A 71,640-nucleotide genomic window follows, 5' to 3' on the forward strand; every position below is an offset into this window, starting at 1 on the left:
CCGGTTCATGTGGATCCATTTGTCCCGGTTCGAGGCACGAACCGGGACCAATGGGCCTCGCTCCTGGCCCACAACCATTGGTCCCGGTTCTTGGCTTGAACCGGGACAGAAGGCTGGGCTTTAGTCTCGGTTCCAGCCAGGAACCGGGACAAATGAGTTGCCTATATATACCCCATCGCCACGGCAGAGCACTCCACAGTGCTTTGTTTTTTCTGGCCGGCGAGGGGAGGGCATTTGGGTGCTCTAGCTCACCTCCTATGCACATGAGGTGTTCGATGAAATGTCTGAGCCACACTAGTTAATCTTTCTCCTCTCGAAACTCGACCTCCGAGCTCCATTTTCCCCGAGATTTGTCTAGGTTTAGCGGTCCGTCACGTACGTCCAGTCCCCGTCTTCACCGCCGTTGATCGCCCGCGCCGATCTCGTCGCCGGCACCACCATGGTGAGCCTCTTGTTCTTACTCTTTCTGAAAGAAAAAAAATTCTTACTTCAGATAGATACTTGTCTAATTTTCTTACTTTTATTATTCCTTGTTATTATATAGTGCGATGGTTTTGGTATCCGCCCCCATCGGCCCTCGTCCTGTCTATGATTCGGATGTGGTATATATTATCTTTTTATAACTATTTGGTTCATTTATTGTTTATAACAATTATGCCGACCTACGTGACATAGATTTTATTTATCTAGGAGGTGGTTGAACCAGAAATTTCAACCGACCCTATTGTCAAGAGGTTAAATTTAGTTGAAGAAGAAAACAATTACTTGAAGGAAAAAATAAAAAAAGTTGAGGAGGAGAAGATGATATTGGAGTTGCATGTTGCGGATGTCGTCGATGATCACAAGATCAAGATGGATGCAATGCGGTTGAAGATTAGAAAGGTTAGAAAATATGCCATTCTTACCGAGGCTTGGTATCATTATGCAGTTGGATCAATTGTTACCTTGGTTGCGATTATGATCGCATTTGTTGTTGCATTGAAATTTTTTACATAATTTCAATGTATGGTTTAATTAGATGCTCTGGAGAGCTATATGTTGTTCAATGAGAACTATGTATTCTTGGGGAACGTAGTAATTTCAAAAAAATTCCTACGCACACGCAAGATCATGGTGATGCATAGCAATGAGAGGGGAGAGTGTTGTCCACGTACCCTCGTAGACCGAAAGCGGAAGCGTTAGCACAACGCGGTTGATGTAGTCGTACGTCTTCACGACCGACCGATCAAGTACCGGACGCACGGCACCTCCGAGTTCAGCACACGTTTAGCCCGATGACGTCCCTCGAACTCCGATCCAGCCGAGTGTTGAGGGAGAGTTTCGTCAGCACGATGGCGTGGTGACGATGATGATGTTCTACCGACGCAGGGCTTCGCCTAAGCACCGCTACAGTATTATCGAGGTGGACTATGGTGGAGGGGGGCACCGCACACGGCTAAAAGATCAAACGATCAATTGTTGTGTCTAGGGTGCCCCCCTACCCCCGTATATAAAGGAGCAAGGGGGGAGGTGCGGCCGGCCAGGAGGAGGCGTGCCAGGAGGAGTCCTACTCCCACCGGGAGTAGGACTCCCTCCCTTCCTTGTTGGACTAGGAGAGGAGAGGGAAGGGGAGAGGGGGAAAGTAAAGGGGGGGCGCCGCCTCCCCTCCTTGTCCAATTCAGACTTGGGGGGAGGGGCGCGCGGCTGCCCCTTGGCCGCCTCTCCTCTTCCACCAATTGGGCCCATGAGGCCCAATAGCCTCCGGGGGGTTCCGGTAACCCCCCGGTACTCCGGTATATATCCGTTAACCTCCGGAACCATTCCGGTCTCCGAATATAGTCATCCAATATATCAATCTTCATGTCTCGACCATTTCGAGACTCCTCGTCATGTCCGTGATCACATCCGGGACTCCGAACAACCTTCGGTACATCAAAACATATAAACTCATAATATAACTGTCATCAAAACGTTAAGCGTGCGGACCCTACGGGTTCGAGAACTATGTAGACATGACCGAGACACGTCTCCGGTCAATAACCAATAGCGGAACCTGGATGCTCATATTGGCTCCCACATATTCTACGAAGATCTTTATCGGTCAGACCGCATAACAACATACGTTGTTCCCTTTGTCATCGGTATGTTACTTGCCCGAGATTCGATCGTCGGTATCTCAATACCTAGTTCAATCTCGTTACCGGCAAGTCTCTTTACTCGTTCCGTAATACATCATCCCACAACTAACTCATTAGTTGCAATGCTTGCAAGGCTTAAGTGATGTGCATTACCGAGAGGGCCCAGAGATACCTCTCCGACAATCGGAGTGACAAATCCTAATCTCGAAATACGCCAACCCAACAAGTACCTTCGGAGACACCTGTAGAGCACCTTTATAATCACCCAGTTACGTTGTGACGTTTGGTAGCACACAAAGTGTTCCTCCGGTAAACGGGAGTTGCATAATCTCATAGTCATAGGAACATGTATAAGTCATGAAGAAAGCAATAGCAGAATACTAAACGATCGTGTGCTAAGCTAACGGAATGGGTCAAGTCAATCACATCATTCTCCTAATGATGTGACCCCGTTAATCAAATGACAACTCATGTCAATGGCTAGGAAACATAACCATCTTTGATCAATGAGCTAGTCAAGTAGAGGCATACTAGTGACACTCTATTTGTCTATATATTCACACATGTATTATGTTTCCGGTTAATACAATTCTAGCATGAATAATAAACATTTATCATGAAATAAGGAAATAAATAATAACTTTATTATTGCCTCTAGGGCATATTTCCTTCAGTCTCCCACTTGCACTAGAGTCAATAATCTAGTTCACATTGCCATGTGATTTAACATCAATAGTTCACATCACCATGTGATTAACACCCATAGTTCACATCGTTATGTGACCAACACCCAAAGGGTTTACTAGAGTCAATAATCTAGTTCACATCGCTATGTGATTAACACCCAAAGAGTACTAAGGTGTGATCATGTTTTGCTTGTGAGAGAAGTTTAGTCAACGGGTCTGCCATATTCAGATCCGTATGTATTTTGCAAATTTCTATGTCAACAATGCTCTGCACGGAGCTACTCTAGCTAATTGCTCCCACTTTCAATATGTATCCAGATTGAGACTTAGAGTCATCTGGATCAGTGTCAAAACTTGCATCGACGTAACCCTTTACGACGAACCTTTTTGTCACCTCCATAATCGAGAAACATATCCTTATTCCACTAAGGATAATTTTGACCGCTGTCCAGTGATCTACTCCTAGATCACTATTGTACTCCCTTGCCAAAATCAGGGTATGCAATAGATCTGGTACACAGCATGGCATACTTTATAGAACCTATGGCTGTGGCATAGGGAATGACTTTCATTCTCTTTCTATCTTCTGCCGTGGTCGGGCTTTGAGTCTTACTCAATTTCACACCTTGTAACACAGGCAAGAACTCTTTCTTTGACTGTTCCATTTTGAACTACTTCAAAATCTTGTCAAGGTATGTACTCATTGAAAAAACTTATCAAGCATCTTGATCTATCTCTATAGATCTTGATGCTCAATATGCAAGCAGCTTCACCGAGGTCTTTCTTTAAAAAACTCCTTTCAAATACTCCTTTATGCTTTCCTGAAAATTCTACATTATTTCCGATCAACAATATGTCATTCACATATATATATCAGAAATGTTGTAGTGCTCCCACTCACTTTCTTGTAAATACAGGCTTCACCGCAAGTCTGTATAAAACTATACGCTTTAATCAACTCATCAAAGCGTATATTCCAACTCTGAGATGCTTGCACCAGTCCACAGATGGATCGCTGGAGCTTGCACATTTTGTTAGCACCTTTAGGATTGACACAACCTTCTGGTTGCATCATATACAACTCTTCTTTAATAAATCCATTAAGAAATGCAGTTTTTTTATCCATTTTCCAGATTTCATAAAATGCGGCAATTGCTAACATGATTCGGACAGACTTAAGCATAGATACGAGTGAGAAACTCTCATCGTAGTAACACCTTGAACTTGTCGAAAACCTTTTGCGACAATTCTAGCTTTGTATATAGTAACACTACTATTAGCGTCCGTCTTCCTCTTGAAGATCCATTTAATCTCAATGGCTCGCCGATCGTTGGGCAAGTCAATCAAAGTCCATACTTTGTTCTCATACATGGATCCCATCTCAGATTTCATGGCCTCAAGCCATTTTGCGGAATCTGGGCTCATCATCGCTTCCTCATAGTTCATAGGTTCGTCATGGTCAAGTAACATGACCTCCAGAACAGGATTACCGTACCACTCTGGTGCGGATCTCACTCTGGTTGACCTACGAGGTTCGGTAGTAACTTGATTTGAAGTTACATGATCATCATCATTAGCTTCCTCACTAATTGGTGTTGGAGTCAGAGGAACAAATTTCTGTGATGAACTACTTTTCAACGAGGGAGCAGGTACAGTTACCTCATCAAGTTCTACTTTCCTCCCACTCGCTTCTTTCGCGAGAAACTCCTTCTCTAGAAAGGATCCATTATAAGCAACGAATATCTTGCCTTTGGATCTGTGATAGAAGGTGTACCCAACTGTCTCCTTTGGGTATCCTATGAAGACACATTTTTCCGATTTGGGTTTGAGCTTATCAGGATGAAACTTTTTCACATAAGCATCGCAACCCCAAACTTTAAGAAACGACAGCTTTGGTTTCTTGCCAAACCATAATTCATATGGTGTCGTCTCAACGGATTTATATGGTGCCCTATTTAACGTGAATGCAGCTGTCTCTAATGCATAACCCCAAAATGATAGTGGTAAATCGGTAAGAGACATCATAGATTGCACTATATCCAATAAAGTACGGTTATGACGTTCAGACACACCATTATGCTATGGTGTTCTAGGTGGCATGAATTTGTGAAACTATTCCACATTGTTTTAGTTGAAGACCAAACTCGTAACTCAAATATTCGTCTCCGCGATCAAATCGTACAAACTTCATTTTCTTGTTATGATGATTTTCCACTTCACTCTGAAATTCTATGAACTTTTCAAATGTCTCAGACTTATGTTTCATCAAGTAGATATACCCATATCTGCTCAAATCATCTGTGAAGGTCAGAAAATAACGATACCCGCCGTGAGCCTCAACACTCATCGGATCGCATACATCAGTATGTATTATTTCCAATAAGTCAATTGCTCGCTCCATTGTTTCGGAGAATGGAGTCTTAGTCATCTTGCCCATAAGGCATGGTTCGCAAGCATCAAGTGATTCATAATCAAGTGATTCCAAAATCCCATCAGCATGGAGTTTCTTCATGCGCTTTACTCCAATATGACTTAAACGGCAGTGCCACAAATAAGTTGCACTATCATTATTAACTTTGCATCTTTTGACTTCAATATTATGAATATGTGTATCACTACGATCGAGATCCAACAAACCATTTTCATTGGGTGTATGACCATAGAAGGTTTTATTCATGTAAACAGAACAACAATTATTCTCTAACTTAAATGAATAACCGTGTTGCAATAAACATGATCAAATCATATTCATGCTCAACGCAAACACCAAATAACACTTATTTAGGTTCAACGCCAATCTCGAAAGTACAGGGAGTGTGCGATGATGATCATATCAATCTTGGAACTACTTCCAACACACATCGTCACCTCACCCTTAACTAGTTTCTGTTCATTCTGCAATTCCCGTTTCGAGTTACTACTCTTAGCAACTGAACCAGTATCAAACACCGAGGGGTTGCTACGAACACTAGTAAAATACACATCAATAATGTATATCAGATATAGCTTGTTCACTTTGCCATCCTTATCCGCCAAATACTTGGGGTGGTTCCGCTTCTAGTGACCAGTCCCTTTGCAGTAGAAGCACTTAGTCTAAGGCTTAGGTCCAGACTTGGGCTTCTTCACTTGAGCAGCAACTTGCTTGCCGTTCTTCTTGAAGTTCCCCTTCTTCCCTTTGTCCTTTCTCTTGAAACTAGTGGTCTTGTCAACCATCAACAATTGATGTTTTTTCATGATTTCTACCTTCGCCGATTTTAGCATCGCGAAGAGCTTGGGAATTACTTCTGTTATCCCTTGCATATTATAGTTCATCGCGAAGTTCTACTAACTTGGTGATGGTGACTAGAGAATTCTATCAATCACTATCTTATCTGGAAGATTAACTCCCACTTGATTGAAGCGATTGTAGTACCTAGACAATCTGAGCACATGCTTACTGCTTGAGCTATTCTCCTCCATCTTGTAGGCAAAGTACTGTCAGAGGTCTCATACCTCTCGACACGGGCATGAGTATGAAATACCAATTTCAACTCTTGGAACATCTTATATGCTCTGTGGCGTTCAAAATATTTTTGAAGTCCCGGTTCTAAGCCGTAAAGCATGGTGCACTTAACTATCAAGTAGTCATCATACCGAGCTTTTGTCAAAACGTTCATAACGTCTGCATCTGCTCCTGCAATAGGTCTGTCACCTAGCGGTGCATCAAGGACATAATTCTTCTGTGCAGCAATGAGGATAAACCTCAGATCACGGATCCAATCCGCATCATTGCTACTAACATCTTTCAACATAGTTTTCTCTAGGAACATATCAAAAATAAAATAGGGGAGCTAAACGCGAGCTATTGATCTACAACATAGATATGCTAATACTACCAGGACTAAGTTCATGATAAATTAAAGTTTAATTAATCATATTACTTAAAGAACTCCCACTTAGATAGACATCCCTCTAATCCTCGAAGTGATCACGTGATCCAAATCAACTAAACCATGTCCGATCATCACGTGAGATGGAGTAGTTTCAATGGTGAACATCACTATGTTGATCATATCTACTATATGATTCACGCTCGACCTTTCGGTCTCCGTGTTCCGAGGCCATATCTGTTATATGCTAGGCTCGTCAAGTTTAACCTGAGTATTCCGCGTGTGCAACTGTTTTGCACCCGTTGTATTTGAACGTAGAGCCTATCACACCCGATCATCACGTGGTGTCTCAGCACGAAGAACTTTCGCAACGGTGCATACTCAGGGAGAACACTTATACTTTGATAATTTAGTGAGGGATCATCTTATAATGCTACGGTCAATCAAAGCAAGATAAGATGCATAAAAGATAAACATCACATGCAATCAATATAAGTGATATGATATGGCCATCATCATCTTGTGCTTGTGATCTCCATCTCCGAAGCACCGTCATGATCACCATCGTCACCGGCGCGACACCTTGATCTTCATCGTAGCATCGTTGTCGTCTCGCCAATCTTATGCTTCTACGACTATCGCTACCGCTTAGTGATAAAGTAAAGCATTACAGGGCGATTGCATTGCATACAATAAAGCGACAACCATATGGCTCCTGCCAGTTGCCGATAACTCGGTTACAAAACATGATCATCTCATACAATAAAATTTAGCATCATGTCTTGACCATATCACATCACAACATGCCCTGCAAAAACAAGTTAGACGTCCTCTACTTTGTTGTTGCAAATTTTACGTGGCTGCTACGGGCTTAGCAAGAACCGTTCTTACCTACGCATCAAAACCACAACGATAGTTTGTCAAGTTGGTGCTGTTTTAACCTTCGCAAGGACCGGGCGTAGCCACACTCGGTTCAACTAAAGTTGGAGAAACTGACACCCGCCAGCCACCTGTGTGCAAAGCACGTCGGTAGAACCAGTCTCGCGTAAGCGTACGCGTAATGTCGGTCCGGGCCGCTTCATCCAACAATACCGCCGAACCAAAGTATGACATGCTGGTAAGCAGTATGACTTATATCGCCCACAACTCACTTGTGTTCTACTCGTGCATATAACATCAACGCATAAAACCAGGCTCGGATGCCACTGTTGGGGAACGTAGTAATTTCAAAAAATTTCCTACGCACACGCAAGATCATGGTGATGCATAGCAACGAGAGGGGAGAGTGTTGTCCACGTACCCTCGTAGACCGAAAGCGGAAGCGTTAGCACAACGCGGTTGATGTAGTCATACGTCTTCACGATCCGACCGATCAAGTACCGAACGCACGGCACCTCCGAGTTCAGCACACGTTCAGCCCGATGACGTCCCTCGAACTCCGATCCAGCCGAGTGTTGAGGGAGAGTTTCGTCAGCACGACGGCGTGGTGATGATGATGATGTTCTACCGACGCAGGGCTTCGCCTAAGCACCGCTACAGTATTATCGAGGTGGACTATGGTGGAGGGGGGCACCGCACACGGCTAAAAGATCAAACGATCAATTGTTGTGTCTAGGGTGCCCCCCTGCCCCCGTATATAAAGGAGCAAGGGGGGAGGTGCGGCCGGCCAGGAGGAGGCGCGCCAGGAGGAGTCCTACTCCCACCGGGAGTAGGACTCCCTCCCTTCCTTGTTGGACTAGGAGAGGAGAGGGAAGGAGAGAGGGGGAAACGAAAGGGGGGGCGCCGCCTCCCCTCCTTGTCCAATTCGGACTTGGGGGGAGGGGCCCGCGGCTGCCCCTTGGCCGCCTCTCCTCTTCCACCAATTGGGCCCATGAGGCCCAATAGCCTCCAGTATATATCCGATAACCCCCGGAACCATTCCGGTGTCCGAATATAGTCATCCAATATATCGATCTTCATGTCTCGACCATTTCGAGACCCCTCGTCATGTCCGTGATCACATCTGGGACTCCGAACAACCTTCGGTACATCAAAACATATAAACTCATAATATAACTGTCATCGAAACGTTAAGCGTGCGGACCCTACGGGTTCGAGAACTATGTAGACATGACCGAGACACGTCTCCGGTCAATAACCAATCGCGGAACCTGGATGCTCATATTGGTTCCCACATATTCTACGAAGATTTTTGTCGGTCAGACCGCATAACAACATATGTTGTTCCCTTTGTCATCGGTATGTTACTTGCCCGAGATTCGATCGTCGGTATCTCAATACCTAGTTCAATCTCGTTACCGGCAAGTCTCTTTACTCGTTCCGTAATACATCATCCCACAACTAACTCATTAGTTGCAATGCTTGCAAGGCTTAAGTGATGTGCATTACGAGAGGGCCCAGAGATACCTCTCCGACAATCAGAGTGACAAATCCTAATCTCGAAATACGCCAACCCAACAAGTACCTTTGGAGACACCTGTAGAGCACCTTTATAATCACCCAGTTACGTTGTGACGTTTGGTAGCACACAAAGTGTTCCTTCGGTAAACGGGAGTTGCATAATCTCATAGTCATAGGAACATGTATAAGTCATGAAGAAAGCAATAGCAGAATACTAAACGATCGTGTGCTAAGCTAACGAAATGGGTCAAGTCAATCACATCATTCTCCTAATGATGTGGCCCCGTTAATCAAATGACAACTCATGTCAATGGCTAGGAAACATAACCATCTTTGATCAACGAGCTAGTCAAGTAGAGGCATACTAGTGACACTCTGTTTGTCTATATATTCACACATGTATTATGTTTCCAGTTAATACAATTCTAGCATGAATAATAAACATTTATCGTGAAATAAGGAAATAAATAATAACTTTATTATTGCCTCTAGGGCATATTTCCTTCATGTATGTACTTTGGTTTTAATGTGATGATGAACTTCTATTAATTTGGTCACTTATCTATTCATGAGAGCTATATGTTGCCTTCAATTTCAGGGTCTTATAGCTCAAAATAATCAGTAAATGCATGAAAAATAACAAATGAAGTCAGAAAGGGTTGAAAATTGATGATGTGGCTTTGAATGGTGCATTTTGAACACATAAAAACTATGGACTTCAAATAAGTTCAAAAAAATGAAATCCCTTTGTAACAGACGAGTTTTCGTATGAAACCCTGATATATCGAAAGAGATTGTCCGTTTTGTACACGAAGTGCATCCAGTTTTTGCCGTAACCATCTCTACTTTCTTGCACATGCTATGTGGGTGAAATGATGAATTATCAAAGTATTTTCTGTTCAAAATCATTAAAAGCAAAAAGAATTTTCATAAAGAACTTTTTTGTTACAAACCCTTAATAGCAAAAAGAATTATCATAAAATAAAATAAATAAGTAATTAGAAACAAAATAATATAAACTTTAATAAAATATATAAGTAGAAACAAAATAATATAAAATAAACTTTAATAACATAAATGAAATTTATGAAACTAAAATTATCAAAGTATTTTCTGTTCAAAACATTATAAGCAACCTCTTGTATTATTTAAACTAAAATTATATAAAATTGATGCAACTAAAATTATCAAAGTATTTTCTATTCGAAATCATTAAAAGCAAAAAGAATTTTCATAAAGAACTTTTTTGTTAGAAACTTTAATAGCAAAAAGAATTATCATAAAATAAAATAAATAAGTAATTAGAAACAAGATAAAATAAAATAAATAAGTATTTTGTTGTAACTAGAAACAAAACAAAATAAATAAAGCAAAAAAGAAAACAAAATAACTGGGAAAAAATAAAAAAAATTGCCACCTACTGGGCCACCACGGCCTGAATACGACTAGAAACCCATCAATGTGCCAGGATTCAGGCCCGCAGAAGGCCCAGTAGGCCCATCAGGCATAGCAGTCACAATTAGGCCCGTAAGCCTGCAATGGAGAGGATCTCGAGAGGGGTGCGACAGTGGGGCTTATAAACCACTGCGCGCCCCTCTCAACTAGCGAGGTGGGACTAAACTCCCACCACCACGCCGCTGTGCAAGGCCTTTGGTCCCGGTTGGTGGCACCAACCGAGACTAAAGGGGTGCATTGGTACCGGTTCGTGGCACCAACCCGTACCAATGCCCCCCTTTAGTCCCGGTTGGTGCCACCAACCGGGACCAAAGGCCTCTGCTTCCCGCCCTTTGGGCTGCTGAAAAGAGACATTTGGTCCCGGTTGGTGGCACCAACCGGGACTAAAGGGGGCATTGGTCCCGGTTGGTGCCAAGAACCGGTACCAATGCCCTGGGTATATAAGAAAACACTTAGCAGTTTCGACGAAATCCATCACTTCTTCTCCCCCGACGCCCCTGCTCCTCCTCGTCACCGTCGCCGCCCGACGCCCTTGCTCCACCTTGCCGTCGCCGCCGCCACCGACGCCGTCAGGCTGCTCAATGTCGCCATCGCCGCCGCCACCGACGCCGTCAGGCTGCTCAACGTCGTCGCCACCGCCGCTGACGTCCTCTGCCCCGACGACGGCGTCGACCCTCGTGCCCCTGCCGGCCCCGACGCGCCGCCCACCGTGCCCCTCCGCCCCCCGTGAGCACCAGCCTGCTCCGGCGCCCCTCCCCTGTCCCGCGCCCCTGCGCCCCTGCCCTGCCCCGCCGGTGCCGGCGCCGGCCCCTTCGCCGTGCCCCTCCGCCCCTGCGCGGTGCTATTATATTTGTAGATGTTTTTAGATGTTTTTTTAGATGTTTTTAGATGCTATTCTTAGATGTTTTTACATGTTTTTTAGATTATTTTAGTTTATGTTTAGTTTAGTTTTAAGATTAGGAAAATTTCGGATGTGTAGTTATATTTATTTAGATGTATAGTTAATTTAGATGTTGTAATTTGTTCATAAAAATTGTGCACTTTTGTATAGAAACTTTATTTTTTTCATATGTACGAAAATGTAGAGTGAAAACGAAAACAAACATATAAGAAAAAACAAAGGAAAAAATGAAGGAAAAGAAAACCGCCCGGCCCGGCCACCACCGCATTTTCATAAAGTGTTTCCACCGAGTCCACGTCGCACCGATCGAGCACCCGCGACGAAGCAAGTCTTTTTTTAAGGTAGTTCTTTGTTAAAGTGAGGGGGGACGTCGGACATTACATGAGGCGGGGGGGGGGGGGCGTCGGACATGACATGAGGGGGGACGTCGGAAAACATAAGAAGAGGAAGAAGACGAAAAAAAGAGGAAAAGAAGAAGGAATAGAGGAGTGGAAATCTATTTTTTCTTCTACTCCTCTATTCCTTCTTCTTCTCCTCTTTTTTTCTTCTTCTTTTTTATCGGGAATGAGGGTGTCAAGGATCGCCGAGTGGTCGAGGGTCGGGAACTAGGGCAGAGGGTCGAGGGTCACCGAGGGGTCGAGGGTCGTTGAGGGGTCGAGGGTCGATATATATACCCCCTCTCGACCGTGATAACTTATACCACGGGAGCACCCCCGACCCTCTCGCTCGACCAAAACTCTCGAGGACACCCAAACCCTAGAAAAAAATGATGTTGGTCTCCTACCCCCTCCTGCCGCACCCCTACCCGATAAACTCTCTCGAGGCCACCCAAATTTACCAAGTTAAAAGAGCGTTGTCGTCGAGGTCACCCAAACCCTTGAAGCGTTGTCGAGGCCACCCCAAACCCTTGAAGCGTTGCCGATCGAGGCCACCCCAAACCCTAGAGAAGCAGCGTCGGGGCCACTAATATGATTCCTTATTGTGATTAGCTAGCTAGTTATACGTTTGCCACTAATATATCCATCTGTCATGTTTGAATAATAATTGCCATGTAGTAAATATTTGCAGAAACTATGGACCCCCGAGACGAAGCAATAGAAGCGGTGTTGGGGGACATAATCGCACAAGGAAGTGATGTCGTCTTCTCATTTCTCAGCGACACCGATGGTCTGGAAGGAGAGGGTGAAGAAGCAGACTACGGTGATCGAACAATGGAGGAGGAAGGACATGATCATGATGGCTTCGGTGACCCAATGCCGGTGCAAGAAGGACACCGTGATGACGGCTCTGGTGACCGAACGGAGTTCGGCCAGGTATATATATTAATTAAGCATGTGCTGACTATAGCTAATTGATGCATTAATTGTTTTTGTATGTACACATATTAATGAACTCTCGTCTTTCTTCTTTTTTCTAGCCCTCCGGATCGAGCACAACTTCGGTAAAGAGACGAGGCCCGAAGAAAAAGTTGCGCTCGGATGAAAGGTTTGAGATCATAGAAATCACGCGCGATGGCATGCCGATTGAACCCATCTGGAAAAAGGAAGCATTTGCTGCTCAGTGCGGGGTTCTTGTTAGGGACAAGATCCCGATCAGCATCCACCAATGGTTAAAGCCGGCTAAAGAAGACCCTGAGGTGTCTTATGTGGATGATATGCATAAAGATGATCTTTGGACCGCGCTTAAGGCAAATTTCACCCTACCGCCAGAGGAGGATCCGGAGAAGCCAGTTAAAGAGCAATTGATCAAGTCTTATGCTCTTAAGAAGATGGCAGAACTATTCAGGAGGTGGAAGAATGAGCTGAAAAAATTTGTCGACAAAGAAGAGACACCAGAATTCATCGGCCGGTATGAGAAGGTCAGAAATCACTGGCCCGCATTTGTGTCCCGCAAGACATCGGACAAGAGTAAGAAGATGCCAGTGACAAACAAGAGGAATGCTGCGAAGAAGAAGCATCACCATCGCACGGGGTCAGGTGGCTACCTCAAAGCCCGACCGTTGTGGGCCAAGGCTGACAATGACCTGATTGATAAAGGGGTCGAACCAGAGACATTGAACTGGCGAGACCGTTGCCGGACTTGGTTCTTCGGGGTTGGCGGAACCTTGGACCCTGTATCAGGGAAGTGCGTTTGGACGGACGAGCAACTATGAATACCCGTCACGAGGCTTCAGGAGTATATCGATGCAGCGCAGCAAGGGACGTTCGTTCCAGACAGAGAGAACGATGAGCTCACAATGGCCCTCGGGAATCCTGAGCACCCTGGACGAACACGAGGCACGCCAGGCTCCGTTCCGTGGAAGGCTGGGTTTCCGGACGCAGGCGGTTACAAATGCCAGGAGAGGAGGAAGAAAGTGGAGCATACCCAACTGCAGGCGCTGCATGCAAGGGTACAAGCTATAGAGGAACGAGAAGCAAATCACAGAAAACGACCTGCCGAAGCTTCCCCCGAAGCTACCTCGCCATCTCAGCGGAGAAGCAGCGTGGCTTCCACCGAGCAGCTTCAGCTGGAGCCTGTTTTCATGGCTCCTGCTAGCTACCCCGTGGATGCTATCACGGAGTCTCAACATTGCCACCTTATGACGCAATGGATGAAATTGAAAGTCAAGGCGGCTGTTGGCTCTGTTTTACCTTCTGAACCTGGCGCTGAAGGAAATATGCCCTAGAGGCAATAATAAAGTATTATATATTTCCTTATATCATGATAAATGTTTATTATTCATGCTAGAATTGTATTAACCGGAAACATAATACATGTGTGAATACATAGACAAACAGAGTGTCACTAGTATGCCTCTACTTGACTAGCTCATTAATCAAAGATGGTTATATTTCCTAGCCATAGACATAAGTTGTCATTTGATTAACGAGATCACCTCATTAGGAGAATGACGTGATTGACTTGACCCATTCCGTTAGCTTAGCACTCAATCGTTTAGTATGTTGCTATTGCTTTCTTCATGACTTATACATGTTCCTATGACTATGAGATTATGCAACTCCCGTTTACCGAGATGGTCGAGACGGTCGAGACGTAAAGATCGATATATTGGACGACTATATTCGGACTTCGGAAAGGTTCCGAGTGATTCGGGTATTTTTCGGAGTACCGGAGAGTTACGGGAATTCGTATTGGGCCTTAATGGGCCATACGGGAAAGGAGAGAAAGGCCTCAAAAGGTGGCCGCACCCCTCCCCATGGTCTGGTGCGAATTGGACTAGGGAAGGGGGGCGCACCCTTCCTTCTTTCTCCTTCCCCCTTCCCTTCTCCTACTCCCACAAGGAAAGGAGGAGTCCTACTCCCGGTGGGAGTAGGACTCCCCCCTATGGCGCGCCTCTCCCCTTGGCCGGCTGCCTCCCCCTTGCTCCTTTATATACGGGGGCAGGGGGGCACCCCAGAGACACAACAATTGATCCTTGAGATCTCTTAGCCGTGTGCGGTGCCCCCTCCACCATATTACACCTCGATAATACCGTTGCGGAGCTTAGGCGAAGCCCTGCGTCGGTGGAACATCATCATCGTCACCACGCCGTCGTGCTGACGAAACTCTCCCTCAACACTCGGCTGGATCGGAGTTCGAGGGACGTCATCGAGCTGAACGTGTGTAGAACTCGGAGGTGCCGTACGTTCGGTACTTGATCGGTCGGATCGTGAAGACGTACGACTACAACAACCGCGTTGTGATAACGCTTCCGCTGTCGGTCTACGAGGGTACGTAGACAACACTCTCCCCTCTCGTTGCTATGCATCACCATGATCTTGCGTGTGCGTAGGAATTTTTTTGAAATTACTACGTTCCCCAACAGTGGCATCCGAGCCTGGTTTTATGCGTTGATGCTATGCACGAGTAGAACACAAGTGAGTTGTGGGCGATATAAGTCATACTGCTTGCCAGCATGTCATACTTTGGTTCAGCGGTATTGTGAGATGAAGCGGCCCGGACCGACATTACGCGTACGCTTACGCAAGACTGGTTTCACTGTTGCGAGCACTCATTGCTTAAAGTTGGCGGGCGGGTGTCTGTCTCTCTCACTTTAGTTGAACTGAGTGTGGCTACGCCCGGTCCTTGCGAAGGTTAAAACAGCACCAACTTGACAAACTATCGTTGTGGTTTTGATGCGTAGGTAAGAACGGTTCTTGCTAAGCCCGTAGCAGCCACGTAAAACTTGCAACAACAAAGTAGAGGACGTCTAACTTGTTTTTGCAGGGCATGTTGTGATGTGATATGGTCAAGACATGATGTGATATAATGTGTTGTATGAGATGATCATGTTTTGTAACCGAGTTATCGGCAACTGGCAGGAGCCATATGGTTGTCGCTTTATTGTATGAGATGCAATCGCCATGTAATAGTTTTACTTTATCACTAAGCGGTAGCGATAGTCGTAGAAGCAATAAGTTGGCGAGACGACAACGATGCTACGATGGAGATCAAGGTGTCGCGCCGGTGATGGTGGTGATCATGACGGTGCTTCGGAGATGGAGATCACAAGCACGGTGCTTCGGAGATGGAGATCACAAGCACAAGATGATGATGGCCATATCATATCACTTATATTGATTGCATGTGATGTTAATCCTTTATGCATCTTATCTTGCTTTGTTTGACGGTAGCATTATAAGATGATCCTTCACTAAATTATCAAAGTTTAAGTGTTCTCCCTGAGTATGCACCGTTGCGAAAGTTCTTCGTGCTGAGACACCACATGATGATCGGGTGTGATAGGCTCTACGTTCAAATACAACGGGTGCAAAACAGTTGCACACGCGGAATACTCAGGTTAAACTTGACGAGCCTAGCATATAACAGATATGGCCTCGGAACACGGAGACCGAAAGGTCGAGCGTGAATCATATAGTAGATATGATCAACATAGTGATGTTCACCATTGAAACTACTCCATCTCACGTGATGATCGGACATGGTTTAGTTAATATGGATCACGTGATCACTTAGAGGATTAGAGGGATGTCTATCTAAGTGGGAGTTCTTAAGTAATATGATTAATTGAACTTAAATTTATCATGAACTTAGTCCTGATAGTATTTTGCAAATTATGTTGTAGATCAATAGCTCGCGTTGTTGCTTCCCTGTGTTTATTTTTGATATGTTCCTAGAGAAAAATTATGTTGAAAGATGTTAGTAGCAAAGATGTGGATTGGATCCGTGATCTGAGGATTATCCTCATTGCTGCACAGAAAAATTATGTCCTTGATGCACCGCTAGGTGACAGACCTATTGCAGGAGCAGATGCAGACGTTATGAACGTTTGGCTAGCTCAATATGATGACTACTTGATAGTTTAGTGCACCATGCGTAACGGCTTAGAATCGGGACTTCAAAGACGTTTTGAACGTCATGGACCATATGAGATGTTCCAGGAGTTGAAGTTAATATTTCAAGCAAATACCCGAGTTGAGAGATATGAAGTCTCCAACAAGTTCTATAGCTAAAAGATGGAGGAGAATCGCTCAACTAGTGAGCATGTGCTCAGATTGTCTGGGTACTACAATCGCTTGAATCAAGTGGGAGTTTATCTTCCAGATAAAATAGTGATTGACAGAATTCTCTAGTCACCATCACCAAGTTAGTAGAACTTCGTGATGAACTATAGTATGCAAGGGATGACGAAAGTAATTCCCGAGCTCTTTGTGATGCTGAAATCGGCGAAGGTAGAAATCAAGAAAAACATCAAGTGTTCATGGTTGACGAGACCACTAGTTTCAAGAAAAGGGCAAAGGGAAGAAGGGGAACTTCAAAAAGAACGGCAAGCAAGTTGCTACTCAAGTGAAGAAGCCCAAGTCTGTACCTAAGCCTGAGACTAAGTGCTTCTACTGCAAAGGGACTGGTCACTGGAGGCGAAACTGCCCCAAGTATTTGGTGGATAAGAAGGATGGCAAAGTGAACAAAGGTATATTGGATATACATGTTATTGATGTGTACTTACTAGTGTTTATAGCAACCCCTCAGTATTTGATACTGGTTCAGTTGCTAAAGAGTAGTAACTCGAAAACGGGAGTTGCAGAATAAATAGAGACTAGTAAAAAGGTGAGGTGACGATGTGTGTTGGAAGTAGTTCCAAGATTGATATGATCATCATCGCACACTCCCTATACTTTCGGGATTAGTATTGAAACTGAATAAGTGTTATTTGGTGTTTGCGTTGAGCATGAATATGATTTGATCATGTTTATTGCAATACGGTTATTCATTTAAGTTAGAGAACAATTGTTGTTCTGTTTACATGAATAAAAACCTTTTATGGTCATACACACCAACGAAAATGGTTTGTTGGATCTCGATCGTAGTAATACACATATTCATAATATTGAAGCCAAAAGATGCAAAGTTAATAATGATAGTGCAACTTATTTGTGGCACTGCCGTTTAGGTCATATTGGTGTAAAGCGCATGAAGAAACTCCATACTGATGGGATTTTGGAATCACTTGATTATGAATCACTTGATGCTTGCGAACCATGCCTCATGGGCAAGATGACTAAAACGCCGTTCTCCAGAACTATGGAGAGAGCAACAGATTTGTTGGAAATCATACATACAGATGTATGTGGTCCGATGAATATTGAGGCTCGTAGCAGGTATCATTATTTTCTGACCTTCACAGATGATTTGAGCAGATATGGGTATATCTACTTAATGAAACAGAAGTCTGAAACATTTGAAAAGTTCATATAATTTCAGAGTGAAGCGGAAAATCATCGTAACAAGAAAATGCAGTTTCTACGATCTGACGTGGAGAAGAGTATTTAAGTTACGAGTTTGGCCTTCAGTTAAAACAATGTGAAATTGTTTTACTACTCACGCCACCTGGAACACCACAGTGTAATGGTGTGTCCGAACATCGTAACCGTACTTTATTAGATATGGTGCAATATATGATGTCTCTTACCGATCTACCAGTATCGTTTTGGGGTTATGCATTAGAGACAGCTACATTCACGTTAAATAGGGCACCATCAAAATCCGTTGAGACGACGCCTTATGAACTGTGGTTTGGCAAGAAACCAAAGTTGTCGTTTCTTAAAGTTTGGGGTTGCGATGCTTATGTGAAAAAGTTTCATCCTGATAAGCTCAAACCCAAATCGGAGAAATGTGTCTTCATAGGATACCCAAAGGAGACAGTTGGGTACACCTTCTATCACAGATCCAAAGGCAAGACATTCGTTGCTTAGTATGGATCCTTTCTAGAGAAGGAGTTTCTCTCGAAAGAAGTGAGTGGGAGGAAAGTAGAACTTGATAAGGTAACTGTACCTGCTCCCTTATTAGAAAGTAGTTCATCACAAGAAACGGTTCCTGTGACGTCTATACCAATGAGTGAGGAAGTTAATGATGATGATCATGAAACTTAAGATCAAGTTGTTACTAAACCTTGTAGGTCAACCAGAGTAAAATCCGCACCAGAGTGGTACGGTAATCCTGTTCTGGAGGTTATGTTACTAGACCATGACGAACCTACGAACTCTGAAGAAGCAATGGTGAGCCCAAAATCCGCAAAATGGCTTGAGGCCATGAAATCCGAGATGGGATCCATGTATGAGAACAAAGTATGGACTTTGGTAGACTTGCCTGATGATCGGCAAGCCATTGAAAATAAATGGATCTTCAAGAAGAAGAGTGACGCTGACGGTAATGTTACTGTCTATAAAGCTCGACTTGTTGCGAAAGGTTTTCGACAAGTTCAAGGGATTGACTACGATGAGACCTTCTCACCCGTAGCGATGCTTAAGTCTGTCTGAATCATGTTAGCAATTGCCGCATTTTATGAAATATGGCAAATGGATAAACAAAACTGCATTCCTTAATGGATTTATTAAAGAAGAGTTGTATATGATGCAACCAGAAGGTTTTGTCAATCCTAAAGATGCTAACAAAATATGCAAGCTCCAGCGATCCATCTATGGACTGGTGCAAGCATCTTGGAGTTGGAATATACACTTTGATAAGTTGATCAAAGGATATAGTGTTATACAGACTTGCGGTGAAGCCTGTATTTACAAGAAAGTGAGTGGGAGCACTACAGCATTTCTGATAAGTATATGTGAATGACATATTGTTGATCGGAAATAATGTAGAATTATTCTGCAAAGCATAAAGGAGTGTTTGAAAGGAGTTTTTCAAAGAAAGACCTCGGTGAAGCTGCTTACATATTGAGCATCAAGATCTATAGAGATAGATGAAGACGCTTGATGAGTTTTTCAATGAGTACATACCTTAACAAGATTTTGAAGTAGTTCAAAATAGAACAGTCAAAGAAAGAGTTCTTGCCTGTGTTACAAGGTGTGAAATTGAGTAAAGACTCAAAGCCAGACCACGGCAAAAGATAGAAAGAGAATGAAAGTCATTCCCTATGCCTTGGCCATAGGTTCTATAAAGTATGCCATGCTGTATACCAGATCTATTGTATACCCTACACTGATTTTGGCAAGGGAGTACAATAGTGATCTAGGAGTAGATCACTGGACAGCGGTCAAAAAATTATCCTTAGTGGAATAAGGATATGTTTCTCGATTATGGAAGTGAAAAAAGGTTCGTCGTAAAGGGTTACGTCGATGCAAGTTTTGACACTAAATCTAGATGACTCTAAGTCTCGGTCTAGATACATATTGAAAGTGGGAGCAATTAGCTAGAGTAGCTCCGTGCAGAGCATTGTAGACATAGAAATTTGCAAAATACTTACGGATCTGAATGTGACAGACCCGTTGACTAAAATTATCTCAGCAAAACATAATCACACCTTAGTACTCTTTGGGTGTTAATCACATAGCGATGTGAACTAGATTATTGACTCTAGTAAACCCTTTGGGTGTTGGTCACATAGAGATGTGAACTATGGGTGTTAATCACATGATGATGTGAATTATTGATGTTAAATCACATGGCGATGTGAACTAGATTATTGACTCTAGTGCAAGTGGGAGACTGAAGGAAATATGCCCTAGAGGCAATAATAAAGTATTATATATTTCCTTATATCATGATAAATGTTTATTATTCATGCTAGAATTGTATTAACCGGAAACATAATACATGTGTGAATACATAGACAAACAGAGTGTCACTAGTATGCCTCTACTTGACTAGCTCATTAATCAAAGATGGTTATGTTTCCTAGCCATAGACATAAGTTGTCATTTGATTAACGAGATCACCTCATTAGGAGAATGACGTGATTGACTTGACCCATTTCGTTAGCTTAGCACTCAATCGTTTAGTATGTTGCTATTGCTTTCTTCATGACTTATACATGTTCCTATGACTATGAGATTATGCAACTCCCGTTTACCGGAGGAACACTTTGTGTGCTACCAAACGTCACAACGTAAATGGGTGATTATAAAGGTGCTCTACAGGTGTCTCCAAAGGTACTTGTTGGGTTGGCGTATTACGAGATTAGGATTTGTCACTCCAATTGTCGGAGAGGTATCTCTGGGCCCACTCGGTAATGCACATCACTATAAGCCTTGCAAGAATTGTGACTAATGAGTTAGTTGCGGGATGATGTGTTACGGAACGAGTAAAGAGACTTGCCGGTAACGAGATTGAACTAGGTATCGAGATACCGACGATCAAATCTCGGGCAAGTAACATACCGGTGACAAAGGGAACAACGTATGTTGTTATGCGGTCTGACCGATAAAGATCTTCGTAGAATATGTGGGAGCCAATATGGGCATCCAGGTCCTGCTATTGGTTATTGACCGGAGACGTGTCTCGGTCATGTCTACACAGTTCTCGAACCCGTAGGGTCCGCACGCTTAACGTTACGATGGCAGTTTTATTGAGTTTTGATGTACCGAAGGAGTTCGGAGTCCCGGATGAGATCGGGGATATGACGAGGAGTCTCGAAATGGTCGAGACGTAAAGATCGATATATTGGACGACTATATTCGGACTTCGGAAAGGTTCCGAGTGATTCGGGTATTTTTCGGAGTACCAGAGAGTTACGGGAATTCGTATTGGGCCTTAATGGGCCATACGGGAAAGGAGAGAAAGGCCTCAAAAGGTGGCCGCACCCCTCCCCATGGTCTGGTGCGAATTGGACTAGGGAAGGGGGGCGCACCCTTCCTTCTTTCTCCTTCCCCCTTCCCTTCTCCTACTCCCACAAGGAAAGGAGGAGTCCTACTCCCGGTGGGAGTAGGACTCCCCCCTATGGCGCGCCTCTCCCCTTGGCCGGCTGCCTCCCCCTTGCTCCTTTATATACGGGGGCAGGGGGGCACCCCAGAGACACTACAATTGATCCTTGAGATCTCTTAGCCGTGTGCGGTGCCCCCCTCCATCATATTACACCTCGATAATACCGTGGCGGAGCTTAGGCGAAGCCCTGCGTCGGTGGAACATCATCATCGTCACCACGCCGTCGTGCTGACGAAACTCTCCCTCAACACTCGGCTGGATCGGAGTTCGAGGGACATCATCGAGCTGAACGTGTGTAGAACTCGGAGGTGCCGTACGTTCGGTACTTGATCGGTCGGATCGTGAAGACGTACGACTACATCAACCGCGTTGTGATAACGCTTCCGCTGTCGGTCTACGAGGGTACGTAGACAACACTCTCCCCTCTCATTGCTATGCATCACCATGATCTTGCGTGTGCGTAGGAATTTTTTTGAAATTACTACGTTCCCCAACAGGCGCAACCTATCACTGCCGGCCGATTCCAGAAGGATATGCTAGGGTGATGGTGGATGAAATAACTGACGGATTTGAGGATCTCGAGCTTGACCACCTACGGGTGATGGGGAGACTCGGCTGGGTTCTTCTCTGAAGACTCCATGCCTATGGCGGAAGGAGCTCATCAACCTTCCGACCTGGATGCCTCTGCCTCCTCCGGCGAGTCAGGGCACTCCGCCTCCTCCTCCGCCTCCTTTTTCGGCGAGTGATCAGGGCACTCAGCCTCCTTCTCCGGCGCGTGGCGGCACTCCGCCTCCTTCTCCGCCCACTACGGGAAACAGGAGATTTGCCGTCAGTATTTACTTTGCCGTCAGCATTTCGTCGGGGCAGACGGCAAAGAATGGGTTTGCCGTCATCAATAGACGGCAAAGAAAAACTAACGGCAAAATAGACTTTGCCGCCTGCAGAAAAAACACAAACAGCAAAAAGCTCACTTTGCCCTTTGCCAAAAAAAACACAGACGACAAAGAATCTTTGCCGTCTGTATTTGTTTTGTCAGACGGTAAAGAATCTTTGTCGTCTGTATTTTTTGTAACAGATGGCAAAGTGAGTAGTTTGCTGTATGTATTTTTTTAACAGACGGCAAAGAGAAAACACACCACGCGGATTGATCACGCGGATCAATGACGTGGCAACATCTAAAGCGCACGTACCCATCCACCGCAGACGTTCCAAGCACGTCCCACCCACCCACGAGTCCTGTCCCTGTGCGCTCGTCCCACCCATGTGCACAACCCGCCCCCACCCACGCGCTCCTCTCCCCTCTGTCTCTATCTCCTCCCAGTGCGCTAGCTCCCTCCTCTCTCCTCGCGAGCAGGCGCACGCCCATCACCAGCGAGCAGCCACGCGCGCCGGCCTGGAGCAGCCGCACGCCGCCTGCCCCGTCGTCCGTCACCGGTCCCGCCCCGCGTCTCACCGGAGGAGTTGCATGCCACCGGCACCATCCCTCGCCGAACCCGTCCCGCCTTGCCGCCACAGGCCTCTGCGCGCTGCGGAGCTCGTCGCCCGTAGTCGGCCCTGCCCCACGTCTCCCCGGAGCAGCCGCAAGCTGCCGGCCCTGTCGCTTGTCGTCCGCCCTGCCCCGCATCTCCCCGAAACAGTCGCATGCCAGCGGCCCCGTCGCCCGTCGCCCGACCCGTCCCACCTCGCACCCGCAGGCCTCCGCATGCTACCAAGCCCGTCTCCCATCTCCCCCACCCGCCTCCGCATGCGCCGCGCCAGCTTCTGCACATCGTACCTCGCCGGCCACCGCGGGCGGCTGCTACTCCGACCATGTCCGCCATCATCCTCTGTTGCTCCGGCCAAGCTGTATGCACGACGCCAGACACGTTATACGAAGGACGCCAGACTCGTTGTACGAAGGACGTCGGGCTCGCTGGAGGACAGACACGCTGCTCGCCGGACACCGGACTGACGCTTTTTTTATTAATTGAAAATAAACTTTGCCGTATGTTGACTGTGTGGTTGACGGCAAAACTATTGGGGGCCCACCTCCTAACAAAAAACTGTAAAACCCTACTTTGCCGTCTGCCGCAGATAAAAACTTGACGGCAAAGTCTTTGCCGTCATCCCCACAAAAAGCTGACGGCAAAGTACCTCTTTGCCGCCTCGACGTTGGCGTCTGAGTTTGCCGTCTGCCAGATGACGGCAAAGTCTTTGCCGTCTGTAATTCAGCCTTTGCCGTCTGTACTTGCCAGACGTCAAACTGCCTGATTCCTGTAGTGGCCTGCGCCGGCGCGCCCGAGCAGCCAGCCTCCTCCTTCTCCGCTTCGTCAGCAAGGGCGGAAGAGACCCGCCGCCGCTCCGGCTGCTCCGGTGCGTCGTAGTCCTTCTCCTCCGCCTCGTAAGAAAGGAAAGAAGACAGCCGCAGCCGCTCCGTCTGCTCCGGCATCTAGCAGTACAGCCAGAGGCGGGAGGCAATACAGATTCGGTCCTTCTCTGAAGACTCCAGAGAAGTTACCATACAAGAGGAGCCAGGAGGAAAACGCGAAGATCCTGCGAGCCGAAGTGACGAATTTCTTTGAGGGGGTGAAAGCAAAGAAACATCCACCTCCGGAGGAGAAGGTAGATCCGGTGAAAGCGGAGCGCACTCTGGCTGCCCTGACGAAACCACCAAAGTCTCTGCCGAAAGGCAACTATGAGCCCATTATTGAAAGCTCATTTATCGAAGCGGGGCGGTCGAGAAGTACTATCAGTGATCAAAGGTTAAAAGAACGACGAGCTGGGAAAGAAATTTCCCAGCTCGGAGAACAAGCGAACCAATCATGCCCCCCGCTCAAGGTGTCTAGCGATATCGTCGCTAATGATCCGAGGATGGTGCCCGGTTATACCAATCTTTGTGATTACCTGCCCGACGATGTACATTATGATTTCTTGGAGGTGGACGAACACAGATACGAGTACGGGAAGCCTCTCGTCAAAGATGAGAGATCTCTAACAACGATGATGCGAAGATTCCACGATTGGTACATGAAAACTTGCAGAGAGTCTGGGGGGAGGAATATTTTGACGCTGAGGGTTAAAGAGGAGCATGACCTCATTGGAATTGAACTGTTGAATGTTCCATTTGAGGAGTTCTTCCAGTTTTTCAATCAACATGCCCTCGATAAATTAACGGTCACTTGATACTATCTGTAAGTACTACTTCTGTCATTAAGTCTCTATATATAGGTCAGCTCTTTCGTTGCATGTATTTATAATTATCCTCACTATATTATGCGGATTGAAGATCGCCGAATTGAAGAAAAGACAAATCGGTAATATTGGGTTCATTAACACAAATCTCATAGATGCATATACGGTTGAATTTAAGGCCAGAGAGGCCGAGGCCAACTTGCTACGATCGTTGGTAATAAATGAAATTAAAGATATAATACTCTTTCCTTACAACTTCAAGTGAGTGTTACTGTCTTATGCATGCGTGCGCAAGTTCCACTATATTCTCCTAGAGATTAAGCTTGAGCAGGGACTAGTAACCGTCTTAGACTCGAGACGAAAAAATCTCCAGGAGTATGCAGACATGACTGAAATGCTCGAGAAGTAAGTTAAATCGATCATTATCACACCTTATCGGCAACTTTGTTCATTTCCTGATATCAAGTAATTGTTTTCTTTGTCTGGCAGGGTTTGGACAAAATTCACCTCAAAAGCTCCGGGACTGCCGAAGAAGCTGCAATTCAGACACGCGAAAGTAAGTACTACTAGCATGTTCCGCGCATCTCCTAGTGATTCAAGCGCTAGTTTCATCAATACCATTTATAGCATGCTTGCTTATCAGTTTGATTGACCTCTATTTTTTGTAAAGTGGTTGTGGCAGGAAGCCGGGAATAATTACTGTGGATACTACGTTTGCGAGTCCATCCGCCACACGACCTGTGAGCGGGGCTACTCTAACAAACAATATGAAATGTGTAAATAATAATATTCACAATTTTATTTTATTACCATCATTTGTGTTGAGTTTCATTTATTCATATATATATATGTATTGACCCCCTTCTTCAAATTAGATGTTTCGGATGCGGGATGAACTCCTACCACCAGATCGTATGCGAGCAATTCAAGAGGAATTGGCGGCATTCTTTCTTGACCACGTGATCACTAAAGACGGAGAATAGCATGTGGACCCTGAGTTCATATATAATTAGGAGATTATATTGTAAGAGATAATTATATTGTATATATGTAGCCAGTAGCGTCGGATAGATATACGAGAACTTGTTGTTCGACCAATCTCTCGGAGAAGGAGAGGGGGTCAATATCACTTCTCTCTGTATGCATATGTTCATGACGATCTTCTGTTTCCTTCATTTGCTTACTAGCTAGCGTGTCGAGTCCTCTCTATACGTATAATACGTAGCGTACGTTGACCAAGTACGGAGATAAGAGAGTACACTTCTCTCTATTAATTAGCTAACTAACACAATATATGAAACACCTAAATTAACCCCCCAAAAACCCTAAACCACCCCTTTCAAAAAAAAACCTCAGCTCCTGCCAGCTGTTGACGCATGGACGCCTATTGGTCCCGGTTGGTGCCACCAACTGGGACCAAAGGGCCTCCTGCCTGGGCTCGCCGCACCGGCCACGTGGAGGCCCATCTGTCCCGGTTCATGTAAAAACCGGGACTGAAGGCCTAGGGCATTAGTAACGACACTTTAGTCCCGGTTCAACAACCGGGACAAATGGCCCTTAAGAACCGGGACAAATGGCCCTTTTTCTACTAGTGCCAGAACGAAAAGTCCATTTTTTATAATTTTTTATCATAGAAGTAGATGTCCATCATATCCATAATGATATACTCCCTCCGTTTTTAAAATATAAGACTTTTTAGAGATTCCAATATGAACTATGTACGGAGTAAAATGAGTGAATCTACACTTAAAATACATCTATATACATCCATGTGTGGTCCATATTGAAAGTTTCTAAAAGGTCTTATATTTAGGAACATAAGGAATATGTTTTTGTCATAATTATCGTCATGTAAGCGACAAAATATATTTTTATTCGGGTTATAACCTCATGGATGTGTCTTTTTCTTAGTGTAGTTTGGGGTCCTTTTTTCGCAAAAAAACACTTTCAAAGCAATCCAAACCTGTGCAACAGCTAGACGTCCCGTCGACTGCGAGGTGCCTACGCTTGTGTTGTCAAGATACTATGCCGGTTCAGTCTTTTGAAGGCGATCTAGGGTTAAGGTGTGCGTGTGTGTATTCATAGGGATGAGTGTATGCGGCGTTTTGTGGCCGCAAATAGCCTTGGCCACTAGCGGCACGCCGTCAAGGAGGCGTAGGAGACCTAACCGCCCACCCCAAACGGCCGGCGCGACCACCATCGACGCTCCAACCAGCAACCGGTCGGTTCCTTCATCCTCACACACAACGTGTTCGACAAAATCCTATTTAGGTAAAAAATTGGTTGAACTTGTCGTTTTTTTTTCATGCACGTAGATGTAGTTTGATAGTGATTCCCATATTATAGATGAGCTCATGTGACTTCTCTACTTGGGATGATTCCTCATCGGAGAGGAATTCGACATGATTTGCTCGCAACGATGCACAAGAGGAAGAAGCCGAAGCATGACGGTCCCGTGTTTGGCCGTGAGTACATACGAAGAGAACGGACAAAGGCGCAGAACAGATTGATGCGCAACTATTTTGATACTCTGCCAGTTTTCTCAAAGAGATACTTTCGTCACCATTTCAGGATGTCCAAGGACTTGTCTGACTTCAAACATCTAACCAAACAATGGGGCCCAGCCAGATTCCCCACCTCAGGCCTATTTTTTAATAATACAAAAGATCATGGTTTATTTTGAGGGGTTAAACCAAGCTTTATTGATCAAATTCCACATGATGTGGGATACAAATAGGATCATGGGTTCGACCAACCATGTGTATCACCCCAGATTCAGAGAATGCGAAAACTTGGCTAACCTATCTGCATCATTAGATGCTCTACCTTCAAACTTGAAATTACAATTCAAAAAAGAAGCTCTCACTAGTAGAAAACAGGGCTTTGGTCACAGCTCAATATACACATTAGTCCCGGTTCAAGCGGCTAAAGAATTAGTCCCGGTTCAAATGAGACCTTTAGTCTCGGTTTGAGACACGAACGGGGACTAAAGAGTGCGATGCCCTTTAGTCCCGGTTCGTATCTCAAACCGGGACCTCTTTAGTCCTGGTTTGAGATACGAACCGGGACTAAAGGGTGCGATGCCCTTTAGTCCCGGTTCGTGTCTCAAACCGGGACTAAAGGGGTTCGGGTCTCAAACTCTACCCTTCTTGTATCGCCATTTCAGTTTTGAAAAAAACAAAAGAAAATGATAAAAACTTTAAAAAATAAATCCTTCGACATGTAGTTATATTACTACATCCACTAGTTAAGAAAATTAAAAAACTTAAATTTGTACATGTTTTGCAAAAAAGTGTTATGAAAAAGTAAAACGGCTATAACTTTTGCATATGATGTCGAAAAAACACTTATAATATATCAAAATGTTCAGCACGAAAATGCGCATCCGATTTTGACGGCCGTAGGCCATTTTGCAAATTTTTAGAATCCTTAAACTCTAAAAGGAAAAAAGTTATGCTCAAATTTCATTTTTTTAATTTTCGTTAAATCTAGTCAAACTACTTATTCAAGAAGTATTAGTGTTACTAAATATTTATTCAAGAATATTAGTGTTACTAAATAATTATTTCAGTTTTTTTGAATTTTGGTCAAATCTGGTCAAACTGTGGTCAAACAATGGTCAAACTACTTATCAAGAAATATTGGTGTGACTAAATAATTATTGTTTTTTAAATAATAGTTTCAAACTCAAACAGTGAAACGTGTTACTTCATGCTCAAGCTAAACTTCTGAGGGTTAATAGGATTGACATCTTACTATTGTCAGAAAAACAACAAGTGCAGACTTGGAAACGAGGGGGAATAGAACCCGGAAGTTAAGCGTGCTCAGTCTGGAGTAGTGAGAGGATGGGTGACCGGCCGGGAAGTTAGATGATTTGGAATGATGAGGGGTGATTAGAGATTAGAGGTTAAATTGAGCAATGATGATGGGTGATTAGAGACTAAATTGTAATAATTCAGAAATTTGAAAAATTAGGAAAATTAAAAAAAATCGCAAAATTTCCTTTAGTCCCGGTTGGTGTTACCAACTGAGACTAAAGGTGGAGCTCCAGACAGTGGCCACGCGGAGGGCCTTTAGTGCCGGTTCGGCCCTCTGGAACCGGGACAAATAGGCCTTTTTCTACTAGTGTCTATGTCTAATTTCACTAATGATAGCTCCATAAACACCCTACTGTTTCTCAGAATGTCCTTGAGAACTTGTTTGGAGTCTGAAGCAATAATCACATTTTGGATCAATAGATCCTCAGCCAAACAAAGTCCTTCTCGGCAAGCTATCGCCTCGGGAGTCGCCACATCCGTTATACCATGAATGACCAAAGCTGAACTGCCCATATACTTTCTGGAGATATCTCGACAGACAGCCGCGGCAGCCCCTCTTGCGTGCGATTTGGACACTGCCGCATCTACATGAAGCTTATAGCAAAACCTGCAGGGGGAGCTTTTGGTTTGGTAGAAACCGTTCTAGGCACCGCAATGGTCCTGTTGCTACTCACTGGAACCACTTCAAGATCAGCAATGAAGTGAGTGATGAAACCATACGTTTCCCACGGACTTTGAAAAACTTCCTCATGAATAGCTTTCCTCTGTGCCCACCATATTGCCCATAATGTCACTGCTAACTTAGTAAATGCCACATGAGATAATGAATCAATCATGCTAAAAAAATTCACTGCTTTGCATCTGGTTCTGTTGTCTAGCAGAAGTGCTCCACTAACTCTCCATCAACTAGGGCCCAAACGCATCTGGCCATTGAACATTCCAACAAGGGTTAATTCCCGAGTAGAAAAAAAAAGTTGGCCTGGGGCGCAGCCCACTCTCTATCCCTTTTGCTGGGCCTCGGCGAGTCAGCCCAATAACAAACAGCGAAAATTTGAGTTTTTTGACGAGAAGAAAGGACTCGTTCCGTGCCCGTCCGTCGAACCTTATCCAGCCGCCGCTCGCCGCCCGGCCGCCGTGCCCCGTGTCTGTCCCGTGTCCCGTTCGCCGTGCGCCCATGCCCATCCGGCGAGCCCCGTGCAGCAGCGAGCAGTCCTCCCCTCCCATCTCCTTCCTGGCTGCTCCCCTTGCTGATCTGCAGGCTGCTGCCCCGTCCGGCTGAGGCTGACCGACGAGGCGGCGCGCCGGTGACCTCGTCCGTCCAGCCAGAACTCGACCCCGACGTCTGGCGTCCGTACTTCGGCGTTCCGCCTCAGCCAAAGGTATCCCCCATCTAGCCATCTCAAGTTCCTCAACCCAAGCTTAAGTTCTACAGAAAATGTGGCCGCTTGATAGATTGAAACATGATCTTTAATAAATTCTTGTTGCCCGTAGTGTAATAATTCTGCAGTTTTGTAAATGTGGAACCAATTTAGTATTTTTTTCAATATAATTTACAGGAAGGCAAGAAGAATAAGAGAAATAAGACAATAACATCCTTTTTTTTCAAGTTCAAACCATGGTCCTTTGTATGCATTGAAACTGCCGCTTTTTTGGGTGGGTGTATATCTGTGATCTATCTACAATGCCTCATACTTTAGTTATCAAATCTGAACTGGAAGGTATCATATTGCTGTTTGTGTATCTAAAAGTCTAGCTAAACCTGCACTTTGTCTCCATTTTGCAGTCAGAAGGAGGGCGAGGCCGCGAGGGTGCCATAGCTTATATCAGTTCTCTGTGTGCTTTACGGCGGAAAGGCTGCATACTTATTGGCTGGATTTTGTTCATCTCCGAACTCCAAATTCTAATGCTCTCCGTGTCTAAACCCCTTCTCTCCCTGAGCCCCCTTACTGCCATGGCGATTCGGCCGCCGCCGCCGCGTGCACCAACCCACTACGCCCCGCCTCACAGGCGGACATCGCCATTCCGCTCCGCCGCGCGAGCGGCTCCTTCTTCTTCCACCGCCGCAACGGCCGTCTCGTTGCCGCCATCTCCCAAGAAGGTCTCGTCTCCACTTGTTACCTTTCTCTTTGACAGCGTCAAGGACCTGAATTTCTACTTTGTACTGTGAAGGTTCTTGTGCCCATTGCCATGGGCACGGAGGAAATGGAGGCAGTCATCCTAGCCGGCGTCCTCAGGCGAGCAGGCGCTGACGTAACGCTGGCCTCTGTGGAGGACGGCCTCGAGATTGAGGCTTCCTATGGGACGCGCATCATCGCAGACAAGCCCATTGCAGCGTGTGCGGACCAGGTGTTCGACCTTGTGGCTGTCCCGGTAACCCACCTCTCTTATTATTATTTTAATTTTTGTTTTGTTTATAAAAGGAGCAAGAGCTTCGTATTTTCATTGCTGGAAAATGATAAAACAGGAGATAAACAGTTTTTTTGGGCACTAACATCGCTGTGCTGGTATCCTAAAATTTTGGCCAATACCACTATCCTCTTCTAGCTGGCCCCATCCAGCCTTAAAAATCAGAGTCTTAGAACTCCAACATAACGAGCAGGACAGCCTCAACACCTTACAGTCAAACTTGTCAATGCAGCGACCCTTTCTGACAAACCACCAAAAAATACTACAAAGAAATTGCTCTTAACCTGACGTTCAGTAATAGGACCTGACATTATCCAACCATAAACTTACCAGTCCCTTTCTAGCCCCTATGCAACAGATAATCCTTACTGAATATGCTATTACGAAAAGCGAGAGTCCAAAGGAAAACCTTGATCCTAGGGGGAATTTTACTGGACCACATTTTTTTATAAGGCCAAGAAACCTGAGCAGCTTTAAGCATAAGGTAAAGGGAACGAACTGTAAACTTGCCATTCTTCTCCAAAGTCCGATGACGCCTATCATGCTCCTCCAACAAAACCTTCTTCTCCCAAAGGTTTCTCCTAAATGTGATGCAACCAAAACCCTGAGTGAAAACTCCAGCTACTGTCCAATTCGTACTGAAGGTAAGATTGTACAACCGAGCAAACTGAACCGCTAATGGCTTGTCTCCTATCCACTGATCTTCCCAACCGAACAGCTTATTGGATTTAGCAGCAGAAACTTATGGAGCATTTATAGTCTCTCTTTGGGAGAGCATTACAATATTTCTCAGCATTTCTCTTTTTACTCTGCAAACTTTCAAACTGTTTCATCATATTTTTTTCCCTTTTCGTGCTGATTGCGACATGCCATCTCTTCATTATCACTCACTTGACCTGTGTTGTTATATGTTTGTTACGAACTGGCAGTGTATAAAATCTAATCTTCGATTGTTGGGGCGATGTGTTCAGGGAGGAATGCCTGGTTCAGTACGGCTGAGAGACAGCGAGATCCTTCAGAGAATTATGGTTAGACAAGCTGAAGAGAAAAGATTGTATGGTGCTATATGTGCTGCACCAGCTGTTGTTCTCATGCCCTGGGGTCTTCACAAGGGAAGAAAGGTGGCCATTTTTGCTACATGACTAGATTTAGTCGATCAAGATCTTCTTTAGTTTTTTTTTTCGAGAACACCTCGAGATCTTCTTTAGTTGACATTGCACCCTTATTCCTTTTTTGCAAGATCACCTGTCACCCGTCCTTCGTAGGAGATCTTCCAACATTCCGAGCTGTTGAGTCAAATGTTCAGGTTTCAGGAGAGCTCACTACTAGTCGTGGTCCTGGGACAGCATTTCAGTTTGCTTTATCATTTGTCGAGCAATTGTTTGGGCTTCACGCTGTTGAAGATGTGGACAGTACTTTGGTTCGTCAAAATAAAACTTGCATATCTTTGTTTTGTATCATGCCTTTTAGCTGACTAGACTATTTCTTGTAAATTTAGTTGTTCATGTGTTGTTAAACTTTTATTAATAGTGTACTACTGTACCTGCAATTCAGATTGTTGCTTTTATTCTAGGAAGTGTAATTTATTTTTCAGTTGCTTATGCTAGCAAAAACAATTTAAGGAAGAATGCTAACAAGTTTTTAGAATTTTTTTTTGCTATGACTTTATGAGGTGCAACTTCTTTCTTGCATTGTAACACCTGCTGACCACTGTGACATTGTTGTAAATTGCCCATGGATGTCATAGATTGATGCTGCTCTTGAAAGAAGTACAGAAGTCAACAGAGTTGAATGGCCTTTTGATCACAAACCTCAGGTCAGTTCATGTTTGAACTATAATTTGTGCTAAATTAATAGCTCAAATAATGTGCGTTTTTTCATGTAGAACCATAATTAATGTAAAATTTATGTTACAATAAATAGGATAATATGCTTATGCAAGTCTGTTTTTTTACAAAGGGTAACAAGGCTTGCTTGACAAATGGATGCCTAAAGCATTTCTCGTAAACAAAACGGGATTGGGCAACACGAGAGTGAATACTTGCACTTTCTTGTTTTTGTTATTTGCAGCAATGCTTGCCTAAAGGTGCATGCTTGATTTAAGAAAGCTCTATATGAATTATTATTGTCTACCTGATTCCCCCTCATACGCTGTCACTGTACGTGAAAACACCCCCATGCCATATTTCTATGCAAACCACATTCATGCTATTGTGAAAAATAAAGTTCATATATCTGTCTAGTCATTACTTTCGGCTATGAGCATCAACGGGGAAAATGTTAGGAAAGGTGCAATCAGAGTCCAAGTTGTGTGGCATTGATTCTTGGGTGATTTGACCTATGAACAGGTTCTCATTCCAATTGCAAATGGGTCTGAGGAGATGGAGATCATAATGTTGGTGGATATTTTAAGACGGGCAAACATAAATGTGGTGTTGGCATCAGTTGACGAGTCCACAAATGTTGTTGGGTCTCAAAGAATGAAGATTGTTGCTGATAAATGCATATTGGGTGCTTCTGATTCAAAATATGATCTAATCATTATTCCTGTAAGTTGTTTTGCATTTCACATTTTTATTTGATACTTCCTATTCATAATATAAGCTATTTTAGAGTTTGTGCTAGTCAAATATTTGCTTGTTTGGCCATCAATATATATTGCAAATATTGACAATATTTGTGATATAGATAGCTACTAGAATACGAAAATTCCAGCTCAAGAAAAGGTTGAAAAGAAATAAATTTACATGTTCATCTTTCATGGTCATATATGGGAATGTCCAGCTCAAGACTAGTGTGTAAAGAAATTAACTTAATTTACATCTTTCATAGTTATGCCTGTGCGTTTCTGTGACGAAAGAAGTTATATGTTTACCATTCTTGTCTCATTCTTCTTAATCGTGTCTTAAGGTGTAGCAAAGTTAATATGTGTGCATTTGCGTGTTGTGCTGTCCTTTTGCTTGCAAAGTTAATATGTTTTTGTTTTCTTTGTCCAGTATTTTTTTTCTGCAATGTTTTATCCCTTGATATTGTCCAGGGGGGACCTGCCGGAGCTGAGCGTCTTCACAGGTCTACAACTCTTAAGAAGCTACTCAAGGAACAGAAGCAAGCAGGCAGGATGTATGGTGGGATCAGTTATTCTCCATTGATATTGCAGAAGCAAGGTTTACTCGAGGTGATTTTTCGGACTAAAAACTCATAGCATATCTTAATACCCCTTCATTGAAATAGAAGTAATGAATTGACGTCGGAATTGTGTTACTCAGGATAAAACAGTAACTGCTCATCCTTCCATAGTCAGTCAGCTCACTTGCCAGGTTATTGACAGCTCAAAGGTTGTGATTGACGGAAATTTGATTACCGGGAAGGGACTCGGAACAGTCATGGATTTCTCCCTGGCTATTGTAAGAAAATTCTTTGGCCATGGGCGAGCAAAAGGTGTGGCAAATGGAATGGTTTTTGACTACCCCAAGAGCAGAAACGCCTAGCATTGCTGGTACAATGGAGTAATGCGCTGAATGTTTGGTTATGGAATATAGATCTTGCGGTAGCTATGCTCAAACTTTTAAGTGACTGACTCTCTTGCGGAGATGGGAAATTTTCTTCTGTTGCCGTCTTAGTGGATAGCTGCAGACTGCAGTGAAATGTCCACTGAATATGTTGGGATGAACCACAACTGCATTGGGAAAATCCAGTTGGGGTCAGTTCATCTCAAGATGTTCTGCGCCGATGCGGCATCATGGGCATCAAGGGCCGCACGCTCCATGTGTGCTTTAAGGGCGCGGGCGCGGAAGACCTCCCCAGCGGCGGCGGCTCCCAGTACAGCAGCAGCGTCATGCACGAGTGGGCGCTGGACCGCGGGACAGCATGTGACAACATATAGGCACTATGTTGACAAGTTTATTTTCAACTTCTGGGCAATCTGCTTGCGTACGCTTTGCTGAATATTGAGGTGGATGGCCTGCAAACATGACAATACAGCAAGCAAAAATAGATCCATCCAACTGCTCATTGTTTGATATTGCTTTGGTGCTTAATACTTGCTTATAATTTTGCTTCGTGACCGAACGAGTTTGTATGTTATGTTTGCTGTCAGAATTTGTCCAAGAAAACACATTTGGTAATGCATCTTGGGTCGGTGCTTCTGTTTACTACAATAGGACATACAACAGCAAAATATCTCATGGGCATTACCAAGTCTCTGTAGCATGGACGTTCCCGGTTCCTCCTGGAACATATGTGCCGGTGATCTCTCTTGAGCTGCGTCACGTTTCATGTGTTTGATGGCATAGTCATTCCATATTCTTTCATCCCAAAGCATATTTTGGGGAGTTCACTTGGTGCAGAAGTTTGTAATTTGCAAGGTACTTACAAGGCTTTTCTGTCTGATAGATCCAACTGCTAAATGAGGCAACCCGGTTTTTTCCCCATTGCCGGTAGCATGTGAGATCAGCTCAGCGGATGAGCTAAAATCAAGAGAGTTTATGTTCAGCAGGTGGTGGCTCTGGTTTCTTGCTTCGCTTAGCAGGAGAAGCTCCAGGATGCCCCAAAGCCATGGGAGGAACTTGACTTCTCTTCTACCGGTTGGTTGCGAGACATGATGAAGGATAGGTAACCTTCAGATTAACGCAAGAGACAGTGATATTGTATCGATGCTCGGAATTGGATTCAGATGCTCATCAGCTGTATCATTCTAGTTGTTGTAGCTTCATCGATCATTGTCGTGGAGACTTTTGTGGGTTCTTTCTGGCGGTGCAATGGATGCCGTTTATTCATGGGTCAGATAGACCTTGGCAACGGTCCCGGAGAAGCCTTTTTTTTTAATCTGGCCCAGGAGTCGCCAATGTTATACCTCGCCTACTGCAAGACCGACCATAGCATCATCTTTGGCGCTCCTTTAGCGGGGGCCGCAACACAGAAAATGGGAAAGGGTACGGTTTTGGAACCTTCTGGAAGGTTTCGGCTGGTTTTTTCTAAAAATGTCATGAACATATTTCTGAATTACGTGAACAATTGTTCTAATTTCACAAACATTTTTGTTGAATGGTACGAATTTTTATTGAATTACACCAATATTATTTTCATCGTATAATTTTTAAAAAGTATATCATGATCATTCTTTACGCATGAACTTTACAGAGTGCACGAAACATTTTTTTACATAGTTTTTCACAATATTCATGTCTTGTCTTTACTGACACTATTCATGCTGGTTTTGTCTTTTTTGTTTATCCATGTGTAGTTTGAATTTGGATCTGAATGTGATGTGAACATTCACAGTTTTTCTAGGAATTTTTTGATCAAGTTAATTTTTGACTTTTCCAATTTCGCATCATGAGAGCATCTAAACAGTGGTATCGCCTGATATTCTCCCCTACTTGTTAGTAGTAAATTTTCGCACAACGCAAGGGATGCGGCGCGGCTAGTCGTCTTGGCTTGGCCCTTGCAACCTCCTTCCCGGTAAGATGGCAATTTAACCCTCTTTGCCGCTGCCTGCCCGAGACGACTTTGCTTAGTAGCAGTGGTTAATTAGCTTTCACATGGTACGGAAATAGACTATTCGCTTGATTGATTATTAGTTAATCCGAGTAGTATTTTAGTCCTGTCCCAAGCTCATTACTTGCGTGATGGACCGTACATGCGACAAGGTCAGATATCAGATGCGCGATCCGTCTGACTGGGTGAATCAACGTTGGCATTTCAAACGGAATCTTGTGAGCAAGTAATAGAAAGCTTCACGCAGTGCAAAGGATGCGTGCATGCATGCGCGCGGCGCACCATTCATCTTGGTTGGCCCTTGGGACCTCCTTCTAGGTGAGATGATAAACCCGCTTTCTTTTCGTCTCGTGAGACGACTAGGGTAAAGCCTTTCTTCCTTCGATGAATCCGTGAATTCACCTCTCCTCTGTTGGTCGCTCAGTCGGTGGCAAGGAGGGGAATCCTAATTCTTCGACTCCGGCTAGTAGACATGTTACTGTTTTTAGTCCTTATAGGGGGCGCTCGGATATATGGCGCCATTCTTCTTCATGCCAGTCTTTTGGACTCCGATCCTCAAGTTTGTCTGTTAGGACAAATTAGACGGAGTTCCGCGCAGATTCCCGATATCTCCTCGGGGCGGCGAGGATAGCTTTTTTTTATCGTGCATACGTGACAACGAGATTTGGCGTAGGGTTCTTTAGATCGATTCAAGAGTTCAACGGCGACACTCGTAGCTCCACAGTGCTGCCCCATAGTTGCACGTGCACAAAGATTTCCAGACTATCATCGACAATGTTAGACCGGCTTTGGTATGAGAGTGGCAGGAACGACGCACGCGTTTTTGCGGTGGCAGCGGGCGTTCGGTGGTCCAGAAATCTCGACGCAATTTTTATTCAGTTAGGGGTGCTTTGTATTTGTACTGAAACTTTATAATAGATCTTAGATCTGAGTTCTTCCAGGAAAAAAAAACAGCTAGGAATTATACGCTAACTCGCTTATAACGATTGTCCACTAGTTAGTTAGTACTTTATCCTATCTCAAAAAAATGTGCCTAGTGGCCGTGCGTGGTGCCGTACAATGCCAAGGTCAACTGTCCAAAAAGAAAGTACTACAATGCGAAGGTCAAAATATATGGTTGGGCCATCGTGGCACTTGAACGTGTGACTTTTGCACGGACGGATGCGGCTGCTTGGATGCAGCAGTAGCTCTAGTCTACTAGCTGCTGCCCTTTCAGGACTCCTTTCCGGTGAACTGACAACGGAGATCTCGTTTATTATATGCACCCCACAGGTTCAACACACAGAATGATGCATGTTTACCGACCAAAATAATGCAATTGGCTCTAGAATACATATATGCATCCCCGTAAACCTTGACTTCTATGTACGACAAATACGGACAGCGACCGATACATGTCCTGGCGTCATCTCTAAAAAGACAAATATTTAGAAACGGATGGAGTAAAAGTTTTGTTGGAGTTCCGAGCAAACACCATCAGAGGCGTTCGGTCCCGCATACGAAACCTAAAGCGTTCGCACCCACACGCCTTCCAGACGAACTAAGAACCGGCCAAGGTACACGGTTAGCTCAGGATGACGATCTAAATGAACACATTTTGGGATGGAAACTATGTTGCTGGCATATGGCAGTTTTCACCATTTTACGATTGATTTAACATGTCAAGCAACATGGCATATCCTGAGCATGATAATTATCGTCCTTTTCTTTTTTTTTAGGCCGGCAATTCTTCATGTTTACATCATGGCAATCATTAAAAACGAATGGCACTTATTCTCATGTAGCGTTGGAACTTTCTGAGAATTTCTACATACAACATGGCAAATTTTATACTTTAGAACATGATAATTATTTATTCAATACCATGGGAAATTCATCTGTTTTGCTATCCCAATTCTGAAGTGTTCGCTGGGATTGTCTTTTTTAAGGGACCGAAAACAAAAAAATTTCCGCAAAAAAAAAGAAAACATTTTTATTTCTGCAAGAGTTTTATAATGGAATTGTCACATTCATCGAATGTGCTCCTAGTTTCGTATCCCTAGTTTCCCATACCATTATACTAGCGGGAGACAAACGTTTCAGAACAAGGTGAAAACTATGAACTGCACGGATCGTACAGATAGAAGTCAGATCGGCGAACGTTTCAAACGGGACACACTGAAGCAACTAATTAGCTGGCATCTATCGTCACTGATTTGGATGTTTTGCAGGAACAGTTCGTATCAGAGTTTGCTATTTTAGAAATCTGGACAGGCGTGCCTTGTTGCTTTAACTAAAGCATCTGTAGCAGATTCCTTGAAAGTTATATTTGAGTGAGAATTTTTAACGATTAAGCGCTATGTAGTAGATCCCACAAATATTTAATTCCTCAAAAATATATGTTTTTACTCCCTCCGTTCCTTTGTGTAAGGTGTATTATTTCCGGCACAGTGACCAAGGCACAAAATTATAGACATGTTAGTATAAAATTACCCTTGGCAAATTTATTTGTTAGTAGCAAGTAAATCAGTTAGTCGAGGAAAGTATGAGATACATGCAATCAACAGAGAGATACTTTCCTTCTTTTGCTACAAGGAGAGATAAAGACAATCATGAGAGCGATACTTTTCATTTTTCTGGAGGGCTAACAAGGAAATTACGAGGAATTAGAAGAAATGCATCTTACATTCTGGAATTTTATTAAAAAAAAGAATACACCTTATATAAAGGAATGGAAGGTGTATTTCTTAAAAGTTTGCTCTCTAGCCTATCTTAACACTTAACTTCTCTGGAAAAGTAGGGAGACGGCTCCCCTCCCGCTTTCATTGCGTGCCGACGGGTGCACGGGCCGATTGGCCCAGCTCTAACTAGAAAACTTGGCACCGCAGCCCCGAAACCCTAGCCCACCCCACCGTGCACCTATTTTATCATGAATTGGGCCTATCCCGCCGCCGATTTGGGCCGCCGCTGCCGCCTTCCTCTAGCTTGGTGCTCAAAGGGATACGTTCTGGACATTTAGGATACGGTGCCTCCTAGGGATCCTATAAGAGGTAGCAACTCATAGATTCATCATGCGGTGGAATAAGAACGTTTTCCCCATCCTTTACTCCTCTAAATTCTTCCTATCCTTTAATCTCCAATATACAAGTCATTAAACTTTTGCACACCTAGTCCTTCCCTTATAACTTAATCCCCTAAAAATAATTGCACACATAATTTATTTCAACCACAAATTTAGACTATATTGATTGCATAATTATACAATACTATCACATTTACCATACCATGGCGTAACTAAGCACTAAACGAGCATAATTAAACATCCTTACCACTACATCAAGATAAAACGAGCTAAAAGGACTAGAAGAAGGCGATCTACTCCTCCTTGTCGGAGGAGAGTTCGATCACCCTCGCGCCGGAGACGTCGTGCTCATGGTCGTTGGTGACATGCCGAATCTAGGGCATACCATCATTGTCCTTATCTTTGGCTTCGACATCGAGCTCATCAAACAACTCCTCATGCTCTGTATCGCTGCGGATGATCTCACGGAAGTTACAAGCCACCTCTCGTCCTCGATGAAATCTAGGATGGCCTTGTTCTCTGCGACAAGCTGTGGATTGGCGAGGAGCTCGGCCATGGTGTGGCAGCGGCCTGCTCGACCTCGAATTGCGTCTCCGTTGCTAGGTGCTCCACCTCGGCTTATGCGGTGTTGTACTGTGCCTCCACCTCGTCCAACGAGAGGAGGCAGATGTCATCGCCCTCGTCCGCCTTTGCACCCCCTCCCCCTCCTCCGTGGCGGCGACCTCTATTCACTCCTCCACCGCCATCTCCTCCTCCTACCTCGAGTCTTCGTCGATAGCCATGTGGGCCATGCGTCGCCGCTTCGTCGAGAGTTGTGCATACCAAGTGATGTGGCATGTCAACGGCAATGGGGAGCTCCTTCACGGGTAGACGACGATGAGCTTGCGGGCGACGGTGCAGGCTGAGCTCACGGCATGGTCTCCTTCATGAATACATATCTCGGTTGGGAGTGCCCTTGGAATTGGAAGTTGGAACCTCCTTCCTCCCGGTGAGATAGTCAAACGGATGTTGTGCGTGTACGACAAGCATTGCCATCGATCACTTGTGAACCTTGCTATACGTATGATGAATTTTCGTCCAACACTCAGTACGATTAGAGACAAATCACAGATTATCAGTTTGTGGGCCATAGCATCTGCTCTTTGGTCGTACCAGCGTCCGATTAAAAAGAATCGTACGTATAGCAGTTTTGTTAATTGTCTGGTCGAGTTTTGTCCTGCCTAGTGGCCGTACGTGGTGCCGTACAATGCCGAGGTCAACTGTGCAAGAAAAAGAAGTAGCTAGAATGCCAAGGTCAAATGCTAGGGAATCCTTTTTGTTTCTTTGGAGATAACAAGCACTTGGAACGGGATCTGGACGCGTGATTCCATCCTGCACGGAACGTCGTGGTCCATACCAAGCACGATCCATGCGGCTGCTTGGATGCCCTTTCAAGCCTCCGTTCCGGTGAACTGGCAATGGGGATACCCTTTTTCTTATTATATGCATCCATCAACCCATCCACGGTTTTAAAATGCAACCACTGGTTCAACACACAAAATGACACACCCATGGTTACCTACCAAAATACACAGAATGATTTTAAAATGCCCTTATATTATGAGATGAAGAGAGTATTTTCTATACCATGTCAGCTAGCGGAAGATGAATGTTCCAGAACAATTGAAACTATGAACTGTGCGCCAGATACGCCTTGTCTTTTCTCCTTCACAAGAAAACATCCAAGACATACCTCCTCCTCCCACCGGCGCCGCCGCTGATCCGCCTCATCCCCGATGACCTTTGGGCCATGGAGGTGCGGAGGACCTCCCCCCCCCCCCAATCCGCCGGCGGGTGAGTCCTCGTCCTCGTTTCTTTTAGGTTTAACGTCTTGGTTGAGATTGTGTGGCGGCGGCGATGTCTCTCATTAGGAATAATGCCTCCCACGTTCTATCCCCGCCCCGATGGTGCTCCTAGCTTCGTCGGAGGGCGTGCGGAGGTGTGTCTCCGTCAGATCTCGCGCGATTCAGTCGATGTTGGTCTTCGGTGGATCTGTTTAGATTCCGAATTTATTCATCTTCGTTTGGGTGTACGGGTTTGATCCTTCCAATCTACGATTTTCTTCATCAGTGATGATTGCTGCTCTAGTGCTTTTGTCCTATGGGGACTTCGTACGACGACTTCCTGACTATGTACTACAACAAGGCTTGCCCGGTTCCGACGAGGACGCGCGGGGGGGGGGGGGGGGGGTGGCGATGACGATGGCGCACCTTCGGCTCGCTCCAATGCTTGTAGTCGTCGCTAGGTGGTCCACAAACCTGGTTGTAATTTTTATTATCTCTGGTGTTCTTTGTAAAGTCATGATCGAAGATAAATAGATTGGAAGATTTTCGGGGGAAAAAGGTTGAAACTATGAACTGCACGGATCGTACATGCACAAGTCAGACCAGCGAACGTTTCAAACGGGATACACTGGAGCAGTTAATTAGCTGGCATCTTTCGTCACTGATTTAGATGTTTTGCAGTAACAGCCCATGCCAGAATTTGCTATTTTTTAGAAAACCAGAGAGAGAGAGAGAGAGAGAGAGAGAGAGAGAGAGAGAGAGAGAGAGAGAGAGAGAGAGAGAGAGAGCGCGTGGAGCAGTCAGTCGGTGTTGCGTGCGTGTGTATATATACCGACCTGCAGAGCGCCAACTCTTGTCTCACAACAACAACAACAACAACATGGCGGCCTCTGTGCAGCTTGATGAGCCTGCTCGGACGCCCCGCGTGGAGGAAGAGGAAGAGGCGTCGGACGACGAGGAGGAGCACGAGGAGTGGAGGGAGCTGTACGGCTCGCAGCTGCAGCTGGAGGTGGAGCCGCCGCTGCACGACGCGCGCGACGAGGGCACGGCGGACGCGTGGACGGAGCGTAACCCGTCGCTCATCCGCCTCACCGGCAAGCACCCCTTCAACTGCGAGCCGCCGCTGGCGCGCCTCATGCACCACGGCTTCATCACCCCGGCGCCGCTGCACTACGTGCGCAACCACGGCCCCGTGCCCCGCGCCGACTGGTCCTCGTGGACCGTGGAGGTCTCCGGCCTCGTCAGCCGGGCCGTGCGGCTCACCATGGACGAGCTGGTCCGCGACTTCCCCGCCGCGGAGCTCCCCGTCACGCTCGTCTGTGCCGGCAACCGCCGCAAGGAGCAGAACATGGTGCGGCAGACGGCCGGGTTCAACTGGGGCGCCGCGGGCGTGTCCACCTCCGTGTGGCGCGGCGCGCGCCTCCGCGACGTACTGCGCCGGTGCGGCATCATGGGCCTCAGGAAGGGCCGCGGCGCGCTCCACGTGTGCTTCGTGGGCGCCGAGGACCTCCCCGGCGGCGGCGGCGGCGGCGCCAAGTACGGCACCAGCGTGACGCGCGAGTGGGCGCTGGACCCTTCCAGAGACATCATGCTCGCCTACGCTCAGAACGGGGAGCCGCTGCTGCCGGACCACGGCTTCCCGGTGCGCGTCATCATCCCGGGCTGCATCGGCGGCCGCATGGTCAAGTGGCTCACGCGCATCGTCGTCACCGCCGCCGAGTCCGACAACTACTACCACTTCAAGGACAACCGCGTCCTGCCGTCCCACGTCGACGCCGAGCTCGCCGACGCGCAGGCGTGGTGGTACAAGCCGGAGTACATCATCAACGAGCTCAACACAAACTCGGTGATCACCACGCCCGGTCACGACGAGATCCTGCCCATCAACGCCTTCACCACGCAGCGCGCCTACACCATGAAAGGATACGCCTACGCCGGTGAGTCGTCCGTGCACCATTCATGCCTTTGACATCTTAGGTGTTGATATTTCTCTCTATAAAAGTCAAACATCTTTTGGGTTTGACCAAGTTTGTAGCAAAATTTATCACGGGCAGGGAAGGGAATCTAGTTTCTAAATAAGGGAATCTAATCTAAGAGTATATAAGGTGTATAGATCAAAGAATTAAAAGTCAAATGTTTTTATGTTTGACTAGGTTTAGAGGGAAATATACCAAGTATTAAGCATACAATACTAAATAAAGAAAATATAAAAATAATAGTAATTAATCTAATGACACTGATTTGACATCTTAGATATTGATATTTCACTCTATAAACTTGTTAGAGATGTTTGAGATTTCAGTTGCAATTCGAGAATGAGGATATTGCACATATTATTGAAGATTAGATAATCATAGTACCTTTATACCAGTTAGCGAGATCGAGTATCTTCTTGAAATTCTTCATCCATATCGAGCTGGCATAGGATATCCTATTTATCTGAAAGAGTGATCCCACTACTTATTATCTCCCGCATGTACTTCCACGTCATCAAAACTATGATAGTCATTAGATTTACTAGTTTGATCCACTAACATCCGTCCAATCTATACATGGGAATCATATACCATGCAACATGCATTGGTTTATTGTAAATAGTTTAAATCACACTGCATTTAATTGTGACAAACACAACTTCCCATGTTAAGATTTATTTTTCTTATGTGAAATTTCTCGTATCATTTGAATCGTAAGGACCAAACTAGTACACACTATTTAGAAATTATATATTCAATTCTGCTGCGACACACGGGGAATCGTATACTCTATATAGATGATATTCCATCATTCCAAAATAATTGAAGTTCTAACTTTGTCCTAAATCAAACATCTTTTGGGTATGACCAAGTTTGTAGCAAAATTTATCACGAACCAGGAAGGGAATCTAGTTTCTGAATAAGGGAATATAATATAAGAGTATATAAGGCGTATAGATCAAAAAATTAAAGTCAAGTGTTTTTATGTTTGACTAAGTTTAGGCCAAAATATACCAAGTTATTAGCATACTTTTCATGTTATGATTTATTTTTCTTATGCAGAAATTTCTCATATTATATATTTAAATCGTAAGGACAGAATTAGTAAACAATATTTAAAAATTATATATCTAATTCCCGCTGCAACATGCGAGGATTTGTATACTCTAGATAGAAGATACCCAGTTGTTCCATAATATTTGAAGTTCTAGCTTTGTCATAAGTCAAACATCTTTTGGGTTTGACCAAGTTTGTAGCAAAATGTATCAATATCCATGACTTTCCATATATATAGTATGAAAACATATTTTATGATGAATCTAATGAAACTAGTTTCGTGTTGTCGATACTTTTCTGTAGACTTGGTCAAATTTCAAAAAGTTCAACTTGTTCGAATAATTTTGAACGATGAAGTATAATAAAAATAATAAACCTTATATTTTCGAACTAAATAAACCTTCACTAGCATCCTACATACCTTATTCATCCTCACTAATATATTGGTCTCAACATATAAACATGCCACCTCACCATCCAATTATGAATGAGATAAGTCCCACCTCAACATGCGATCATGCATGGATAAAGACCCACAACAACATTCAACCATGCATGAGATTTTTTTAATTATTATTCTACTTATATTCAATAAATATTGGTACTAATATACATGATCAAATATAGTAAGTCATACTATGTATTAAGAGCCAGCTGTGTTGTTAAGTAGTCTTTCTTGTGAGTGTAATTGATCATATTTCTCACAACTCTTTTTCTTGTTGTTGCGTTTTAAAGGTGGTGGCAAGAAGATCATAAGAGTGGAGGTGACGCTGGACGGGGGCGAGACATGGATGTTGTGCACGCTCGACATCCCGGAGAAGCCCAACAAGTATGGCAGGTACTGGTGCTGGTGCTTCTGGTCCGTCGATGTCGAGGTCCTGGATCTCCTCGGCGCCAAGGAGGTGGCGGTGCGCGCCTGGGACCAGGCACAGAACACCCAACCCGAGAAGCTTATATGGAACCTCATGGTTTGTACCCTGCATCCACATGTGTCCATCCATGGCATCGTGACCTTTGCAAGCGCCATTGATTCGAGAGTGTGATGTGTTTGTACACATGACATGATTGCAGGGGATGATGAACAACTGTTGGTTCAAGGTCAAGGTGAACGTGTGCCGGCCGCACAAGAGGGAGATCGGTCTGGTGTTCGAGCATCCGACGCAGCCAGCCAACCAGACGGGCGGGTGGATGGCGCGGCAGAAGCACATGGAGACCGCCGCCCCGGGACTCAAGCGTAGCACGTCCACGCCCTTCATTCACACCACCGACGACAAGCAGTTCACCATGTCCGAGGTGCGCAAGCACGGGTCCAAGGACTCTGCGTGGATCGTCGTCCACGGACACGTCTACGACTGCACCGCCTTCCTCAAGGACCACCCCGGTGGCGCCGACAGCATCCTCATCAACGCTGGCACGGACTGCACCGAGGAGTTCGACGCCATCCACTCAGACAAGGCAAAGGCGCTCCTCGACGCGCACCGCATCGGCCAACTCATCACCACTGGCGGCGGCTATACCTCTGACAACTCCGTCCATGGCGGCTCCTCTCTTGCCCCCATCCGCGAGGCTACCAAGGCCACCGCCGCACCGATCGCACTATCAAGCCCGCGTGAGAAGGTTCGCTGCCGCCTCGTCGACAAGAAGGAGCTCTCCCGTGACGTGTGCCTGTTCCGCTTCGCGCTGCCGTCCTCCGACCAGGTGCTCGGCCTGCCAGTTGGCAAGCACATATTTGTGTGCGCCAACATCGAGGGGAAGTTATGCATGCGCCCGTACACGCCGACGAGCATGGTCGACAAGGTCGGCCAGTTCGAGCTCCTCGTCAAGGTGTACTTCAAGAACGAGCACCCCAAGTTCCCCGACGGCGGGGTCATGACACAGTACCTGGAATCGCTTCAGGTAGGCAGCTCCTATATCGACGTCAAGGGGCCTCTCGGCCATGTGGAATACACCGGCCGCGGCAGCTTCATGATCGGCGGCAAGCCGCGGCGAGCGCGACGCCTGGCGATGATCTGCGGCGGGAGCGGGATCACACCCATGTATCAAGTTATCCAGGCAGTGTTGCGCGACCAGCCGGGGGATGAGACGGAGATGCACCTCGTGTATGCGAACCGGACGGAGGACGACATCCTGCTGCGCGACGAGCTGGACCGTTGGGCGGCGGAGCACCCGGACATGCTCAAGGTGTGGTACGTGATCGACCAGGTGAAGCGACCGGAGGAAGGCTGGAAGTTCAGCGTCGGGCACGTGAGGGAGGACATTCTGCGCGCACACGTGCCGGAGGGGGGCGATGACACCCTCGCGCTCGCCTGCGGGCCGCCGCCCATGATCAAGTTCGCCATCTCGCCCAACCTCGAGAAGATGAAGTATGACATGGCCAATTCTTTCATCTCGTTCTAAAATTCCGTAGCACCTGGCTAAGCTAGCTTCCGCGACGACGCGTCTGGATGTGTATATGGCATATATAGAGAACTAAAGCGGTCGGATGGTTAGAGCAACTCTAGCAGACCCCGCAAACCCGCATAATTCCGACGATTATACGGGCTCGGTCCATTTTTCTGGCCAGACCAGAGCCCGCATCGGTGTCCGGCCCGTAAATTTTTTTGCCGCAGCCCGCAAACGCAACCCCCGAGCCACTATAACTGCGGGTTTGCGGGGTAGATGCGGGTCGAAACCCTATCCTCCCGCCGCCGCGTTCCCCTCCAAATTCCTACCGCGCCGCTCGATTTCTCGCCGCCGGCGAGCCTTGAACCACCATGGCCGACTCGGGGGACGAGGCGGAGCGCCGCCGCCGCACCAGATCTGACGCCGCGCGCAAGCGGGGGGCGCGTCGGTGAGTCAACCAGGGTGCCCGGCCGCCGCCGGCATTCGATCGGCGCGAGCTCGACGAGTTCGAGCTCGAGCGCGCCCGTCGCCGCCGCGCCTCCTCCGGCAACTGGTCCGCGGGGAGCTCATCCGGCCACGGGTCCGCGGGGTGCTCATCCGCGGGCGCATCGAGCTCGCGGCTCGTTCCGGTGAAGAGGGAGCCGGAGGAGGCCGTGCCCGATGCGCCGCCGCGCCGAAGCGTCATCGGACCCGAGGACTACCTCCCACCGGGGCAGGAGGAGCTCCTCGAGCGCGTCGTCCTCGAGCGGTCGGCGAGGGATCAGGAGGAGATGGAGGAGCGCATCCGGCGCGAGCTCGAGTACGAGCGGCTCTTCCTCGAGACGGGCCTCACGGCATCGCAGGCGCATGCATCGAAGGAGGCCGACCTGCGCGTGATGAAGGAGGAGCAGGCAAAGCTCTTCGTCGACCTCGACCCCGACTCCTCCGACTCCGACTAATCGCCGCCGGTGGGCAGCTACCGCAGGAGCTCCGGTGAGCTCAATTTTGTTGCAGTGGTGCGGTAGCGTAGGCCCTGTCTAGCATATCTAACCTTTATGTATGTATGTGGCTTGTACGAACTTCTATGCGAAGAAGAACCATCTATGCGAGCGAGCTCCGGCGAGCTGTTGTTTAAATTTCTCGCGCGAAACAACTTTTTTTAAAATTTAGGGGTTTGTTTGCGGTTTCTAGTCTGCCGCCGTAAATTTCGGCCTGCATAACCGCCCCCGTGCGACCTGCAAACACATTTTACAGGTCGGCAAAATGCGGGGTCTGCTAGAGTTGCTCTTAGGAGGTCAGTGCTACTCTCAGTCAACCACAGATTAAGCTCCAACTTTAATACTTTGGTGTCTCAGTAATGTGGATTCTCCATTCAATTGAAGACGACGTTTCTGTCGATAACAAGATGTCCGTGATGACTTGGTCAATCTTCAAGCTCTGCAACTTTGACCCGATCTTTCATAGGCGTTCTGTGAGTACGGGGTGGGGTGAGTGTGTGTGTCTGGGTTGTAATCAATGTTTTAGAAGAGTAAGAAATAAACAAGTAATGTATTGCGTACACAAGCCGGACACACCAGCGAAGGCTCTCAAAGCCAACATGTCAACCTAGAACAAGCGGCGGCCAATTCCTAGCAGTATCGTGAGCATCCATATTATGCTTAAGCACTTTTGTTTTAAGAGATGGGGTTTCCCCGCCCAATTTTGTTAATTTTTTAGGCCAACCCCATTTTATGAAACTAGATGAACCCTAAACCCTTTACGTTGTTGCGGGACTATTTTACAACATATTTGTATGTGATTCATTGCATGAAACATGAATATTTGAAGTAATAATATAAAAAGCTAAAACTAAAAATACATATAATTTATTATGTTTGATTACTATATAGTTGTAAAATGTTTATTAAATATACATAGCATGATAGAATGAAAATTGTCATGTATGTTTGCATGTTGAAATGGGTCTTTTTTCCATGCATGTCATGATGAAATGGCATGCTTGCATGTTGAGAGACATATGATAGTGGGGCGGGTCTTTTCTCATGCATGTTGTGTGATGATGTAACATGCTTGCATGTTGAGAGAAATAGTTAGTGATGGCTAGCTATTTACATACTCCATTCATTCCCTTATACAAGGCCATAAACTCATATTACAGGTACTAAGGTAACATTTGTTAACTGCTTTGCAAGCCAACTTTTTTTGTTAACCGGGATCACTACATGCATACAAGTATTAAACATGTTACTAGTACGAGAAACCATCATTAATTTTTGCCTCGATTACTGTTTGTGGTATTGTATATATCCAAAATGTATTTTTTATAGTGGCCTTGTACAAGGGAATGGGAGTATAAAAGATAAAAGATGAGACAACGCCCAAACACACATCATTGTTTACAGCGTTCGGGCTAAGCCAAAGTATCCGAGCCAGAAAAGTTCCCCATAACAGGCCACAAAAAGGAGGGAAGAACACAAAAAACCAATCACATGGGATAAAAGGAGGACTGAACAGCCAGGCTAACTATTACTTCTTCTGTAAAGTAATATAAGAGCGTTTAGATCATCATTTTTTTTCTATGGAGGGAGTACATATTATCATCATCCAGCTGGAACTAGCCCTTAGGTAGAAGCCTTGCTGGTCACTCCTTTCACTCACCCAACATATATGATAGGCCACGCTAGTGGCGAGGCAGAAAAATTCTATCAAGAGGGCCAAGTACTCTTTAACCTGATTGGGGAGGGCGAAACCATTGATAAATTGATTCTTAACAGCAAATCATCACTATTTTTGCACTGTTCATTAGCAAATATGCAGCAAATTTTGCGCACATGCATCCCTTGCAGTGCGTGAAGCTTTTTACTTGCCCAAATAAGATTATGTTTCAAATAGACCATTTCTATAAATGGTATGGATCATTTTTAAACAACATGAATATTTTTTTACATTTTTAAAATATTTTATAAAACTCAAGAACATATTTGAAATGTGGAAAATTGTTTTAGATGACATGAAAATTTTTCGAATGGTACAAAGCATTCTTTTTTACAATCAAGCAAACATTTTTTTACATTGTATAATCATGTTTTAAAATAGCATGAGCATATTTTCAAATGAGACAATATTTCTTTTTATGTTAGGAACATTTTTTTAGATTGCACAAACATTTTAAAAGAATATCATGATTTTTTTTTAAATGTGTAAACAAAACTAAAGACGATGAACATTTTTCTTTCAAATGTACTACTCCCTCCAATTTAGTATAATTTGTACTAAATCTGCGACAATTAATATGGTTCGGAGGGAATAACATTTTTCTGAAACCGCGAGAGCAAAATTTTAAGACACTACAAACATTTTTCTATATACAGTTAACCTTTTTTCAAACTAACAAAGCATTTTTCTATATACAATTAATATGTATTTTGTGCCTTTTTGGAACATAAATTTAAGTAATAATAAAATTAAAATAAAAAGCTGGCCCATTGCAGACTGCCCTTGAGATGAGCGGGCATACTGTCTCCTTGCAGACGAGATGTAGCCGCCTCGATACTCACTCCACATTATCATCGTGTTATCTACTCCAGACGCCCCTGCCCAAAACTTTATTGTTATGCGAAATCCCCACCCCACTTCCAGTTTTCCCTTCACATCTGGAGGTGCTAGGAAATACATGGCGATGGCGCCACAACTTTTGTCGACCTACTGATGGTGCCGTTGTAGAGCAGCATAGGTGACATGACGACAACTACCAGGAGTAGACATCAATATTGCCTCGACGATGTGGTCATCGTAGCACATTGTCGAATCGTTGGCAAGGACGATGACTAGAGGAAGTGTTATGGGTAGAGCTGGTGGAGGCACGCGGTGATGAAATTGCAAGTGTTTAGAAGCGTGACGACGACGTCGAAGTGGGCGGCTATGACAACTGTGTAACCATATGGAGTTCTAGTGACACCCAGCTTCGGCGGTGATGGAGTTGTCTAAACGGTGCATTGTGCACCGCTAGCTGCCGGTCCCCTTTCTCAACTTAAGACGCTACCATGGAAGAAGAAATGACAGGAGGCCGAAAGGACCTCATTGTATGGGGAGGTGCGTGCGAAAGGAGGTTATGCGGTCCTGCCTATGACGTGCGTGACATATTTCATGCTTTCTTTTTGCCAGGGTGACAAGGCAAATTGGTTTGCTGTCAAAATTTGGGATGCCAAATGTTGGCTAGAGGTTGGTTGCATATCAATTAATTTTCGTTGCAAATCTCACAAAAGGTTGCCAAATGTTGAAAACTTTTGGTTTTGCCAAATGTTGGGTTGCCAAATATTGGCAATGGCAAATGTTGGCAGCAAACCAATCAACCTCGACATCTTTCATGTTGGCTAAAGCAAGGATACATTAACGGAAAACAGTGTTAATTTGACAACAGTTGACCGTAGTAATATAAAGGACCAAAATTTAAAAGTTGCACACGAAAAAGGAGTTCATGTAAAAGCTACAAGTCTAGTACATCTGGCAGGCAATGAATGAATTAAGGAGGAAAATTGTCAAAGTAACTACTGTAGTTAAACTAGGAACCTTGGGCAGGGGAGATGGAGCAGGAGCAAGTAGACGGTACGCTAGTCGAGATCGGTTTCGAAAGCTTCGGCCATGCTCTCAAAGTAATCGTGGGTCTGTTTGATGAGCTTGGCGAGCTTGTCGAAGTAGGACAAAACACCGCCGTCGCCACCGTAGTACTTTTTGTTAGCGTTTTTTTTCTTCCGCGAGAGGCACGACCATGCCTTTCTGAATCGAAAAAAAAATGCATTTTCATTTTTCTTTCTTTTGTGAGGCACGGTTTTGCTTCCGCGAGAGGTCCGGTCGTGCCTTTCGGAAACGAAAAGAACGGGTTTTTTTTTCTTTCATGAAAAGCACGGTTTTGCATCCGCGAGAGGCACGGTTTTGCTTTCGCGACAGGCACAGCCATGCCTCTCGGAAACGGAAAACGAAACGTGTTTTATCTTCTTTTTTCCTTTCGTGAGAGGCAGGGTCGTGCCTCTCGAAAACAAAAAAATGCGTTTTTTTTCTTTCGTGAAAAGCATGGTTTTGCATCGACGAGAGGCACGGTTTTGCTGGAAATGGAAAACGAAATGTGTTTTTTTCCTTCCACGAGAGGCACGGCCGTGCCTCTCGGGAATGAAAAAACACGTTTTTTTCTTTCATGAAAAACACGGTTTTGCATCCGCGAGAGGCACGGCCGTGCCTCTCGGAAACGAAAAGAATGGGTTTTTTTTCTTTCATGAAAAGCACGGTTTTGCATCCGCGAGAGGCACGGTTTTGCTTTCGCGACAGGCACAGCCATGCCTCTCGGAAACGGAAAACGAAACGTGTTTTATCTTCTTTTTTCCTTTCGTGAGAGGCAGGGTCGTGCCTCTCGAAAACAAAAAATGCGTTTTTTTTCTTTCGTGAAAAGCATGGTTTTGCATCGACGAGAGGCACGGTTTTGCTGGAAATGGAAAACGAAATGTGTTTTTTTCCTTCCACGAGAGGCACGGCCGTGCCTCTCGGGAATGAAAAAACACGTTTTTTTCTTTCGTGAAAAACACGGTTTTGCATCCGCGAGAGGCACGGCCGTGCCTCTCGGAAACGAAAAGAATGGGTTTTTTTTCTTTCATGAAAAGCACGGTTTTGCATCCGCGAGAGGCACGGTTTTGCTTCGCGACAGGCACAGCCATGCCTCTCGGAAACGGAAAAAGAAATATGTTTTATCTTCTTTTTTCCTTTCGTGAGAGCCAGGGTCGTGCCTCTCGAAAACAAAAAATGCGTTTTTTTTTCTTTCGTGAAAAGCATGGTTTTGCATCGGCGAGAGGCACGGTTTTGCTGGAAATGGAAAAAGAAATGTGTTTTTTTCCTTCCACGAGAGGCACGGCCGTGCCTCTCGGAAACGAAAAAACACGTTTTTTTCTTTCGTGAAAAACACGGTTTTGCATCCGCGAGAGGCACGATTTTGCGTGCCTCTCGGAAACGAAAAAAGAAACATGTTTTCTCTTTTTTATTTCCTTTCCGCGAGAGCCATGGTTTTGCATCCGCGAGAGGCACAGTTTTGCTTCCGCCGCGAGAGGGACGGTTTTGCTTCCTTGAGAGGCACGACCGTGCCTCTCGAAAACGAAAAAAAACATGTTTTCTCTTATTTTTCTTTCGTGAGAGGCACGATTTTGCATCCGTGAGAGGCACAGTTTAGCTTCCGCGAGAGGCACGGTGCCTCTCGGAAATGAAAAAAAAACTGTGTTTTCACTATTTTTCTCCTTCCATGAGAGGCACGGTTGCCTCTCGATAACAAAAAAAGAGTTTTCTTTTTTATTCGTGAGAGGCACGGTTTTGCATCCGCGAGAGGCACGTTTTTGCTTCCGCCGTGAGAAGCATGGTCTCGCTTTAATGAAAGGCACGGATTTCTTCCGCGAGAGGCATGACCGTGCCTCTCGGAAACGGCTTTCGGAAGGGAAAAATAAGTCCTCCCGGTTTGGGTTTTTTCGTGAAAAAAAGTTTGTCAAAACTTATCAATATGGGATCTAGTTTTGAAGATCTCGACGCGAGAAATTCAACAGTGAAAGCGGTTCAAGATTTAAGCACACGGTTTAAGAGAAAAAAGCATTTTAAATAAACGGATCTTTGGAAAATGGGAAAACTCTCAAGTTGCAACAAGTGATGCACATGTAGTACGCCACTTGTCGCAATCTGGGAAGGTGGAAGTGATATTTAGAAGGAGTATTCTTTTTTTTGGGGGGAGGGTAGAAGGAGTATATTTCTTAATTATTAGTGATTTCGTTTTCTCAATTCAGGCTGGACGTACCGAGAAGGCTTTTAGGCTTTTAGGCCCGCTCGTAGACCGAGACCGGACCAAAATTGGTAGGCCGAAACAGCCGGTCCGGTCTGTAAAAAGAGGCCCCAAACCAGGTCTGGTCCGGTCCGCTCTGTCAGACCGAAACCATTTTTTTGTTCTGAATTATTACAGGGACAAGGCCCAGCCCACAGTTACTCTCACGCGCCCACTTAGCCGCAGCGCTAGCTTCGTCCTGATTTCCCTGACCAAACTGAACAGAGAGGCTCGCCGTCATGGCCTCCTGCCGCCGTTCGCCGTCGCCACTTGCCGTTCCGGCCCGGTCTGGAGCGCCGTTGGTAGGTCACGGAAAACAGGAGCGCTCTCCACCGACCAGTATTGTGCAGTTTCGGGCCGCCGGCATCCCTCCATAGGATCCATGATGACAATTGACAAACCCTAACCAATATGTGGTCTCTGATTGCGTAAACCGCCCCAATAGATACGTAGGAGTATATACTTATACTAGTACTATAAATAGAGCAGCCAACCTTTTCCGCAAGCGCGTAACCCTAGCCGGGACCGGGAGGGCATTATCCACAATCCACTGCAGACGGGCGACCGACATCCTTCTCTTCCAGATCTACCGCTGTTCCTTCCTTCCCGGCTAAGCTCGACGCACGGAATCAGCTAGGATAGTTTGCGCGATGTGAGTGTTTTCTATTTCCTCATGACCAGTCCCGTCCCTTCCCTTTTATGTATAATGTTTTATCTGTCAATCGCAGATTTGCAGTCCACCCCCTCTAATCACAGCAACAATTAAGTTGATATACCAGCAGTTTGGATTTGAATTTCTAAGTTACCTTTTAAATAGCTCTTTGAGGCGCGTCCTCCAGGAGGCGGGGGAGAGGCGAAGAACGGCAGGGTGCTGGCGGCGCCATCGCCGGCTTGCTGCAGCTTGGCGGCGGGGCTTAGGGGTGGCCTGGCATGCCCTGCTGCCGCGTCCGGACGGCTACCGCGACGGTGCCGGAGGTTCTGGCCTCCCGCACGACGGCGGTGGAGGTGGTTCCCTCCCGTTCGGCTTCGGTGTTGCTTCTCCCTCCGCGGGGCGCTTCTCTCCGGTCCTCTTGGCCTCGTGTTGGTGTCCGCAGTGAGGCGGCGTGGGTGGCGGCGCAACCGCGATGACGCATGGTGGTGGGCGGTGGTCTGGCTGGTCGGCTCCGGTCCGTTGGGCCGTGGGGATGGAGTGCGGGAGAAATCCTTGCCGGTTCTTCGGCTTCGATGCGGTGACACCTACGGGTGCCACCATTCCTCCCTGGAGGGTGTCGGTAATATCCATCCCCCACCTCCCTCCGCGTGCCGGGGGAAACTCTAGGACATGTCCGGGCAGCAGCGTCGTCGGAGTCGCATTCCTTCTTGGAGGTGCTGCTTGGTGCGCGGCGGTTCGGAGCCTCGGGTTGTGGTGGTTTGTGTCTGGAGGGCGTAGCGGTGGCGGGTCATTCGCGCTTTTTCGAGCTGCCGTTGTTGGCATTTGTTTCTTCTTCTTTTTCTTTTGGGCTTGCTGTGTTGTTCGCCCCAGCGATCCTTGTATCGGTGTTGGTTGCTTTGGAATACAAAACGGAGAAACCCTTTTTCGGTAATAGCTCTTTGATTTTCGGTGTATGCAACACTGTGATTTTTGCAATCGTATTATCTCAGATAACTCTTTGATTTTCGAAGTATGCAACACTGTGATTTTGGCAAGCATATTATCTCAGATATATACATGTGCTGTGTTTCAGGACTGCAAAAACCAGTAGGAAGGAGAGAGGCAGCAACAGTGGCAAGTGGTCTGGGCCGAAGCCGACCGAAGCTGCGATGAAGAAGTGGAAAGGTAAGTCATTGACCGATTTATGAGCATTCTTGCTGCTGATTTTTTCTTCATCGATTTCTTCTAAATGTTAGTTGCTTGATTGAGTACTGATGATCTAGTGGTTTATCATGCATGTTCTTTAATTAGTTCGGAAAGCTATCATAGAGCAGGCTCGAGCTAAGGAACAGTTCTTCAGGGAAAAGGAACCTGACCGACATGTTACTCCATTCAGACCCACAAAATTTGGTGGCTGCGTCCAGGAAATTTCGGATTCGCATTTCAGCCACAGTGTTGGCTCAATTGCTCTGCTCGAGGGTGATTATTCTGCTTATTCTCTCCAAATTCATATTCATTCATCTTACTGATTTTAGTCATGATCTTAATTTGTACAGGAGAAAAGATAGTATTCGCATGCTCCGGAACAGCCGTACGACGCTGGAACAATATAATACAAGATCCCCATACAGTATTTGTGACTAGCTCACGTTTGGTGGTGGAATTTGAGAATAACAGAACCAGAGATGATGATTTTGTGGTTAGTGCAACTCACTGTTTTCCTCTGCTATGAAATGATCGTGATTCATCATTCTGCAGTAATGTTGTACCGAGGCTTTCCTCACTACAGGTTCAAATCCGTCGTCCTGATGGTACAACTATCCATGGGTTGTTGGGGTTATGGGATGAAAAAATGGGAATTGCTATTGTCACGGCCTTCAACACCCGACATCTCTACCCTGTGGATACATGTGGCCCTCTGGATCTGCACCGAGACGACACACATAAGCTTAATCTATTTGCAGCTGGTCGTGACTTCGACGGCACTTTGATGAGCATAAAATGCAATGATCCTCATTTCAAAGATGGCATTGGGTTTTGCAAATGTGGTGTCACAGAGGTATAGTCTTTATTTTTGTCTGGCTTTTTTGCATGTTATCTGTGAATGTTTCCTTTACAGTCCCTGTCTCTTTTACTAGGCTGGACTTGGAGGGCCAGTTATACTATTTAACGGCGGTGAAGGGCGCTTTGCTGGGGTGATAACTAAGTTATGTCCAGGCGGTTTCTTGTTCATACCAACGGAGCTACTTCATGAACGGTTGCAGCAATTTGAGATACCCAGGTATTATCTTCTGGCTAGTAAGTATTTATGAGTTGCTAGCGCAATGCCCGTGTGTTGCTACCAAGCCATAAAAAGCTGAGTAGTTAGGTTACTGGCTTAGTAGATCGTCGAAAGACGTTGGTATACGACATATAAAAGAGAATGAGATACAATTAGAGATGTTGTGCCAGGCGTTAGAGAATCTTAAGGGGTCATTGTAGGTCCTTTCCAAGAATTTAAGTGAAGCAACTACAAGAAACAACAACAACAAAGTCTTTCGGTCCCAAACAAGTTGGGGTATGCTAGTGTCATGGTTCTGGCACATGGATAGCTAACTTCCACGTACCACTGTCCATTGCTAGTTTTTTGGTGATATTTCAGTTCTTCAGATATCTTTTTATGGACTCCTCGCATGTCAAGTTTGGTCTAGCGGACCTCTATTGACATTATTAGCTCACTTTAAACGCCCTCTATGCACCGGTGCTTCTGCAAGCATGCGTTGTATATGCCCACATAATCTCAGACGATGTTGGATAGATTTAGGTTTATCTTGAAGGTAGCATTTGAAATTTTGAAAACAGACCTATTGTTGCTCTGGAGTTACAATTTGCTCTCTCTCTCTCTCTCTCTCTCCTCACAAATATAAGATGTTCTAACTCTTTTTCAGAATAGGATATATATAGATATGTTCTAGTGTGTTTGTTCACTCATTTCAGTTCGTATATAATCCATATTGAAGTATCCAAAACATCCTATGGAATATATTGGAAGAATTGTTTGCAGGAGAAAATTGAACCAAGAGCATAATTTTGAGGTAGTCTCATTTCTGCATTTTCCATTTGTGCCTTTTACAAGAGTTTTGATCTCACATGAAGTAAAAGTACATTTGTTGATTTACCTCTTTTGAGAAGTTACTACTTCACATGTGGATAGGAGTACATTTGTTTATTTATGAAGGTTGTTCGTCCCACATGTGAACTCGCCACGAACTTCAACCTTTATACATGTCCCCGATTTGCTTATCTATAGAAGTTCCAAATACCCCTCTTGTTCCACTTGAATTTGATGTTGTTGCTTCAATGTTGAAGCTTGGGTATTTGCCTAAATGAAGAAGAGCATGAGCATTTCGTTCAGGTGGGAGTCAAGAACAATGCCACTCATTTTCGTGCTATCTCGATCCTTGTTTTTTGCTGATTACTTATAAGTTGATGTTCAAGTCTTTTTTATACATGTTTCCTTTCATACAGTTTGGTGTATATCTACTTCAGTTGCTTGTAGTAATAAACATGTTTAATTGCAGTAATACTACCCAGTTCCGTGAATATTCCTTGCCTCAGGGTGCATCCTGCGTTGTCCCTTCAGGTTTGAATTATCATTTTTTATATAAAAAGGCGCTTTATTACTTGAAAGGTTTAAGCATTACACGTGGGCCATTAATTGTCTATGTGAATGCTATCTTAGTATAATCTAACACTCTTATCAATCATCTTAATTATTGCATCAGGATTTAAGGTCAGATCTAAGATGCTAGATTCTTTGGGCTACCCCCTACCACCACCACTTGTGTTTGAGTGTAAGTCGTAGTCTTATATTACTGACTTCTCCCTTGTGCACTTCTTTATTTCTAATTTATGTGCTTGTTTCCTAATTAACTAGATAATGGGCGATTAGTTGGTACATTCGAAGAAAGGTTTGGTGAAGTTCACTGCTGGAAAGGGTATCGTTTAGACATCTACGCCAACTATGAGAAGCCTCTCTGGAAGCAACTTGGAAAAAAAGTTGTTGAGCGTGTATGTAGAAGTGTTGTCTCAGTTGCTTCTTTCAATGGTAACGGCACGAGGTGTTTTGCTTGCACAGGTTTGCTTATAACTATTGAGGACCGCATGTTTGTCCTTACTTCAGCCAGTTTGGTTAGAACTGGTGATGCTGAAGACAACATTGATCCGAACTTGATGGTTAGTTGTTGATCCTACTCAGTTTTCTTCGCCTTTTAAGTTTGGTGATGGTTAACTAGTTGAGCTCTATAAACTCTATTTTCTGCAGATTAATGTGTTTCTCCCGCCAGAACAATCAGTGGTGGGGAAACTAGAATTTTACCATCAAGATTACAACATTGCCACAAGATATCTTCGGAGTCACAAAGTCATCTAAATCTGAGGTGGTAGCTATTGGGCGTACAACTAGAGAAAATGATGGGTTATTGATGGCCTCAAAGGGTAACATGAAATGTATAAGTACAAGAAACAAGGATTTGGGTTCAAAACTTGATTGCAAAGATCTCAAACTGTCAACTTGTCAAATCAAGAAGGTACAGTGATTTTTTTTCCTGGCATCCTTTACGTCATTACGTGGTACATGTGTAGATAGTTAATCTATTTGAGTTGTATCTTCAGTTTATTGATAATAATGAGCTGCTAGCTAGATTTACTACTGCAGCTTCTCCATGTAAGTTTATGGGCATTATTTTTTATTAGGTTGGGATTGGAGGGCCCCTTATTTGTCTTGATGATGGGAGTTTTGTTGGCATGAACTTCTATGATGAAAGTGGAACAACTCCTTACCTGCCAAGGAGCAGTATTCTCAAAGTTCTAAAGAGAGGGCGTAGTCTTCTGTCACAAGGGTAAACTTTTTTTCTCTTGATGCTGATTAGCAGACATGTGTATCCCACAAACTTTCATTGACAAATATATGTTGGACAACAGAAAATTGCTCCCTCCCATTATGCTGGACACAAAGAGAAGGGGTAATGCTACAAAGAGGAACCGGTAAAGCTTTCTATTTCTCAATGCCACTTGTTTGTGATAGCATACTGTTTATTTGACAATGGACATATATTGAAAAGATTATATTGAATGGCAGGTGGCATGTACCCAAGCCATATTGGTTCCTTGCTGGTCAAGTTGATGTTCTAGGCCAGCTTGTTGGGAAAGTTCCCATGTAAACGTCAAGCTGCTGTTGGAGTGCTCTATATGAATTTAGTCCATTTTGTCCCTCGCAAACATTATATAATTTATTAAGAGGCATGTGCAACTTATTATGTTTTGTCAAAAATGTTTTTATGGTATTTGTTTAGTATGTCTATCACTGTCAAGTATCTAATCATGTATGGAAGTGGCGGATCTGTATTTTCTACGATATGTGAGTTTGTTTTATGCTCCCACAGATCTGGAAAATCTCAATTCTTTGATTTCTTTTTTTTTGTACTAGTAGCTTGGATCATTTTATCACTGCACTTATAAGAGCACCTTCAATATCCGCTACTAGTTGACACATCATCGCATGAGGGTCTATTAGGAGAGGGTTTTTTTATATAAAGATGGGAAACACCTTCGGCCTCTGCATCGAGTGACACACACAGCCTTTCATTGATCTGAAGTAGCTGACTCCGTGGGATAAGTTTGATGCCATCAGTTACTCTGCGCAACCAGCTTCCTATTTGGTGCTGCTGCTACGTCTCGGCATCCAACCAACAATAATTCAAAGTAGCTTTTTTTTAGGATCTAATTCAAAACCGTCATCAAGGGATTTGTCTGCCTATATTAGGCCCATCAGCTCACAGGCTTCTGTGAAGGTCGAGCAAAGCCTTACATTTACATTCCTCAAATCCTCATATGAAGTGAAACCTCTAGCATGATTGAGAAGCACTCTCATGAAGTACCACTAGTAGATAGATGCTTATACGCAACATTTATTGGTGGCGCGCCAGTTTCAATCAACGCCACCATTATTTCGTCCAGATCCGACAGAGTTATAGTATAGAAAAACGTGATGCAATTTTACAGTCGTTGTAGACTCAATTATGCACAATCCCACAAAAGGAACAGTTAAAACGACGCTCGAGGAGGCGGGGACGACCAAAACTAATCTGCTATCCAAAAAATTCTGCACGATCGAGCGAGGGCAAAGTTGACATTGAGCCCCCGAGCTTCATGGACAATTTTTTCCATGATCCGATTACAGTGTTTCTTCTCTTTTTATGTATCTTTTTTATCTATCTATCTGTTTTGTTTTATTTTGTCTTTTTTCTCTCTTTTTCAGAAAATGTTCAAAGTTCCAAAATTTCCTTCACGGTTCAAAAAAATTGTTCACGGGTTTCAAAATTTGTTTGTAATTCAAAAATTGTTCACTTTTTGAAAAAAAGTTCATATTTTCAATATTGATCAGTTTTTCAAAAAAAAATCACTTTTATAAAAAAATTGCAATTCAATAAATTACTTTGGAATTCTATTTTTTCATAGTTTCAAAAAATGCTCACACTTTTGAAAAAATTTGTTCACATTTCAAAAATTGTTGATGTTTTTCAATTTTTGCCACTTGTTAAAATTTGTTCACAATTCAAAAAATAATCAAAATTCGAAATTTGTTTGCAATTTCAAAAACTGTTAAGATTTTTCAAATTTTTGTTCAAGTTTTCAAAATTTGTTCACTTTTCAATAATTTGTTCACAACTCAGAAAAATGGAATTCAAACTGTTTTTTGGGTGAAAACCAGACTAAAAAACAAAGGAAAAAATAGAAAATATGTCACGGGAAAAGTGAGCTGCCCATTTGCGCTGCCCTTCAGCGAAAGCTCCCTTGTATGATGCCTACAGACGCCATAGGAGCTCTCCTCACCCAGGGTATTTTTCCCTTGCAGATACCTCACACGTCTACAGGCCACAGATGATGATGTATCCACCATCTAAGGAGTCCAAAGCTTTCAAAAGTTTCTCAAAATGTGTCGCGCGTGTATAGGTTGTAGATAGTGATAGGCGCATAGCGGGTGTGTAGTGGTGTGTGGTGTAGTCTCTTTTTTTGCGAAGAGTGTGTGTGTTGTGCGTCTGGTCGAAGCCTACAACTTGTATCAGACGACTAAAAGAATTAATGAAACTTTACATATACTTGAAGAACATGTGTATGCATTTGAAAAAAAAAGATAATCTTTGAAACTTTTAAACATAATATAATTTTATTTTGAAAAAACGGGCCGCTTTAGGCGCCTTATCAATTGCTCGTGCCGCCTTGCGCGCTCCATGTGTTTTATGTTTGCAGGATACTATGCGACCGGGTGTTTTTTGCGTTGCGTGTGGCAGGGAAGAGATGATCCTTCATCTCTTCTGGTCATGCCAACATTCAGCGCAGTTCTCGCAGCTTCTACACTTAGAGAAGGGAGTTTGTGGCGCCCCCCACCGAGCTTGATGGACTCCCAGAGTGCTCCAGCTTGCTAGCTACTGGGATGGTTCGCCAGGGCGTCTGACTAAGAGAGGGCGGCAATGGTACAAGCAACTTATGGCCTTTGGTTGGTGAGGAATGAGGTGAGGGATGGAAGGAAAATAGCAGCACCACATGAAATAATAGCCACTGTAAGGGATAATATGGAGAAGTGGAAGGCTGTCCAGGTCGAGAAAAAATGACTGCTGGCGTCAAGCGGTAGCCACCTGACAAGGGATGGTTAAAAATCAACTCGGATGGGGTTGTGTCAAAATACGGTGACAAGGGCAGAGGAGGTGTTGTTCTTAGAGATCATAGTGGTGCGTTTAGGGCCGGAGTTTGCCATCATTTTCCAGGCATTGTGGATCCGGAGGTGGTACAAATTTTGGCCTGCAAACGGGTGCTCCAAATGGCGTGTGAGATCAATGCAGTCAAGGTACATGTGGAGCTAGATTCTCAAGGAGTGGTGTAAATGCTGAATCAACCACTAGAACATGTCCGGGCCTTGGGTACAGGAGATCAAGATGATGCTTAGTACGTTTTCTGGTTTTAAAGTTTCATGGGTTCAGCTAGTGTTGTCGTGCATAAGTTAGCTATAAAGTAAGGGTGTGTGAAGAACTGTGTAAGGTTTGGTTGGGGGCTCCCCGAACAGTGTGTTAGAGCATCTACAATGTGACGCTTAAGCTGAGGCCCTAGGATTTTGATCCTCCACGATGGGCAGTTAGGAGGTAGAATCCTGGCCTCACCCCTGGCGTCGATGCAAAAAGAGGGAGCCGGCGCTTGCTACTTTTTTGGCTTGCGGCATGCAAATTGGGGCAGTCGGGGCGCTGGTATTTAGCGCTTCTGTCAGCGCCTTGCGTTGGACCCGGGAATGCGTTGCTTCGTGTTTTAATTTGTATTTTATCTCTTTATAAGCGTCTAACAATGGAGATGCCCTTTGATGTAATCTCAGATGAAATTCCAAAATTTGATGTTTAAATAAAGGTGAGTGATAGGCGCCGGCCGAAATTTGGGCCGGTCGCACCAACAGCGTCCGATCAAACATCGCATGGCCACACGATTCTCTCCCCTTCCTCTGTCAGATGTCTTCTTCTTTTTAGGAAAAAAGCTTCCATTGCGCCGCCATGGACTAGTGACGCGTCCGGCCTCGAAGCACCGCCCTGCGCGTCTCGCCCGTCGCTGCCCTTGCCGCCGATCGCTGCTCTCACCGGGGTCGTCGCAGTCCCTGCAGTTCGCCGGCGCTGTCGCCGCCTCCTGCGTTTCTCGTTGGCGTGCATGCAGCAATGTGCGCCCACGGTTGCAGCTCCCCGTGGCGACGGTCGTAGCTCCGGCGGCGCCGGTCGCCTGTCGCAACACACCACAACGAGCGTAGAAAAAAGTACTCATCCTCATGTTGCCGGTAGCAGCAATAAAATTGTTGATAGTAGCAAAAAAGGTATGTGGTTCCAGCAAAAAAAGCTCGCCAGTTCCGCCACCACGTCGCCGTTGTAGCAAAAACACTCGCTGGTTGTAACTTTTGCAGTCGCCGATTGTAGCAAAAGCACTACCCATCACTACCAGACTGAAGAACTCGATGTAGCAAAAACTTTACCAAGTTCCAGCAAAACATGAAGCTAGTTCCAGCAAAAAAACACATCGGCGGTAAAGACGCATCTGGTTCTAGCAAAAATCATAGGAAGCAAAATCATAGGTAGCGAAAAAAAGTATCAAGGTCCAGCAAAAAAACCTGGGATGTTCACTAATGCTCCTGCACTTGCCTTGTAACTCGCCTCCTAGGAGGATTGTCACAAACCCCCTCTTTTCAATACAATGAAACGCAAATCTTCTGCGTTTTCTCAAAGAAAAAAAAGTTACAGCAAAAAATGAAGCTGGTTCCAGCTCCCGACATAGTCGGTAGTAGCATCGGAGATCGCTTGTTCCAGCACATGACGCAGCCGAGGTTGCAGCTTGCTGTCGTGCTGGTTCCAGCATCGCTGCAGCCGGTGGTAGGACCAGGACTCGCTGGTTCCAGCACCAGATGCAGACCGTTGTAGCTTGGGTCGAAGCTGCCAATCGACGCCAGAGAAGCCCGTCACAGCTCGGTCACCGGAGGTCCATCACCTCCCGCTGCTCGTCGCAGCACGGCGCCCGGGGTCCCCAGCACGGCTTGAGGTGAAAGGATAGGGAGAGGTGGGGAGTGCCCATGGCGAAGGAGGGAGAGGTACGGTGGGCAGCGCCGATGGTGAGGGGAGGTGGAAGAAGGAGAGGGAGAGGTGGGTAGCGCCAGTGAGGATTTGTGGCCGGTGGGGAATTGTGGCCAGAAGGGGAAAGGGGCAGAGCGGTGCGCGGCCCCACTGGACGTGTGGGCGCGTCCGCCGCAAGTTTCAGCCGGCGCACCGGCTGTATACATTTCCCTTAAATAAAGCGGCAACATTAACCCTAAAAACTACTATGCGACCACTTGTGCCTCTTTTCTCTTCTTTTTTTCTTCTTTTTTGTGGAGACGACCACGTGTCCCTCTGGTACGTAGTGCTAGTTAAAAGGATAGAGAGAGACACGTTTTCCATTAAAAAATAAGAATAGAGAATTTTTTTTAGTTTAAAATAAGAATATAGTCCCTCAAAAAATAAATAAGAATAGAGATCGATTGGGTATACAAGTTCCCCGCAAAAAAGAAAAAGATTCCGTATACGAGTAGGAATCGAAACCGTTCCAATCTGCGACTCTGGTTTTGTTTAGAATTGAGATCGAGAGAGGAACGAGAGACAAACACCAAGATGTAAAAGTAAACTCTTGTTCTCATTGATGATGGGATTACACATATATATAGCCCCTGAAGGGGTGCGACCGAAGGGATGTGAGGCAACCGCCTCGGTTAGAAAAGCAGGGATTAATAGGATTAATTAAATCCTAACACTCCCCCTAATCCATGCTTGTTAGTGTAAGTATCATCATCTTGAGAAGCTCCTCCAAAAACCCTGTGGGAAAAATATGAGGAGATAGGTGTTCCATATGTTGCTAAAACTCCTTCAAACCCAGTGAAAAAATAAGGAGAAAATGATGCAACATATAATGGTTATTCTCTCTTTTAACTCAATACGAGAAAACCCATAGAGTTTAGAGGACAATAAATATGTCGTATATACTTTCCTAAAAACCCCGGTGGGGAAAACAGAAAGTATGACATATGATCTCATGTTGATATTACCTCATTAAAAACCTTCATGAAGGGAAAAAGAGTATAATATGATGCATTGAACAGGAACAATTCAGGAAGATACTCCCCCCGATTCTTGCAAAAACTCGAAGCCGTCACATACCGAAACATAGAAGTTGGTAGAGACCCGCTGAACAAATCAGTCGCATGATTTGACTTGCAAGATATGCAATATAGTGATATTGCTTATTATGTAACCTGTTTGCATCCGGGCAACACAAGAAACATTATCGTTGAGATAATGGTTGGTGAATGTAGCCATGAGGTCTGATTTGAAGACTCTTCATGAGAGGGCTAACACACCTAGTAGGAACACTAAACTTGTCTACGATCTGATAGTGGGGATCTGATCGATGTATCCAATGATATTGGTGTTCAGATTTCTCCGAAACTGAAAAACCAGGACAAGATGTTTCATGCCTTGGAGATATCGAAAGATATTCTTGAGTACCAACCAATTGTGTTTGGTGGATCCAATGGCATTATGGAACGTTGAGTCCCAATATCTCATTTCCATCATCTCTCGGTCTAATAGATCTTTCTCTACGTCTAAAGAATGAACTACCATGAGAGTTATGGATAGATAAGATTTGTCCACAATGAAATTCTCCAATATATTTTGGATATAGACAACATAGTATACCATAATGTATGAATGAAGGTGCTCAAGTTGTAGTAACGAGCGGTATTTTGGTTTACCCAAATCCTTCATTTTGAAGTCCGTCACTTAGATGATTACATGTGTCGTCATTGCAGACACACAACACATGGATAATCATCATTGTAGGAGTAATCCTTGTGTACAAGGATCTCACTACGTCGGTTGTACCATATGTACCGACAACAATAAGCCGTATGGTGGCTTACCGATTTTACACAATGTATGTTGCATTTTGTATTTCGATTCAGAATTGAGATTCCATCGGAAATCAATCATATATGTCTGAATCTAGTGATCCACATGGACATGTGATCACTACGTCTATCAACCGCAGAGATAGATGATTTTGAACTGCCAATGATATAAGTTATCGGAATGAGATTCCACCTCTGGAGAATAGTTGGGTATCTGCGTGAACCCTTGTGCTACAATACTTGCTCTTTGTTTCACCACCTCGTTGTTCTCAATTCTGTTTCCAGAAGAAAACTGGTGTAGGTATTGCTTATGAATACCTTCCCATTATTGAGCAAGATCATTTCTACCTAGATTATACCCTTTGCTTGAGTTCAGTCCGAGTGTTGATCACACTTTGCCATGGCCATGGTCTTTGGATCTGAATCATTTGTAAGGTTTTGCAATCTAGTTGAGAAATGTATGTCGACAATTGTAGACTTCCGGTTATATGATTCTCCAGAATCTATATATCAATATATAGTTGATGAAAATATCGTTACCCGTAGTGACTTCTCGCGATTTCCCAATGCGACTGAGTCGGGTATTCCGATGTCCCGGTCATTGTGTGCACTATGACCTGGGTTGGTGGAGGTTTCCCGTCCACTGGGTGTATACTACCCATTAGGTGTCTGCCAACGTGAAGTTGACTTGCATTTACTGATTCACAGGCCTTGATATCCTTGCTTGTGAGAAGCTGAATCCTGATGTACTTCTGCCATACATCTCCCCCTGTTGCTTTGAACGAGGAGTGGAGTGGATTTTGCTGGTACCTCCACTCTTTCAGGCGTACTTTTGCAGGATTGTAGGATTGTGTGACACCTTTATAGTCAGTAAATGAATCCGGCAGATTATTTGCAATGTGTTGCAAATCTTCTGAACGCATGGTTCAGATCTTTGAGTACGTGGATTTGAGGCAGAAATGTGTTGAACATTCCACTAATTTCCTGGCATTTTTATGGTACTTGAAATCTCCCCCTAATGCCTGGAAATGTTCCTCATTGAATCAGCATACTGGCCTTGAATAACTCCCCATGTGAGGGGCTTGAGGTATTGACGGAAATACAGTTATTCCTCACATAGATCCCAACTATATGTTGAGGGGCCAATGATGTATGCCGGGTGGTGATATCGGTATGCAACCGAATTACTGCAGATAGGAAATACTTGGTAGATATCCACATATCAAAGATAGAGGGGAATAATATTATGCAGTTCTGTCATGAGCATGTAAAACTGCATGACTCCAACGTAAAGTTGGTAAGTTGCAATTCCAAAGTAAAGATAATGCAATGAGCTTAACTCTTTGGATAGGATTCTACCAAACCATTTTGAGTCTAGACATTAGGACAAATTGCTAAACTTCAATCCAAAGGCCATAGGGAAGGCCCTCAAGGAGAATTCTGCAATGTTATCCATTCGATTTTCTTGAAATCGGTGTTAGGATAATGAGCCAATGGTTTCGTGTGAATAAAGCACACACTTAAGACCATCATGTAGATATGTCTTTTAGAACCATGGCATACCTGAATAGTCTACTCAATGGCTGGGAAGAGCCACTTACCTCGACTTGATGCATTCAAGGAGTCAGAGTGGTTCAGCGTAAACTTTAAGGTGTGCGAGCCTTAAAATTAGCTTCCCTGTGCCACTTGTCGTGCACATAAAATCCAAATGTTATTAGAATTTAGCATCATAATAATCATAAACTATTGGAATTGCTAATAGTTTCGGTTTCAACCCAATGTCTCGATGACCAAGGCGAGTATGCCAAGTTTGTCATGTACAAGACACTCCGGAAAAATATCTCGTACGCAACATGTGCTACAGGTTGTGTCATATGTGTAGTACAATCCAGATGATGCACAGAGAATGTGCTTGCCATATCCGTTACATATGGTAAAGAGAAGTTATTTCTCTTTGTTGTCATCAGAAGTTTCGCTATGGAAACTATTTTGACGGATACCTCCATAGTTTAGTAGGGCACGAGTTAAACCTGGGAAGCAATAAAGCATCCCGATGTTACTCGAGTACCCATAGGGATAGTAAATATGACTCGAGTTGAGCCAACAAATACCTCATCGCGTCTAGCGATTTTAAAATATCTCCTTTCTCTCAATGAGAGTGGAAACATTGGACTTCCCTAAGTATAGAGTTTGTGGTGCATATGTCCACAAGGCACATATCATTTTTCATCGGATTGACTCCCGTAGAAATCTATATATAGACATGAAGATTCTTAATATGAAAATCACTGTCAGATATATAGAATACATACAAATGTATTTGCATCAAAGTGCTGATACATTATATTGTGATATACAATATATGATGACAACAATAATCATGTTCTTGTTAGAACATCATAAATGGACATAAATAAATAGATCACTAAGGAGACTAAGGGACTAAATGTATAGTCTCCAAACATGTCGGTTGAGGCATATTCAACCATCATGCTCTCCATGCTCATAGGGTCTCGTGACAGCTTGATGGTGTCAGGTTGAGGGTTTGAAGTGAGTTTCAAACCATTACCCTTGAGGTCCTTTACGTCCCGGTGGCGTGGCTTGGATTGCACGCGCTATCCCATGGGATGCAAGACTGATCTTGATGTCCATGACCCGCTTAAGTAAGTTGTGGCCATCGAGGGCAAGAGCCTCAAATTGTTAGCCATCGGTTACTTATAGGGGCAAGCCAGAGATAATTAATTTACAAGAAGTAAATTAAAAACCATCATGGCTTGTAATAAGAATGCAAAAATTTGACTCAAGTGTATAACATGAAAATGCTCAACCTCAATTATGGGAATATAACACATTAAAGATCATACAGATCTCATAGTAATAGAGATAGTCTGCACATGGGCAGTAGATCCAACTCATTACCTTGTGTTTTCCTAATATAATGAGGGAGATGTTATTGTCAAAAATTTACAAGTTTTTTGTGCGGGAGAAATCAATCTCGGCCGCTGTGACATGTTCATGAAGAATGGCAATGTGGTAAACACATAGAACATATCATATCCGGTGAAAACCAATAATTTATTTATATTACATATTGCGTAATATAAATACATCTTAATGTTGCAAAATTAATAGATTTCAAGAAGGTGGCTCGAAATCATTAGTGTGAATATCAAATTGCTAAGGATGACACCTTGAATTTTGCATATGTATTTGCAAGAAATTGAAAATCTCAATTGCAAATAGATGTATTATTCTCGACATGTAATTTACATGGAGATACATACATTCCGGAATACATCGTACTCAACAGAAATACACAACTATTGTAATGAATAGTAATGATGTTGCAAACTTGATGCTCAAGTAAAAAAAACTTGAATTGTATATACCTCAAATTAAATTAGATGATCTTGTATCAAGTTGCCAGATAATTCAGCAGGGTGAATTAGTATTTTGCGAGAGAAAATTAATCTCAATCACAATGATATTGTTTTGCGAGAAAAAAAAATTCTCAATCGCAAATCAGGTAGAGGTACTGAATTTATTTTTGCAAGAGATAAAAGAAAAATCTCAATTGCAAATAATAGATGTAATTAATCTCAACACGTGATAAACGTGGAAATGTATTACATCACATATAAGTTCTGGAATACAAGGTACTCTACAGAAATTAATTAACAACGTCTGAGACAGAAAATACTAGTAAATAGTATACTGTTAACAGGATCAATTTGCAAACCCCAGGAAAGAAGGGGATTCTTGGCAAAATTGACCTGAACACTGTTTCTAGCTGCTTTGCCAATCCCTGCGAATAGAGAGATTTTAGTGTAAAATAGCGAAGGATAAGGTTCCTTATCCTCCTCCATCTTCTTTCTCTCCCGAGCGGTTACTCACGGTAGTAACCGCCGCTGGAGTCCATGCCGTGGCTCGCCGCCGGCCTTGCTTCAGGCGCCGCCGCCAAGCCTCGTGAGGGCTGTGGTCTCGGGCTGCCTCGTCCACGCGTATGTGAGCGGTCGTCGGGAGGCGTCGCCGCGGGAGTGGCCGTTGCACGGGTAGCCATTGGCTGCTGCCCCTGCTCTGCGGGACGTCGCCAAGACGTAGTTGAGGCTCCGCGCCAAGGAGCCACTGTGGGCTCCGCTGCGAGCCGGGGGAGGGCGTCGCCGCGTCATCGAGTCGCAGGTCGGAAGACCAAGCGCGCCGCAGGGAGCGACACCACGCGGGAAGACCGCGGTCGTGGGTACTGGCGCACCGCAAGGATGCAAGCCATGCGCTGCCGCGGGCATGGCCAACGGGGAGGCAAGCGCGAACGCAAGCGTTGCGGAGGTTCGCGCGGGGTCGGCCACCGCCGCCGTTTCTGGGGAAGAGGTCGCATTGTTGGTGTCCCCGATGGTGACTGTGGTGGAGATGGAAGGGCAGCCTCAGCGGCCACCACTGCGGGGAGCGAGGATGAAGATGGTGCCGCAGTTCGCCGTAGCGACGCTGGGTTTGGGCTAACCTTATTGTGCAGAGGAGTCGCCAGTGGTCCACCATCGTCCGTCGACTGTACCGGGGACGCCATTCGCTGCTTGTTATTCTCCTTCTTCCGACGTTGATTCGATTCTGAGCCCTCAATTTTCTGGCTCAGTCGAATTGCTCGTGGTCAAGGCCGGCTGATGGTTTCCTCTTCCGTGGAAGAATGCCACGATGAAGTTGCTTTTGCATGTTCGTCCGGTGTCTCCATGTACACATGCTCGATTCAGGCGGGTAGTACATGCATAAGATGAATAGAAGAAACATGATTAGACCTCTGCTAATAATCACAAAAGACAACCAAATTGATTCATGCATGGGCGCCGTTGCCGCATTGGCCGTCGCCACCAATTTAGGGAAGTGGCCGCTAGCGCCGTGCTTGCCGCCGACCTCTTCGTGGGGATGCATGCATGCTCCGTAGCACTGGCGCTAGCGCTGCATGTCGCTGCCTTGTAGCGGCCGCCGCGATGGCGTCACCCACTCGCGTTGCGTTGTCGTGGCTGAGCGTCTCACGCCGCATCGTCGGGATGGGCACCGCCTAGTGCCGGCCTCCAATCGCCGATGACGGAGAGCCGTGAGACATGAGGCCAGCGCTTCGTCTCGCACGGAACTGCCCTTGCCGTGGCGTGTAACCGCTGTTTTCTTGGCCGGATTGCTCTAAGGCAGAAACTACGTGCTGATAACGTGTTTAGAATTGAGATCGAGAGAGGAACGAGAGACAAACACCAAGATGTAAAAGTAAATTCTTGTTCTCATTGATGATGGGATTACACATATATATAGCCCTTGAAGGGGTGCGACCGAAGGGATGTGAGGCAACCGCCTCGATTAAAAAAGCAGGGATTAATATGATTAATTAAATCCTAACAGGTTTGTTAACTTGTTATGGAAGATGAGAGATTGTTAAGATCTCCTTGGAAGAAGAAACGACTGCGGTTTAAACTAGGAAGCTTATCACACGAGGAGATTGGATTGAACCCTAGCGTCTTGGGCCGAGCGACGCCAGTATATAACAGCGGCAAACGGCGTCGTCGAAGAGATCGGATTGAATCGTACATCTATCTATCTCCCGGTCAGAAGTTCGTACGTAGGTCCAAGATCCAGCCATGGCGTCGAGCGACAACGACGACCAGGGCTACAGCGATTTCGACGAGGAGGAGGACCCGATCGAGCTCGAGTCAGACGACGACATGGCGACGCTGCTGGCCGCGAGGAGGCAGAGGTACAAGGTCCTCACCGAGGGCGCCCTCCGCGCGCTCCAGGACGACTGCATCGCCGGGGTCGCCGACCTCATCCAGGTCCCGCCGGCGATCGCGGCCATCGTCCTGCGCCACTGCCACTGGAGCGCCCTCGTGGTCCAGGAGAAGTGGTTCTCCGACGAGCAGGGCCTCCGCGCCGCCGTCGG

General features: G+C 45.0%; 4 protein-coding genes and 1 long non-coding RNA gene across 5 annotated transcripts in view; all 5 read left to right on the forward strand.

Moving 5' to 3' along the window:
- Positions 1-29,629: 29,629 nt before the first annotated feature.
- Positions 29,630-35,180, forward strand: LOC123166907 (protein DJ-1 homolog C). Its single transcript, XM_044584726.1, has 9 exons — positions 29,630-29,951; positions 30,356-30,670; positions 30,742-30,942; positions 31,950-32,099; positions 32,219-32,398; positions 32,726-32,794; positions 33,327-33,527; positions 34,016-34,153; positions 34,245-35,180. Exons 2-9 carry the CDS (start codon positions 30,476-30,478, stop codon positions 34,464-34,466), a joined length of 1,356 nt encoding a protein of 451 aa, XP_044440661.1. The 5' UTR covers positions 29,630-29,951; positions 30,356-30,475; the 3' UTR covers positions 34,467-35,180.
- Positions 35,181-42,238: 7,058 nt separating this feature from the next.
- LOC123170733 (nitrate reductase [NADH]-like) lies at positions 42,239-47,710 on the forward strand. Its single transcript, XM_044588517.1, has 4 exons — positions 42,239-43,295; positions 45,126-45,358; positions 45,462-46,753; positions 47,410-47,710. The coding sequence occupies exons 1-4, from the start codon at positions 42,239-42,241 to the stop codon at positions 47,708-47,710; spliced, it is 2,883 nt and encodes a 960-aa protein (XP_044444452.1).
- Positions 47,711-53,825: 6,115 nt separating this feature from the next.
- On the forward strand, positions 53,826-57,626 carry LOC123169416 (uncharacterized). The gene is made up of 6 exons (XM_044587292.1): positions 53,826-54,247; positions 55,320-55,411; positions 55,538-55,705; positions 55,783-55,925; positions 56,016-56,285; positions 56,365-57,626. Coding segments are annotated over exons 1-6 (849 nt in total). The 5' UTR covers positions 53,826-54,245; the 3' UTR covers positions 56,539-57,626.
- A 112-nt stretch (positions 57,627-57,738) lies between these two features.
- LOC123163966 (uncharacterized) lies at positions 57,739-59,251 on the forward strand. Its single transcript, XR_006482125.1, has 6 exons — positions 57,739-57,848; positions 57,991-58,059; positions 58,143-58,441; positions 58,530-58,794; positions 58,961-59,106; positions 59,189-59,251. It is a non-coding gene; the product is annotated as an uncharacterized lncRNA (long non-coding RNA).
- An 11,828-nt stretch (positions 59,252-71,079) lies between these two features.
- The window catches only part of LOC123171552 (probable E3 ubiquitin-protein ligase ARI7), a 2,172-nt gene continuing 1,611 nt past the window's right edge, over positions 71,080-71,640 (forward strand). The window contains exon 1 of the mRNA XM_044589004.1: positions 71,080-71,640. This exon is cut by the window's right edge and continues 1,611 nt beyond it. Coding sequence (XP_044444939.1) covers positions 71,342-71,640 — 299 coding nt within the window. The 5' untranslated portion in view covers positions 71,080-71,341.

This window comes from Triticum aestivum, chromosome 7D, assembly GCF_018294505.1.
Source record: "Triticum aestivum cultivar Chinese Spring chromosome 7D, IWGSC CS RefSeq v2.1, whole genome shotgun sequence".
Lineage (NCBI taxonomy): Eukaryota > Viridiplantae > Streptophyta > Magnoliopsida > Poales > Poaceae > Triticum > Triticum aestivum.

Bases quoted from the DNA above. Each gene is read 5' to 3' on its own strand.
- LOC123166907 (XM_044584726.1), top strand. From the start codon at position 30,476: ATGCTCTCCGTGTCTAAACCCCTTCTCTCCCTGAGCCCCCTTACTGCC. The intron at 30,671-30,741 runs GTCTCGTCTCCA...TGTACTGTGAAG, and splicing joins TGCCGCCATCTCCCAAGAAG to GTTCTTGTGCCCATTGCCAT. The intron at 32,795-33,326 runs GTCAGTTCATGT...ACCTATGAACAG, and splicing joins CTTTTGATCACAAACCTCAG to GTTCTCATTCCAATTGCAAA.
- LOC123170733 (XM_044588517.1), top strand. From the start codon at position 42,239: ATGGCGGCCTCTGTGCAGCTTGATGAGCCTGCTCGGACGCCCCGCGTG. The intron at 45,359-45,461 runs GTTTGTACCCTG...ACATGATTGCAG, and splicing joins AGCTTATATGGAACCTCATG to GGGATGATGAACAACTGTTG. The intron at 46,754-47,409 runs GTATGACATGGC...TCCGGTGAAGAG, and splicing joins CCCAACCTCGAGAAGATGAA to GGAGCCGGAGGAGGCCGTGC.
- LOC123169416 (XM_044587292.1), top strand. The intron at 55,926-56,015 runs GTTAGTGCAACT...TCCTCACTACAG, and splicing joins CCAGAGATGATGATTTTGTG to GTTCAAATCCGTCGTCCTGA. The intron at 56,286-56,364 runs GTATAGTCTTTA...CTCTTTTACTAG, and splicing joins GCAAATGTGGTGTCACAGAG to GCTGGACTTGGAGGGCCAGT.